Below are 72,089 nucleotides of genomic sequence, written 5' to 3' on the forward strand. Positions count from 1 at the left end.
ATACTACTCCCTTGGTGATATCTTTGGAGGTAGTAGTCAGTTCCAACATGGTTGATGATCAATTGCAGTTAGTTTCATCTAGATTATAGTCTAAGCCACTGACTGAGATTGGCGCATTCTATCGGCATTACACTGTGAGGTACGCTCATCAATTTACCTTTGATGACCATGTTGATGAGATTATGATACAGAGATGTACTTTGGTTCCTAGTGCTTATCATCAGTTATGGAATAGTTTGATGCCTCGAGATGAGAGTTGTGATGGGCACGACATGGCGACAGGTTCTGTAGTTGATAGCTTGATAATACATGACTTAGAGCAGGATTTTTGGAGTGATGCTTCAGCAAGTGTTGTTATTGATTCTACTCCTTTGGCTATGACATCTCCTGACTTAGCTAGTGATCAGTCACAGTGGGTTGTATCACTTGTTCATGGTGAGCTATTGACTGAGGTTGGTTTTTTTAATCAACATTATATTGCAGGGTATGTACATCAGTTAACAATTGATCCTTATGCTGAGGAGTTGATGGCAGGAAAATTTGGTTTGGGTTCCATTTCTTGTTGTTTATCTTGTGATGGCTTTTCACCATCAGGGGTGCATGGGAGTTATGGTTATGAGATAGTGGCCAATGATCTACAGAGTTGTGTTGACTGCAGGAGTTGTACAGTGTGTGGATTCTCCATACTTGGTATAGTTTCATTTGAGAGCATTCACCATTGTTGCAGAGTTGGATTGTACATTCCATATAGGCCAGTGGAATGCATTGATGGTATTTACTATGTTGGTAGTCCACTTTACTTGGGTTTTGATATTCTAAGATTTTGTGTCTCATGGGTTTTTTACTGTGGTAATGGTGATTTTGGAGTTTGGTTGAGCTATAATTTCCAGTTTGATTATGGATTCCTCTTGGTCATATTGCAGAGGATCCTGCAGGAGTCTGTGTTAATTGGTAGTAGTATAGTTCATGACTACATTTGGGATCCAGGAGGATTGATTGGTTTATTGTTCAGCCATTGCTTGAGGACAAGCAATGTTTGGGAGGGGAGGACTTGTCATGTCCCCTTTTCAAATAATAAAAAAATAATAATCTTTGCTAAGACAGGCAGGCCCAAGAAAGTGAAGTTTCGGAAAAAGGGAGTTAATCTTTGGAAACCGTTGGACTAATAAATGATAATTATTATTAAAATATGTTTCATTAACCTCTCTTGGACGTGAGTTACAGTTATTCCCTTTTTAAAGAGGTTTGGAGGCATTTTGGGGGGGATTTCCAGACTTGATTTTCACTCATTCTTTGTTATTCTTCAGAGGCTGCCAAACCTGTGGACAAGGAGACCCAAGAACGGGAGTTTGCAGGTTTCCAGGGAGACCCAAGAATGGGATTTTGCAGGTTTCTAGGAAGGCTAAGGATGGGAGTTTGAAGCCATTCCATGTGCATGCTCATACAGAGTTTGCCTTTGTGCTGAACAGTGCAGATTTGTGAGTTTCCGGGTGTATTTTTGTAAGAGTTTGGTGTTTCCGGTTGAGTATTTCATATCAGTTTTGGTTGCTGCTGTATTTTATACTTTAAGCTGTTAAAATATATTTGAATATATATATTGGGACGTGATTAAACTTCTGAGATAGATTATTAGTGTTTTTGTGGTGTTTTCGGGCATATTTTGTGCTATTTCGGGAGCTCGATGAGCATAGTTTTGGTCCTACATTTTCAAGCTATTGTGTAAAGGCTATACGGATCTGGAAATGTCAATTTGTAGGCTGTTATGCTGCTGAAAGTTCTGTAAAAAATTCCATTTTCAGATTCATTAATAATTTGTGAAGTTGTGAAGCTTTTAGCACTATTTTCAACATACCCGATTTGGGGTTTCTTGAGAAATTTGGTGGATCTTTGTGATAGCAGTTGTTTGATTTTTGAAAATCTGATTAGAGGTGTGAAATACCATATCAAATCAGAAAAGGGACATTTCAGTGAGTTGGGTTCTTAGCTATGTGACCTCCTCCTCCTTCTCAGTTCTTATTAATGGGGAGCCTTTAGATTTGTTTGGTGCCTCTCAGGGACTTCGACAAGGTGACCCTTTATCTTCCTACTTATTCATTATCATGGTAGAGGGTCTTGGATGATTTCTAAAATCTTAGGTGTAGCAATGTCTTATCCAAGGTTGGAACTAGAAGAATGATCATCCTTCCTATTCTCATCTCAGTTTGTAGATGATACCAGGTTGATGGGCATGACTAGAATTAGTGAGGTAGTGAATATTAGGAAAGCTTTGGATACCTATTTGAAAGCCTTCGGTCAAAAAATTAATGATGATAAGTCTTCTATTTATTTCTTTAATACCCCTTGGCTTATTCAAAATAGGATTGCTAGAATTCTTAGATTTCAAATTGGTTCCCTTTTTTTGTTGTACCTTGGGGTCCCTTTGTCCTTGGGTGCATAGTGGAGGGTTTACTGGTAGGGGATTTTGGATAAATTTTGGAGTAAGGTTAGTCACTGGGCTTACAGATGGTTATCTTCTACTAGGAGAGTGGTTCTGTTAAAGATTGTGGTGTAGTCTCTTCCCATTTATAAGTGTTGTGTTTAGGTCTCCCCCTCTAATTTTTTGAGGGACTTTGATGCTTTATCTCAATAATTCCTTTGGTTTGGTAGCCTTCTATCCTCGAAATGGAGCCTAGTCAAGTGGGAATCTACGTGTAGGCCGAAGCATGCCGCCTTAGTCTTAGATTGATGGCTCTTGGTGTCACGGCTTTGGCTGCCAAGTTGTGCTAGCGATGTTGCAGCAATAAGGGTCAAGATTTGGCTAAGATTTTTACCCATAAGTACTTCCCTAGTGTTGATTGCTCTGATGTGCCATGGCTTCCTTTGGTGGGTAAAGGCTCTTGTATTTGGGATACTCTTAAGAAGGGAACCCAACTTGTTAAGGCAGTTCTCTTCTAGATTTGTAAGAAAGGCTCGAATGCTCTATTTTGGGAAGACTCTTGGGATGGCCACCCTCCCATCCTTTCTAGCTTTCCCCAGCTTCAACACCTTTTCCATACTTTCACTAATGCTGGATGGTTTAAGATGGAGCATTCTAAGACTGTCAAGCATCTAGGTCAAGTTGAGGTGACTTGCTAGAAGGACCCTCAGAAGTGACCTGTTGGTGGCTCTGATGAAGATCGTGCCCTTCTTTCTAAAGCTTTGGAGAATAGGTTTTGCAACTCCCTTAATGGGAGGGATAGTTTAGCTTGGAGTCATAGCCCAAAAGGTAAATTTACTATGGCTCAAGGCTATGTTATACTGGACAAGAACTTACATGGTCTGGCTAAAGTGCACTAGTGGAAGAAGGTTTGGAGAAAATTTTCTTGGCCCAAATGTAATTTTTTTAATGGTTGTTGGCTCAAAATAAATGCCTCACTTGGGAGAATCTTCACAAACAAGGTTTTTAGGGACCCTCTGTTTGCTTCTTTTGTTTGCACAATGAGGAGTGTGCCTCCCACTTTTTTTTTCTTTGCCCTTTTTTGAGAGAGATATGGCATAGATGGTGGGAGACTTGGTGTCAAGGCTATATTCATGCCACCTCTCTAATTGAAGATTAATACAGACAGTTCTTTTCGAAGGGGAACCCTGGTCTTGCTGGTATTGGGGCTATAGGTAGAGACAATGATGGTGGTGTGGTTTTTCTATTCTCTATTTACAAGGATCAACATTCTAATAATTTGATGGAGGCCCTTGCCATTAAGATTGTTGTTCAGCGCGAATGCTCTTTAGGGTGGACGAAGATCATCTATGATTCTGATTCTCAAATTGTTGTGGATATGCTAAATAACTAGAGTTTGGAGGATGATAGTTGGCAACTAGCCTCTTTGGCCAGACAAATTCTAAGTCTATGTAGTTCCTTGGACTTTGTCTCCTTTCATCATATCCCTCGTGAATGGAACAGAGTGGCAGATTGTTTGGCAAAGTGGCTTCAAAGAATGTGGGTAGATGGGATATTAATGGTACGAATGAATTACCTCTTGAGTATTGTGAGATCATTGAGTAGTTGCTACTGGAAGACGGGAGTATGTAGTGTTGTTTTGGGCCTTTGGCCTTTGCTCTGTAACCTAGATTTGATTGAATAAATTTTTACCCCTCCTTTTTCAAAAAGTAATATACAATATATAAGCTTTCAAAATACTTATTATTATTATAGAAATTAATATACAAAAGCTTGAGTGAAAAATATAAATAGAGATACAAAGAAATACCTATTATTGTAGATGTATTAAATTAAATTTTAATCATTTTCTAATAGATATATATTAACATTTCTTTATCTATAGATTTATTTTAGATATCTATATTATTTCACACTTGTCCACAAATACACCCTTCAAGTTGAAGCTTAACCCAAGGGACTGCTCATGTCTATAATAGTTTTATATACCGTCAATTTTATATTTTATTTTGTTGGTAGTTTTGTTGTTAATGTGATGACTATTTTTTATAAGTGACAACACATTTGTTTTGTTGTCTGGTTTTTTCTATTAAATTCAAGTAGAAATATAATATTCTTAATGTCTTTTTTTTTCTTCTTCTTTTTTGTTGCTTTTGTTGTTAATATGCTAACTAACTTCTTCAATTGATATGTTCTATAATTCTGGATTTTAGTTGCACATGATTTTTTTTGGTTTCAAGAAAAAATCTCACACAATAAAAATCCCAAGATTATAGAACATATCAATATGGATTGTAATAATTTGCTAACACTCTTAATTTGCTAACACTCGTAAATGAAATTTATGCCCTTGTCCATGGGCCCTTGTTCTACTGGTGGAGTTGAAGGGATGAAGCTTGGATTGTGCACTACGTGCACACTAGTAAATTTAGGCCTAATTTGTGACGTGAAAAGGTCTCAATTTTGACACAAGTTGGTCACTAAAGCCACCAAAGTCATCGTTAGACAAATTTGGTCAGTTTTTCGCCACATTCATTGCGCATCAAAATTTTGACTACATAAACGTCAATTTACCGACACAAATTTTGTTCATTTCTCTATGCAACCTAAACTGTTATTTTCCCAATTTCAACGTAAACTTGCCCAATTTTGAGTCAGAATTTTGACAAAAAACCCTTAGCATTCGACACCAGAGCCATACTCGCGATGTGAATGTTGCCAGTTTGGTGTCTGAATTGTGACAAAGATTGGTCGCAATTGAGACGTGCTGTCCCATTTTTTTTTAAAGCTTTGCTCTCATAGGAGCGTTCAAAACTGCACAAAACTTGATTATAAAGTGTAATTGCTTGATGCATGAGAGTCAAGGTATCATGCACATTTCTTCCTCCACACCATTGTTTCATTCGTCAAATGATTTATTTTATACAAAACAATGGGAAGGAGGAAGAAATGTGCACGATATCCTGTTTCCACCGAGCAATTATGCTTTACTACTCAAATTTTGTGGAGTTTAGAAGGCTCCTATCAGAGCAAAGGCTTTGCAATAATTGGCACAGCATGTCTAAATTTTGGCTCCTACAAGGAAGAATAAAATTAGGAAATAATTATTTATCAGGAATGAAAGCCAATAATTTCATCTATTTTTCAAACAGATAAACGTGAGAAAAAAACTTACAGTCCCAATCACATCATCATAAGAGCGCATATATAACTATAACTATAACTGTCTAAAACCAACATAATTTACAAATATCCACAATTCAAATATTATCCCTTGATGTTTTCTTTAATAATGCTCCAATGCCTTAGGGCATTCAGTTAGAAACTTCAAAATTAATGCTATCAAGTTAGATGTCGTTTCATAGCCACCAAGGATAAGGTCCATAATAAGATTCAATATCTCTTCATCCATAATGTATATTAATGCTATCAAGTTAGTTGTTATATTAATAAGATTAAATATCTCTTCATCAATATACCTCTGGTTCTCGATGGAGACGTGCTCCAATCAATAGGAAATGTCATCATGAAGCAGGAGGTGAGGTTGAAGGATTTTATGGAGGCATTCGGAAGTTAATTACAGAGGAAGAGATTTTAGCCTAGAAGAAGTTGTGGCCAAAAGAATCGCTAGAATGATTGATTGTTACATTAGAATTATCTTCATTTAACATTAAAGCTGCATACATATTGGAATGGCTGACATCATCGTTAAGTGCATATGATGATAGCACATTTGTTTAGGATATACATAGAGAATGTCAAGAGTGTTGTTGACAAATTTTGTATTTCTTTTGGCTTTAACATTGTGTTCCAACTATTTTGGGCTAATATTTGCTTCACAAATGGCCGATGTATATGAATCTTGTGCCAATAGAATGACTTTTGTTGAAGTTAACCATAATGTATACATATATTTTTAATCATTATAGTCAGGATGACAACTGTTGCAGTTCACTTGCCCATTGAAGAGTTGATTTTTTTATGACGGCACAACAAAATGTTCTGAACCATAGATTGCTTATCCTAAAAATCTTTCATCATCCTCCAAAACTGATCAATAATAATACAATATATTGTAGTATTAACTGTTTAAATTATTCCTACAAATGAGGAACTTAATATAATTTGATTGAGCAACCTTACATTTTGTATGTCGCCATTTTGTATTATACCTCAAACAAAAAAATGATGGTGCCATGTGATCAAGACAGCAAAAATCTCTATGGAATGTACAAACCTTGGCACTAGACTTCTTCTCCATCTATGAGGCATTCAATGCTAGAGACAGAACCTTGTATCTACTCCACAAATAATGTACTTACTAAAGTTGTTGTGGCAGAAAGTTCTCATAGGTTAGTTCTAATCAGGTCTGGTGAATAATATGTGAAAACATCAATACAGCCAAGGCACTAATTTTGCCCCATTTTCCTCATGTATGAGAGCCTTGAAGAGAAGCTTGGATAAAAAGAAATTATTCATATGGATTAACTTAATAGTAGCAAAACTGAAGAGAAAAATTGTTGGCGGTGAACTACTTAAGCTGCAAATACAAGAAAAAGATGGTCGCAATGTATGGGCTATCCTGAGTGGCAAAAATGGTCATAGTACAGTGAAGTTCACAGTTTCAATTAATCTAATTTGTAATTAAAAAGAAATTTCACTATATGGAAATATGAGGGCTTCTTTTACAAACTTTTTTTCATTTATAAGAATTTTAAGAAACTTTTTTTGTCAAATTTTAAACCAAAAGGATTGCATTGAGCTAATGTTTAAAACTCTACCAAGAGGGAATTGAACTAAGGCATCCAAATCTTAACACACTATATTATAACAATTTCATAGTTAAGAGTTGTGCTTGTAGACAACATCCAAATCTTATCTGGTGGGTGCCTCTCATATTAAATTTTAAAATTATTTTTTTCTAGTTCAACATGGAATGACCTTTCATGTTGGTTAGTCTACTAACCCTAACTCATCTCATCTAGGTCATATCAGATCTTGATAAAGGCTAGTTTGCAACAATTTAACTTCTAATAGCTAGTTTGTAAAAGTAGTTAAAATAACTTGTTAGTAATACAATTATCTTCATAAGGAGGTCTAATTTGCATTCTCAGTACAACACTCACCCAAATATGCTTTCAAAAGGTATTTAAACAACAATTAGATCTTGAAAAAATTAGATATGAAAGTGGAAATGATAATCAGGTCATGTACCTCTTCTTCATCTCGTTTGTGCTTGTTTTCCTTAACCTTTTCGTGAAGATTTGCAATGTACTTATCAAATATCTCCCGACAGAACCTTTCATCACTAATTGCCCTGAATATTCATATCCAATATATTTATAGCTACTACTAGTGTAAGGTACATGATAACTACCTTTAATTACTCACAATAAGATTAATTCCTTATAGTGGCTCTTATACCTGTATGCTTCCGCATCTTTGAGAAAAGGTATGCAATCCTCCCATTCTGAGGAAGCAACAATTTCCTGAAATGGAAAAACAATATATAACTAATTTATCGTTACATAGATAGAAATTTGTTTATGATAAGAATAGAAATTCATTCATATTCAGGATTTTTAATGTACAAAACTCTGTGAAATTTTACTCCAGGTGTAAAAGTAGTAGAGGAAAAAGAGACTGCATTAGAAGGATTTTTTCCAAAATGAATAATGTAAACCTTCAGAGAATAAAGCAAAGCCGTGAAATCATCTGCCAGCCTTTCCCTCCCTTTTGCTTCTTTCTCTTCCTTTTCCTTTACTTGTTCAATCACTTCTTCAAACACATGTTGCAAGCAATACACAGGATGTCAGTAAGACCTAACAAAATCATATATCCCAAAACAACTTGCATTACTTTCAACATTTGCAATTGTTTCAGTTTAACCTAATAAAAATCCATTATCCACTAATGAGAACAGACTAATGCATTTGTGATAGTGATTCACTTCCAGCAACTACTTACCAGTGCAAATGAGTCAAAACATAATATAGTTGATGCAATGATCGAATCAGTTAGGAACTAGAGTCATATGGAACATAAGGATAAGATCCTTGTTTGTATAAATAGTAGTTACTAGGAACATAACAATATGTGACAACATTGTTCAAAGGCAAATACCAAATACTTTTATTGTGAAGTCTTCTGTAGCTGAGACAAAAAATCTAAAAATGTAACCAGAACAAACCTTAAGATTTGTTTCAAATGCAGCAGCCAAATCATATAGTTCCCCAATGGATGCTTTGAACTTGTCAAGAGTCCATGTTGATGTTACTGCGAACTGCAATCATTACATCAAAAAGACTACAATATATTTTACATCCAATGGAAAATCTTAAAGCACAAAAGGCACACCTTTCCTAACTCCATAGCATCTTTTATGTTTGATTTGTCCTCCTGGTACTGCCAAAGATACATATTCGAAAAATGGTTACATCAAAGGAATCAAACATACATTGCCTTGAGTAATAATGATTGTAAGCCTGATTGTGAAAGTGCAATTAAATCCTGCAATCAAATCATTAAAATATATGCAACTTTCTTACCTACTTTTTCATCCCTTCTGCAACATCTTCAAACAAATCCTTGGGTGGTGAACCAGATGTATTTGAAGAAGGCTCTTTGCTTTATGATCCTCTAGTTCTTTGCTTTATCAAAGAATTGGAGGATCATAAAGCAAAGAGCCTGCTTCAAATGAAGTGTGTCTTTGCTGTAAGCAGGCCAGTTGCTTTATGATCCTCCAGCAATTTTTGAAATTCATCCCAGTTTTTATGTTCTTTTTGGCATAGTTCTTCCTGCATTTAAAAATATTAAAGTCATTCCAATATACAAAAATAAGACAGATGAAAACTATGGAAGCACACTACTCTCTCATTCTAGACAACCTTTTGAATCGTTTGTACTTCTTCCTCCTCCAAATTAGATATAACACGTCAAAATTTTAGGATGTTCTCAGGTCATTAGGTATGACAACTTTTGGAAAGATAAGATGCCCGTAACTGAAGCCATTATCCACATAATGACAGCAAACTATTCATCAATCAAGATAAAAACCAAACAGCTTTCCAAACACAGGCATTTCACAGCTATGCCATCTCCAGTGCGCCTTCCAAATTCGAGTACAACAATATGGGTTCTAAGATTACACCAAAAGCAGGTCCAAAGAGAAAGTCAGATAAATTTGCAGGTTAACATGTGTATTCAACACAAGATCACAATTTCCTACATGCAAGACTTTAAGATAGAAAAAAAAGAATTTGAATTTGAGATTTGCTGGGATACCTTGCAAAGTCATTACAATTTCAGAGATTCCTGACTTCAGAATTCATAAAAGAAATGGAATAATGTTTTAAGGAAGATCAATTGGGGTTATAAAACCCAAGCATGAAATTGAGGAATAGGACAAAGAATGAAATGTCATTAATTTATCAATCTAATTTCGTGTTCATGTTTTCTGCTCACCATAACCTTCCTACCCATCTCAAATATTATAATGCGAGCAAATGCCAAAAACTCACCTGGCTTGAGCGACTTGTCCACCCTTTTGATTCCCTCCACTGTTGAAAGAACTAAAATATATCAACAAATTAAGTGTTAGTGAAACTACTTGAACAAATGAAAGGGAAAAATTAACAAATTTTGTACAATCTAAGGGATTTATTGTGAATTAAGTAGACTTCGAGATCATTTGATTTCTAACATATGATAATAGATCACACTATTGAAACATTGATATAACAAGCATACAATATATTGAAAAATAACAACAAAAAGCATTACATATTGTAAAAACAATAATATGTACCAGAGATGCAAAGGGTGAGGACGCCATCTCCTATAACCATACAATTCCCCACAAGGGCTAGTATTAACAAACATCTCTTGGTAAAGTTACTTTGTTCAAGAGCTTCCTTTATCCTAATGGCTCTATTGGGTTGTCTACCTGCAACTTCAAGTGTATATGAGGAGAGTTTCCTATCTTCTTCCTAGTGATTGGGTATCATGCTGACATTTGCATGGCGGAAAATCAAAGAATAAAGAGAAAACGTTCCACCTACAAAAGAAACCGTCCCTTTAAACTTAGAACACATGTTTTCACATCAAAAAGATCAAACTTTGACCTAAAAAAAAAGTGAAACTAGAGCTGTTATAATCTTACCATCTCCATTATCATTGGCCCACAATACAATGAAGACGTATTTGATGAGGGGCAAAAGAGTGAGAGAATATATGATCAAAGACAAAGTCCCAAGAATGTCATCAAGATGTTTGATGCCATCAGGAAAAGTACTTGCATACACATAAAGTGGTGATGTTCCTATGTCCCCATAAACCACACCAATACTCCGAAATGCCAATTGCACAACTGCAACCATGCTCAACATCTGAGAAAAAAGATTTGTCATAAAGCGATGTTAGAATAGTTACTAAAATGGTCATAAATTATGTTGTTATAGTAAAAGAATACTTTAACTTAAGAGAAAAAAACTATACAATATTAAAACATGATATCGTGCTTTAAAAACTAAAAAGGTACCTGTAACAAAGAACTTCATTTTGACTTGCTAATTGGTTGTCACTATTAACTATAAGCTTATCTTTATAGTTTGAGCTTCACTTGGTTTCGAGAATAGTTAAATATTCTCTACTTAATAGGGCCAACCACGTGAAGGTGGAAGCTCATTTGTCTATGGACTAAGACCTTAAATTATTGAGCTTCTCTTTGTTTTGTGAAAACTATAGCATTCTCTACTTAACAGGGCCAACCACGTGAAGGTGGAAGCTCATCATGGCCCCTCCTAGGAGTCTCTTATGACCCTTTACAACATTTTAAGAGCTCTAAGATTTATTCTTAGGGATCGTAAACGGTCGTAAAGGTTCATAAGGGATCTTAGGACACAACAACTAAGAAATATAATTGTAAGCATCATGGTCACATTTTTTTGGAATCAATGTAATTGAGTTGTATACCCAAGCGACAAAGTGCATCTAGAAAATAAAACTACAACCTATTGGGATTGAGACAAACCTTATAAAACAAAAGTAGCTAGGAATGATTGCTTGCCAATATCTGTTAAATAGATTTGTTGGAGGACCTTGTATTCATGAGCTAGGAATGGTCGCTTGCCAACAGTTGTTGAATACATTTGTTGGAGGACCTTGTATTCATGAGCTACAGATGTATTCAGCAACTGTTGGCAAGCGATCATTCTTACAGATGAATTCGACTTGGAATCGAAGGTGTGGAAGTTGCTTTGCATTGCTTGGGTACGCAACCCAATTATGTTTCCAAAAAAATGTGACCATGATGCCTAAAATTATGTTTCTTAGCTATTGTGAAATCTACATATTTGATAGGAGAAGCATTTGAAGTTTATGTTGTGAATCCACTAAATAGGGTCAAGATTTGATTTGGGAATGTTGGTCAGATGATCTGAGAGAAAGAATGGATAGACAGATGGAGAGAGAGATAATACAAGTGGTAGAAAGAGCCATGCCATTTGCAGGACGCCACCATCCTTTTGGTAGATCAAAGGAAAACACGGTAAGGACTATAATACACATTGTGCTCAAGAATATTATCTAGGAGTCTTTCTATCACTTGTATTATCTCTCTCTCCATCTGTCTCTCAACTCTTTCTCTCAAATCATTAGACCATCATTCTCAAATCAAATCTATTAAATCAACAAAAAAAAGTTTGACCCTATTTAGTGAATTCACAGTTTCTTTTGCATTCAAGACCGGGATTAATGCATACGCAGTAGCCTGACACCAATCACCCATTACATGTCAACTATTAAAGCTTGTCAAACAGTTGTTGAGTTGTACTTCATAAGAGTTAGGTGCTCCTGCACCATAGACGGAGATGATGATGCAAGGTATGATGTTACTGACTTCCCTCTTAGCGCCCTATTCCACCGACTCATACATGAAACCATGGGACAAAAAAGAAAAAATGTTGGATTTAAAAGCTTTTTCGATCGGTTATTAGGAGTATGAACAAGGTCTGCATGTCAGATTCGAATGAAGCCCTAAGATTCATTCAAAGCCCCCACACCAATATCAGCATGGAGGCTTCAAGTGAAGCCCCTTGGGACCTTCATTCAAAGATTTGGCTTCATTTGAAGCCCCTAAAATTTAGCTTCCCCACTTTCCATGATAGAAGCCATTTGTTTTACAAGAGTCAAAAATAGTTTGTCCTCCATTGTAGAAGCCACTTGTAATACGCAGTTGTTTCATGCAAATCAGAGTCCATAGAATTTACCATCAATCTCTTTCAATAGCTTAGTCCATCTTATCCACTGCACAATAATTTAGAGGAATGTGCCAAGGCATTCCAAATCTTTGCCAATGTATAGACATGTGTCTTAAAATGGACCCACATATAAGATAAGATTCAATGTATATCTGCACGAAATGAAGCTAAATTTTGAAACCATTTAGCTTTCATTTATTTCAGTATGGCCCATTTAATTTGCTATATAAATGTCAAAATGCAAGAGATATTGAATTGAGTATAATAAAGTAGAGAGGAACAACCAATGTCTTTGGTAAATGCAGTGAAATTGAAGTGTGTAGCATTTGTTGCACTTCCATTATTACCAACACAAGTATCTCAGTGTGAAAGGAAGAGAAGGCAATCAAGAGGTCAGGTGAGGTATGCATTCAATGTGAGTTCAAGTAAAAGTGTGGAAGTGGAAAGAGAGGAGAGGATTGAGATTGTGGAAGAGATTATGTCTGGAGAGTGGCCTGAAAGTCTTTCTATACTCAATTTTGAGGATTTGTCAGTTTACTATGAACCACTTGTCTTCAAAGCTCAGGTAGATTTTGTTATAAATGTTTTTTTTATTATGTATTAAGTTTCAATAGATTCAAATCTAAGATTTCCAAGATGAAAAATTTACAATTTAATTTGATTGTCTCAAATTGCTTTTATCAATTTTTGAAATCACGCCCATCATCAGAATTATATAGATCTCAGAAAGTAGAAAAAAATTATGAACTATAATTAATTTTCATGATTCTTAATTCAGATATATAAATCAGAATTGAGGTGTCTGTAAGTGTAAGGAAGCCAAAACTTATGGACGAGATTTTTCTATTGAATGTTTATGGCAGAAATGATCAAAGGCCCTGTATTGGACAGTCACAGGTTTTTGACAATTTGTATAAAGTTTTCCCTTTTATCTAATACAAGCTTATGAATTTTGAATCTATTTTAGTAAAAAGAAAAGCAATATGGGCATCCACTTTGGCTTCCAATAGAATCCTAGGTGGATCCATTTACCACTCAAATTTATGTTTGCTCACTCCTTAGCTTTTTCCTTGGAGTCGAGATAAATTTTAAAGAAAATATTAATAGATTATATAAATAAATCTTTTAAATTCACATATGTGCTATTTTTAACATCTAAAAATTTTAGTTAATTTTTTTTACATTTACACTAACCTATATCTTTTTCATAAGAAATATTTTGGTATTAATTTTTTTTTGTAAAGATTTAATTTTTTCTTATAATATATTACTATAATAAAAATATATTAAAGTAAATATTAATTGACATTGTGGTGATCTATTTAGAGCTGGGTCAAAATAGATAGGTGAGGCTGTCATCAAGGTTCAAATTTTCACTGGTCCATTGTACTTATAGATTTGTGTCTATGTTGGGTGGCTATACTGAGGAATTTGAATGACTGAAGTGTTTGGCAGTCTTAAATTGAAAAAACAAATGAATAGTCTAAAGTCTTAAAATTAAAAATAAACACAATTGAATTTATAAAATTGGCATTGAAAAATGTTACCATAGTGACCTTACTTTCTATTAAGAATTTTGTTTTGTCCTGATTGGCATGCAGTTACAAATTCTGAATAGGTGGTGGAATTAAAGATTTCTCCAGACAAAATGACAAGAATTAGATGGTAGGTTTCAAGGATTAATACAGGCCGCCCACGTTGCAGCCCTATATGATTGCTTTCACAACCTGCCATCTCCGTGCATTTTTTCTATATCTATGCTAATTTGATTTAAGGAACTGTCAGGCTATGTAATTGTATGATTTGATCATGAGCAAAAATTTGTGGAATAATGAAATATGATACAAGAAACAAGTAATATGCACTATGTTTCAATGAATTTTTAAAAATGTCAAGGTTGGTTTTGCAAGATGAGCATCATAGAACTTTACAAAATTATGAAGACAAGGCAGATTTTGTGTTGCTGAACAAGAAAGCATATTTATAACTGAAGTATTGACATAAAAAGTTTAGTAACTGTCCTAGAAAGTAATCTTGACGAAAGAGAGCATATTCTTAAAGTAGTGACTTGGTAGAAATCCATTAAAAGTGTCCATTAAAAAACACAATACAGCCTGAATATGTCAGTATATGGTAGAGAGTTTTACATGGCATTCCTGGGATAAATAGAATAGTAGTCAAGCCCTATTCAAGAATGAAAAATCTTGTTATTTTCCAAGGAGAGGACTTCTATCAAGACGAATCATTAAATGTGGAGTGCACTTTGTAATAGACACAAAAGATTGCATGAAAGTTGTGAAAGGGGTGCAGAAGATGCTCACTTTTTCCTTGCAGAGTAACAAGTAGTTGGTGTTGCTATTTCTATTAGTGTGAATTATGCAAAGTAGCCAATTGCATTTGATAAGAAACTTAGTGTCAATTCAGACAACATCCATTTCAAAGGAAGAAGACCTGATAAAGATAAGGCTCTTCAAGCCATAAGGAGATCAAAAGTGTTCAAAATTCTAGAACCCTACACAGTCGAGAGAAGACAGAGTGTGCAAAGTTTCCCGTAATAGTTGAGATCATGAACATAATCCAAATAGGCAGTTCGTGGAAAGTCGCATAGTATGAGTGAAGAATCTAATGAGATGATACACTGCATATCATAAAAAGGATGCCCCAAAAAGGAGTTACAGACTACAATCCTTATCCCTAATTATGTAATCTGATCTATGTCAGAAGCTAATCATGTCACTAAACATCTCTTTGACTCCCTAAAATCTCTACCCTTAGTTTCACCATTTTAAGATTTATGTATTCACCCATGTTTTATACAATTTTTTACATTTTTCTGTGCAATTTTCCAATCATTCCCTCAATAGACATACCCGTAGTATACGGTAATAAGTTGAAAGATTGACCACATGATGACCGTTTTGACTGTGATGTTAAATGATGTCTTGCATGGGCTATATAATTGAGATATTGAATAAGTTTCAGGAAGGTCCATTTTTATTATGGTGTGTGATGTGGTCTTGTTGAATAAAAGATTTGGAAAAAGATGTGTGGTGTAAATGGTATTCAACTATGAGTGTTGTGGCCTGCCGCCCAACTCATTTGTTCCCCAATACTATGAGAAGCAATCTCTTCAAGATTTATGTAATGTTGTTTGGCTTCCTATAAATGCCTATGCAACCATCTAATTCAAGTAAAATATCAGAAATTCAGAGATAAACCTGTTTCTTTGAAAAGTCGTTGTTCTGAATGACCCACTGACCATTTTTATCACTATCTGATATAAATGGTTAGTGATAAAAATGGTACTGTGATTGGTTGGAGTTCCTTCACAAATAAGAATAAGTGGAATGTTATGCCTATATAAATCGAAACATTGAGCCAACTTTAATTTTATGCAATAACCAATTAATATGAATGCAAACTATCATAAACCCATCAACTGATGTCAAAGCATAATGCAGTAGACTGTTTGAAAGCAATTTCAAATGGAAATAGAAATGAAATGCACCCAAACAAATATTCCTAATCAGAAATTAGGAATCCATTAACCGCTGCTCCAAACCACAAACATGGTAATAGTAATGGAATCACATGGAACTCCTCAAAATTTCAGACGTGCCCTCAAAATTTCTACAATCAAATGCACCAGATCAGACATGCCCTCGAGCCAAGACGTGCCCTCGCGCCAATGTTGATGGAGACCCTCACGCCAATGTTGATGACCCTCGCGCCAAAGCCAGATGAAAATGATCTGTAGCAGAGCCAATGTTGATGGAGACCCTCGCTCGCGCCAAAGCCAAATGAACCTCACAGAAAAAGCCAAATGAAATGTTTTGCCCCTCTTTTTTTTTTTTATGCTTCCCTGTGTGTCGCAATTTCGACAAAACTAATTGGTCACAATTGCGACCAACACGGGCTAGTTATAAAAAAAAAAAATTGCCCATTTAAAAAACTTGGTCGCAATTTTTGGTCACAAAATGACCTCAAATGCTTAAGTGGTGATTCATCAAAAAAAAAATATGCCCTCTAAGATAAATGATTGATTTAATATATCTTGATTTTTCTTAGGATCATTATTATAGATAATTGATTTAATATACCCTATGTATGTTACTAGATCTAGGAGGAAGTACGATGTTGATTTGGTATCTTTACTTGTGTTCTATGACAATCAAATCTCTTAAAAATAGAGAAATGGAATAGTTTGAGATGACAGACCTTGGACTTCTACACTATTTTTTGTTTCTCAAATATTTGATTGTGTTGGGTACCTCATTAGGCCATGTTGTCGGGACCCATTTCTTGCTTTCAACATTATAGTTTCCTTTCTTTTTCTACATTATTTGTAGCTACATTGTCGGTCATCTTAAGGGGGAGGGTTAGATTAAAAGATTTATTTTATTTTATTTATTAAATTACCTTTACTTCCTTCTTAAGATTTTACTTTGTGCACATGCATTTCCATTTAATAATTAAATATTAATTATTAAATATCATTTACCTTTTAGGGTTTTACGATCTCTTTATTAGGATTGATCCATTGTATTTTCATTCATTATTTCAGTCTAATAATATAATCTTCCATGTTTTTAGAGCCAAAGCCTTGCCTTCTCTTTGTCTTTTCTTCTTTGTGACAGGTTCTTGCATGTAGGTGTTCTTTGGATTTGTATTGCTCAAATCCTTCAAGTTTCAAACAATTTCATTTTCAAATCACAAACTTGAAGCAAGACACAACCTTACCTAGGCAGTGTCAATGATATGTGGGTTTGCGGTGTTGAATGATTGACATGCAAACTTGGTGCTCAAAACCACATTGACCAAAATGTGCATTTCTCATGTGGACAACTATTACAATGCTTTTTTCTTTTTTTTTTGAAATGTTAATGTGTAGCCATCATAATTTCAATGGTCATGTTATAAGTATTATATATTCTAATGTAATTAGGGGGTTATTGAAAAAAAAATACCCCACTATTAGAAACGGGCATCAGAAATTAGGGCCAAATATAGTAGTGATAGGTTCGAATCTCCTCAAGTAATGTTGAGGATTGTTAGAATAACTGCCAATGTTCCCCTTTGGGATTTTTGGCATGGCTTAACCACCGCTTGTTTTCTATAACTCTAGTGATTGTATCGATCATTGATAGGTCAATCTTTTGGTGCAACAATAACCCTACCTTGTAACAATTATGAGATCTCTATCCTAAATAATTTTAAATTTTATGATGCATTTATCTTCATAAATATCTCTTTTTTACTGTGTCTCTTATATATTGCAGTGCTTTATCTTACCAATTCTCTTGAGCAATTTCTCATTACTAAGGTTATTGTGAGCCAAATACTTGCTTTTCCTTTTTCAGACAATTGAGGAGAAATGTCAATAGCTACAAGGTTAATTTAGAAAAATATTTCAAATGATGTTTGTTTTCATTTTTTTGTAATTGATAAACATTAAGCATGCATAATTATTTTATTCAATTGTTGCTTGCAACTTATATGATAATATAGTCTTTGAATATTAACCAAATATATATTTGCATACATTTATTTCTTGTACCATTACAATTTTACACTTTAATAGATATTAGTTTTATACTCTCGGATTGTCTCTTAAGAGTTCAACACTAAGACTTAGAAACAATGCATTCTAACCATATATTATTTCAAGTAATAAAGAAATCTAATATATAATGGTCATTATTAAAGAAATCATGGACCAAAAGGTTTATTTGTGGGTACATGATATTCATACATGTAAAGGACCACACGCATTTAACCATACTTTATACATTTGGGAAATGATGATGTATTCATAGGTTCCAATTTTAAAATTGGATTTCTTTCAAAGAAATTGGTTGGTTTTAACTCAAATCCTTCTGACAATGTTGGCATCACTGGAAAATCTTCTTGATATGGAATATGATGGATACCTATTGTATGCCACAAGACTATGTCCTTGTTCTCAATATCTCGATTCCTACGATAAACCACATCAATCATTACCATATCCATCAAAGAGTTTTAAATTAAACTAAATAATATAGTGTCTACTTTAATTTTTTTGATACTAATAAAAAATAATATTGTGGTCCATAAATTAAACCTTTATTACAATAATCTTAAAGTATATTTAATGTGATTTACTAAGAATAGAACATTATAAAATAACACCATTATTAATTCAGTACTCACTTGTTTGTCCATGTAGATAATGTATCATCTCCATGGCTTTGATCCATGTAAACTCCACCAGCCCATTGCTCTGTTTGATTATATTGACTAACCCATACCTATACATAGTAGTGAGATCAAATGATGCCATTAATTTAAATAAATGAATAAATATTAAATTAAATTAAATATAAATATTATTTTAAAATAATCATTATAATTTGAATGGAATGTTCTCTCATAATCTACATTACCTGGTTGTTGATAAAACTTGCTCGAATTTGTGGATAGTCATGTAATGACAAAACACTTGTTGTAATTGATCTAGGAACCAATCGATAAGAAATTTCTTGACCAATTTTGCTTTTTTTGTTGGAATTGACAATTAGGAGGTCTGTCGGTGTTTTAAAATCAAATTGAACTTTAGCATCATTTTCTAACTTGGCAACCATTTTTTCAACAGTCCAATAACTCTTTCTCAGAGATTGGTCATCTATAACATCCTTCCTTTTTATCGTGGATTTCACAAATGAATTTTCAATACCATCCACATCCATATCCAAATGGAATGTTAGGAAATGGTCATGAAATACACCAATCGTGTTCTCTACTAATAAATTTCCATGTATGTCTTCGTCTAGTTTTTTAATTTGGTCAAGGTGTGTATAGCTTGTGGCCTTATACTCAAGGATTCCTGAAAGTCCCACCTGTATTTAGATTTTAATGTTAAAATTAAAATTCAAAAAATTTATATGCACATTATTTTTTAAGGCAAGGAAAGAACCTACTTGTAATATATTTCTAATTATATGAAAAAGAAAATTATCAATTGAACATCTTACTCAAAAAGTCAACATTAAAGATGAATTGATAGTGTTAGCCAAATAAATTATTTTTCAATAAAATATTTATTTGTATGGTAGGCAAGTTATTCATAAAGGAAAGGATGGGTATGTGCTATTGACTTACATTGCTACGGATTGCTCCATTTTTATTGAATTCCCAATCAAGAATGTAATCGTAATTTCCCACTGTGGCAACCATTCTTACTACTAATGTTATTTCAGGTCTTACTTCTGTAACCTATACATTGATCAAGAATATTAGCATATATGATGAAATGAAAATTTTAGAAGTAATATAGATACAATTATGTTAGGAGTCTACTAAAATAAAGTGAGACAATATATACAATCAACCTAGAAGTTTATTAATAAGGAAATATTATTAAAAGAAATAAAATCATTTGATATACATAAAGATCACATAATATTTAGTACCTATATTCAAAATATTATTTGATTGTATGAATATACATGTTAAAACAATAAAATATGAACTAGATTTTTAAAAATGTATATTAATAATTATATAATGTCTTGTTCAAAGTATGTAAATTTAGCATAAAATTATTGACCTAACTTTGATTTTGACTAGTTCATTTTGTGTTAATAAATAAAAATTAAAAGACGATATACTAGTCTAAAATAGTAAACTAATTTTATAGATATTAAAACTTGATCATATATAGTTTTTTATGGTAACAACATTATGAACAATGATGTTGCTCTATTACACAAGTTTTGACGATTGCAAGGCAAAAAACTATCAATCATGCTTAGCCCTATAAAAGACAATCCAAGCTGATATACTATCAAGACTATAGAAAGTAATAACAGTTTGGGCCACTTAAAAGTTTAAAAACTTCTAAAAATATAATCATGCATGCACTAAATTAAAAATATCAAAATAAATAGACATCATACAACACAACAATAAATTGTGAGTGTCTCATTTGATAAATAATAATAATTAGTTTCAACAAATAATAATTAGTTAATCTCCACTTTAACCCATTACCTATAAAAAAATTAAAATAAATTAACTTAAACTTCTACAATTATTTCTTAGATATTGTGATTAATAGTCCAATAAAAGTATTATTTATCACTTTTTAATAACAAATTAAAAAATTATTATTAATTTTTTATTTAGCTATTAAATTGGATGGCCTCTTATAAAAGATATTTTATTGCATTAAATATGGACTATCACTAAATTCTAGATTTTTGCCCTAGGACGAACGGTGGTCAAAAATCATATCATGTGAATCCTCTCACCGAGTCGGTGGTCAAGAGTAAAATTGTTATACATTTGACCTTTGAGTACACTAGGGATTAATTATTATTTATAAGTAAAGAAAAATTATTTTCTCAATCTAGTATTCTTTATTTCACACTTGTCCACAAATAAACCCTTCAAGCTAAAGTTTAACCCAAGGGATGGCTCATGTCTATATATATACTAGTTGATGTTGTTTATCAACAAATATAATAGTTTTATATTTTGGAAGGATAAAGGTATATACTTAAATATTAGTTTCTCCTATTAATCATTTTGTTAAAAATTGTAAAAATAAAGGTATATAATTAAATATTGGTTTCATCTATTAATCATTTTGTTAAAAATTTTAAGTTCAAATTTTACCTGTCTTTATTAAATTTTATTATAAAATAAAATATTCTTCATCTCATCAATTTTTTAAATATTTTTGTTGCTAGTGTTGTTGTTAATGTAGTGACTATATTTTATAAGTGACAACACATTTGTTTTGTTGTCTGATTTTTTCTATTAAATTCAATTATAAATAAAATATTCTTAATATCTTCAATTTTTTTTTTTCACTTTTGTTGATAATATGTTAACTAACTTCTTCAATGGATATGTTCTTTAATTCTAGACTTTAGTTGCACGTGATTGTTTTTGGTTTGAGGAAAAAATCTCGCACAAAAAAAATCTTGAATTATAGAACATATCAATATGGATTGTAATAATTTGCTAACATTCTTAAATGAAATCTATGCCCTTGTTAATGGGCCCTTGTTCTACTGGTGAAGTTGAATGGCTCCCAAAGAGCCCACCACAAATCAAGTCTTGCAGAGTCTAAGGCTATGAAACCATAAGGGGTGATGTTGGAATCATGCCCTGGGTGATTTTGACAGTGTGGATGCCCATCAGTCATTGGCTCTAAGCTAGCTCATAATGAGTTCCTAAACTATTTCACTAATGGACTTCGTTAGTTGATAGCTCGCAAGCCTCGTGCCTTCATTGGGTTGTCTCGTAGGTTTGAAACCTTCATAAATCAAAAAAATTATGCTCTCAAAGATAAATGATTGATTTAATATATCTTGATTATTTGTAGGATCATTATTATAGATAACTGATTTAATATATGGTTTGCATTCGATGAGCTCTTTGTGAGTCATTCACCTTTGAGACCAAAAGCCCTTTAACATTTACTTTAATTTAAATTAATATAAATATAATAAATCTATGTATAGAAAACACGTTGAGAAATATTGAAATTGTTATTGAGAATACATATTCAACTTGAGATTATACATTTTGATGTTGTATTGCATAGACATATGTAAAATGTGCATGTTACTAAATCTAGGAGGAAGTAAGATGTTGATTTGGTGGAAAGTCATAAGTAAAAGATAACATGGCTTGGGGGGAAATATTCCATCATGTTAAAATAGATACAAAAGAAAAAGGTGCTAAAGATGTTAAAATAGATACAAAAGAAAAAGGTGCTAAAGATGTTAAAATAGATACTTCATTGTATGGCTTGAATTTATTTGGTTTGTTGCTCTATATGTACTAATGTATAAGATAGATCAAGTAGAAAGGGAAGTGGATGAAAGATCTAATATGCAAGATAGTTATGAATTCAAAGATGTTAGAAAGATGCAATTGACTTTTTACACTATTATTTTCATGGCAATTTGGTTTTCAATGTTACACAAACGAATTTGAAATCATGTATAGTAGCATGTGTGAAATTTTGATATATGAAAGTACTTGTTATGGTCCAAGTTGTTTGCAAGGACTCACAAAAATAATGAAATAGAATAGTTCCATACATTGTTTAATGGAGTCTATACATAGATTTCATGATTTGTTAAATATGAATTAAATTATCTTCAAACAATTTAAAGTTAATATGAATCTTAAAATTATATTTTTTTAATTTATTCAAATATATACAAGGCTTAACAAATGTCATAAAAAAGACTTAATAAATGTCATAAAAGAATGATTACTCTTACTCTTAAATTGAAAAATAAAAATCTATTGATTACAACAATTACTGATAATATAAATTTGATAATATGTATATCAAAAGTTCAAAAAAATTGCGACCATTATTTCTAAGAACTATTTTATATTGGAAAGATAATCTAAGTACTATTATTTATTGGAAAAATAATCAAATTTTTAGTTCAAACCATGGCACTCTTCTAATAATAATTGGATTTTAAGATTTCATATAACTAAAAAGTAAGCTGATAAACAAACTAGGACCTCAAGCAGTGAGAAGTTTTTTCTACTCTACTTCTGTTATATCTATTTACTACAAGCACATTAAGGAGGCAAGCATGTGAGAAACTACCAATAATTATAAAAAATAGAGAGAGAAAAAAAACTAGTAGCAGCGAACTTACCACTAAGTTTGGACTCGATGATCCTGTATGCCTCCATGAAATATCCCCAGCATATCTTTCAAAAACACAGAAAACATTCTCCTTCACAACAGGCTTCCCATCACCTCCCGCGTACACAGCATCCATGTAATGTGCATATCTTGGGCAATCATTCAATGGCTGCAATGTAACAGAGAATATGCCCAACCCATATTCCCCTTCATCAAAATAAGTCTTAAAATACCATTCCTGTGATGGATCCATGTAAGGAACAAAAAGCTCTGAAACAAAACCCCTGTACATGACACTCCTGAATCTCCCCTTTTCATAGTCATAAACATCTGCTGTAGAAATAATAAGCCCTGCCCTCATATCAAACCCAACATGGAATTTCCAATTAGCCCATTCCACCATATGACCGTGGACCTTAAAACTTGGCCCCTCAGGCTGCTCCATTGAGATTGGATTTGTTTTGGGCCCAAATGGAGGCTTCTGAGATGATTGCCTGTAATCTGTTCCTTGTGCCTTTGGGATTGGAACCCTTAACCTATCCATATACCCAATGATCTTCATTTCATCTAAATCTACTACTGCTGTAACACCTTCAATGGGCCTCGCATCTATATTAACAGTTCCATTGGCATAAAAACACTGGATATTGATTTTTCTCTTGCCCTTCTTTTCCCCAAACCATCCAGCAGAAAAAGTGATGCATACAACTGATTTCATATCAAGGCCCCTGTTTTTAATGGACTCTATGAATGGAGGATACTCCATGGCCAATGTGATTGCTCTAACTTGCTCCTCTATTGTGAAAATGGGGTACCCGGATCCATTATAGACTTTGTCATAAACAACTGATTTTGATGTTATATCTACAAGAATCTGGTGGGTTTCTCCTGGGATTCTTGCAATTACGGTGGCTTTTCTTGGAGGCAGAGGAGATGACCCATTTTTCCAATCATAAACAGCCGCCTTCTCTGGTGCTTCCATGGCCGTGTAGTGGAAGCTTATGTTCTTGTGATGGCCTAGCTTAGACTTTAGGACTATGTTTCTAACATGGTTTATTTCAGAGGCTGTGAGAGGATCCAGTGGATGCTTTTTAGCAGTACCATAATGGCTACTGAATGCAAGGACTAGTAGATTCAGTAGAATAATACTTGATCTCATATTTGCTCTGCTCTACTCTCTCTGGAATAGAATTGTTTTCCTTGGCCAAGATACTTAGTCACTTGGGAGAGAGTGATATAGAGGACAGGGATTGAGAGCCGTGTATGATTGGAATTGGTTTGCAAGAGAAATTCTTTACTTGAGCAACTTTAGAATTTTTGGCCGGTCAATAGACAATGATTATATTTAATGGGTCTTTGTTTTTTTTCTCCAAGAGTAATAATGAGAAAATGGAATAAAATATTATATTATAGGGCTCTTGTTTATTAAGTTTCTAGAAGGCACATGTGACTTTATTTATAAATTAAACAAAATAAAAATTAGAAATATAATTTTTTTTTATTTAGTTATAAGTATGGTCAAATGTGTATTGGGGTTGTATGAACATTGTTCTCCATAAGAAACAAGCAAAACATAATTGTCAAATAAATGATATTAAAATAACAATAAATATACAATAAGAATGTTAAATGATAAAATATAAGAATGGATTAAAATGAGATAGATATAATATTGTTAAGTAATAGATTATAGTCATTTATGAGATAATACATATGCAAATATTAAATAACAATATATTATAACAATTGATCACTTGATGTATACCAATGTTAAATAATATTAATTACAAGTATATTATAATAATGGACCAAGAAAACATAGATATAATGATAATAATAGTGAATCACAAATAAAAGATGATCATTGACTAAGATGGTATTGATATAACAGAGCATATCAAGCCAAAATAATAAATGTAAATGTGATTTTAATCTTTGCAAACAAATATTGTTTGGACAACACTTTCAATCCTAGTTTTTGCTCATCCTAGTGATGGAGGAGTTTAATCCAAAATGTTAATGATAAAAATTTATACACAATCCAAACCAAAATGAATAAAAGCATTCAAATGGATTGTGGAAATCTTATAATATTGATATTCAATCACATATTAAAAACTCAAATTAAGCTATTTACTTTTGCATCAAGACATAATTCCATTTGAAAGAAAATGGATAAGTTTGGATCTTGATCTCTTTTGTCATTATAATGATGTTTGTGTTGTATTAAATGGTTTTATAATATTTGTAACTACACAATTAGTTCATACTGACAACAATGGAGAATTAGATCAATACAATGTGGCTATATTCTATGTTCGATGAATGTTCAAATATAAATTCTAATGAATTCAATATGATATCATAGCTTGAAAGCATTATGATATTCATACCAAGATTCTCATGTCTAAATGCAAGTACTTAAAACAAATTTTGATAAATTAGGATATTCATACCAAGATTAGCATGGGAGACTTATTAGTGGGTTCAACAAAATTGTTAAAATGTCATGTTGATCAAGCTCAACTTTGATAAATTTGTGATAGAATCCATTTGATCTTTATATTTAAAATGCTTTAATGGCTTAGCTTTGTTTGGCTATCAAGTGGATTATTAGACTTGTTCATTGGGTGAAATGTGGAAGATTCTTATATGAAATTGCATTACTTTTTCCAGTATCAAGGGAAGTGGTAGCATGTAGGATGGGTGGAAAAATAAAACTGTGCTTCTTTTTTCTCAATCAAACCATCTTCTTCTCTCTAGTCTATATGGAAGGCTTTGCAACATAATTGTTATCATTTGAAATGGAGAGAAAACTCATTTCAGCATGGGTCCAATTTCTCTACATCCTAGATTTGATGAAAGAAACATATAAATAAGGTCTTTCTAACTTTTTGCTCAATCACTAGTGCTACATAAATTGGCCATGAAATTATGTACTTCTATTAATTGCAACTTCTACAAAGACTAGTTATGGCTGGCATCATGTCATTTTCTACTTTTCCATTAAAAAGTCTACCTATAGTGACTTACTATTTCTTTGAGGTCTCAATGGAATTCCAAGTGGAATTGCAGGTTCACTGAAAAGTTGTGGTCAAAATTATCTCCTCAAATATTGAAATTGGAAACCAATTTAGATGCACAATTAATTGATGCAAAGACTCTACATCGCAAACTACCCATTGCAGACATGCCAAAATGTATGATTGTCCAACCACTTAATTGTGCATTCTAATATAAAAACGAGAAAATATAAGATATGTATGTTTGTTAAAAAAACATGGGAATTTAGTTTTTAATGACTTGCCAATTATCTTTGAACATAAATTAAATTGGAAAAAAACACTTGTTGGTGTGGGGTTACATGCTAATATTATTGTTGATGGAACCAAGCGTGTCATTTTTTTCATATGGAGATACAAGTGTAGAACTATTTATAATGATCTCATTGATGCTCAACAATAAGTTGCAACTCTTCGTTGTATTAAGAGATTTTTCTATTGTCCAACCTCTTGTTACAGGTCAAACTCTTGCTCGACAAAAGGAAAGTGGTCATGGCACATGTCTAAAGTCTTACTTTCAATATTAATGAGTTTATGGACATCGAATACTAGTTACACCTAGTTAGATTAGGAGCAAGACACAAAAGTTAGCTTAGCTTTGAGTTATTTTAAGTTGTAACTTGGAAACTAGTGTTTTGTCATGTAAAGCATTGCAATTGTTTTATAATTGTAAAATCTTGTAATCCACAATTGTGTGAGTTGTTTTGATCCATATTGTTTGTAACCTGAAAACACTTACACAATCTAACCTACAAACAATTTGAAGATATTATTCATCAACTAATTTTTTTTAACCCTTTTGACAACCTAAGATTACCTCTCTATTTCTATTATTTTACTTTATTTCAATTAAATATCTATAAAAAGTTTACTTTCATTAGAAAAAATCACAGACCAAACATACATCTCCCAATTTTTGAATATATGTGAAAATAAACAGTGTTTTTTCATAAAATAGTATGTTACACAAACCTCCACTCCCTCCCCCATTCCCGAAAAGGAGAGTAAAATCCAAATCAGACAACAATGGTGTTTTACTCTGCTACTCACTTTCCGCAGGCGTCAATAATGCAAAACATCAATCACCCATCTTAATAAAATCTGAGGGCGATCTGTCGCAGAGTCGTTTGGAAGACGCGCTACATATTATCCTTACTAAAGGAATCCTACTCTACTCTGTACATATGCGCGGGTAATAGATGCTTGCATTTACAAGAAAACCCTTGCAGAGGGTCAGCAAATACACTTTCACATCAATGACAGGAGACAACCATTTGCCTTCATACACATTTCTACAAAACACGCTTATCAACATGTATGACAAGTGCGGAACTTTGCTGGATGTTCGCAAAGTATTTGACAGAATGCTTGAGCCAGACGTCTTCTCATGGAATGTGACAATTGCAGCTTACAAAAGCCATGGGCTTTTTCGAGAGGCATTCACTCTGTTTCACCAAATGCAACGAACAGATATCCAACCTGATCACTTCACCTTGTCCACCATTCTTCCTGTCTGTGCCAACACGGCATCTTTGAAAGATTGCATACAAATCCATGGGAAAGCCACTGTATGTGGATTCCAATCTAACATTATTGTGATGAATGCTCTGATAGCCATGTATGCCAAATGCGGATGCTTAGCTGAAGCACGAAAACTGTTTGATGAAATGGCCCAACGAGATGTGGTTTCCTGGTCTGCAATTGTGGCTGGATATGCACAAAATGGGCTTGTTCAAGAAGCTGTCGAAATATTCAGACAAATGCAATTGGAAGGCGTGAATCCAAACTCAGTGACGTTTGCCAGCGTGCTTCCAGCGTTTACTAAAATGGGTGCTTTGGAACAGGGTATGGAGATCCATCAGAAAATAGTGGAGAGCGGACTTGGATCAAACGTTGTTGTTATGACTGCCGTGATCGACTTGTATGCAAAGTGTGGAAACATAGATAAGGCACGAGAATTGTTTGACAAAATGCCTCAACGAAATGTGGTGTCGTGGACTGCCATTATTGTTGGATATGTGCAAAATGGGCTTGTTGAAATTGCCTCGGAGCTTTTTAAACAGATGCGATTGATAGGTATAAAGCCAAACTCTGCAACCTTCGCTACCATAATCCCAGCATGTGCCAAAATAGGAGCTTTGGATCTGGGCATGGAAATCCATCAAGAAATAATCGAAAGCGGATTCTCCTCAAGTATCGTAATTGTGAATGTGTTGATAGACATGTATGGAAAATGTGGACTAGTGCATATGGCACAGAAATTGTTATACAAAATGCCTCAACATGATGTGGTTTCATGGAATACAATGATCGGAGGATATGCACAAAATGGTTACGTTGACAAAGCCTTAGAAGTTTTTAAGCACATGCAATTGGTACACTTGCCAAACTCAACAACATTTGCCAGCATCCTCCCAGCCTGTGCCAAACTTGGAGCTTTGGAACAGGGTATGGAAATCCATCAAAAAATAATAAAAAATGGGTTTTTTTCTGACGTTGTGGTTGTGAATACCCTAATGGGCATGTATGCAAAATGTGAAGCGATGCAGAAGGCATGTGATTTATTTGACAAACTGGACAATCCAGACGTTGTCTCATGGAATGTAATGATAACAGGATATATTCAAAATGGTGTTCTAGATGAAGCCTTGAAGGTTTTCAAAGAAATGCCTCACAGAAATATGGTATCATGGACAGCAATCCTTTCTGGATACACACAACATGGGTTTGCTGAAAAAGCACTAGAGAATTTTAAGGAAATGCAATTGGCAGGTGTCAAGCCACATGCAGCATCTTTTGCCAGCATCCTACCAGCATGTGCCAAAATTGGAGCTTTAGAACAGGGTATGGAGATCCATCAAAAAGTTACTGAGAGTGGATTATTAGCCGATACAGTTGCAAATGCCCTTATAGACATGTATGCAAAATGTGGAAGCATAAATAAGGCACGCGAACTGTTTAACAAAATACCCCAACGAAATGGCGTTTCATGGAATGCAATGATTGCAGGATATGCAATGCATGGATATAGCAAGAATGCCATTGAACTCTTTGAGTCTATGAAAACCTCTAGAACTGATCCTGATCGTGTAAGCCTTGTTTGTGTTTTATTCGCATGCAGTCATGCAGGTTTAGTGGATGAAGGCTGTAAATATTTTAATGCCATGAGTAACTCTTATTGTGTCGTGCCTACAATAGATCATTATGTATGCATGGTTGATCTTCTTGGCCGTGCTGGTCATCTTGAGGAAACTTTTAACTTCATCATCAAAATGCCAATAAAACCCGATGAGGTTGTGTGGATGTGTTTGCTTGACACTTGTCGGTCACATAAGAATATAATGCTAGGAGAATTTGTGGCGGTAATTCTTTTTGAGTTGAACCCAAAAAATGCTGCACCATATGTTCTTCTGTCAAACATGTATGCAGAAGTGGGTAGGTGGGGAGACCGTCAGAAGATAAGGAAAACAATGGAAGATGGAGGGATTAAAAAGATAGCTGGATGTAGTTGGATTGAAATCCACAAAATGGTTCATATTTTTTGTGTACGAGATATATCTAAACCACAAACGCAGGAGATAAATGAAAAATTAGAAAAGCTGTCTTAGAAAATGAAGGTAGCAGTGTACATTACAAATTTCATAGTTAAGATTTCGAAAAGTTTGGCTCTTCAAGTTACAAATGTTAAAATACATACGATATATAAAGGAGTTGTAGGGAGTTGCATTTGTTGTATAATTTATTGTAATACATATTATAATATCTTATAATTTTTTTTGAATGGAGAGAATAAAATAGAACATTTAAGTTTGATGAGCAGATTATGAAGAACATATGCTAGTTAGATATTAAATGTTATGTTTAGCATGTGGACTTGTGAAGATTTGGGTGTTAGTTTATCAATTAGAAATTGGGGTACTACATTTTAAGTGGTTTTAGCTTATGGATTCTTAATTATTAATTACCATTCTTACCTTCACCTCTTCATCCATAATCCTTTCATCTTCCACTCCTTATCTATGACTATACCTTCATCCATACTACTTTCATCTTTTGATAGTTTTTCTCATTTTTTTTCATCTCGAAAGCGTTATTCTTTATGCAGGAGCATCATGGGCTTGCTTGCAATCCTGCATGTCTAGAGGGATTTTGGCTTAAGGTTGTGGAGCTTGGCAGATACTGGTGCTCGGCATGGTCTGGAACTTGGCATGGTCTGTGGAACTCGGCATGGTCTCTGGAGCTCAATAATGCTTTGGAATTTACTAGTGTTCGGCTTGGTTTTGCTGACACTCGGTTTGGTCTTGGTTCTGTTGGTGCCGAGTTGTCTGTGAACTGACTTTTGACATTTAATTTATATATGGGTATTTAATTTAGTGTTGTAGCCAACTTGTGGCTCGACCTATATTTAATGTAAGGGATTTAATTTAGTTTGTAATGAGTTGGGCCTACTTGTGGCTTAGTTGGGTATATAAGTAAGGGGTCTTGTAGAGTCTTTGGGTATTATGATTCATCCATCTTGAGAAGGGGATGAAGTGTAGATGCGAATTTTGAAGAGCTAGGGTTGCAGCTTAGGAACCAGAGATTGTTTGGTGGACCTAAGGGTACAAGTGTGAATTCTTCTTGGTGTTCTTATCTAGTTGTGGATCTGGATTAGCTGGAATTGGCATGTGGTAACTAGATCTTGCAGGATCTTGCAGAACTAGTATTGTAATTGCTATTTGTATTTGACCCTAACTCGGAAGGCCTTAGAACCAGGCATATTATATATGATCAGTTATTTAATGAATAAAGAGTTGTGATTTGGTATCAGATCTTGCATTGTTGTTACTTCTTGTTGTGTTTCCGCTGTGTGGTTATTTGCTGGGGGTTTGGACATCTCCTTTGGGGATTCTCTTACCTTGCAGTGCGTCAATTATCCTCTCCTCCGCTTTTCAATCTCTTTTACTATATTATTTCATCACCTCATTAGTCTCTTGTCATTGGTATTTAGCTATAGACCACCTCCATCTAATCCAATGTCATTTATTCCATCAATCCATATTCTTCTTGTTGAAAACAATTATTCAATTGTATATTGTCATTAATGTTACAAAAATGTTACATTCTAACCGATCACTACCGATAGTAACCGAGCTCTATAGACTTTAGTATCAAGCAAAAGTTCAGAAGAAGCCAAGTTTAGTGATCAAGTGCAAACTGAGCTAGGTTGGTCATTGAAGGATTCAAGTGTTAAACGAGTCAGGTTGGTTAACAAGGAACTTAATGCTAACCGAGTGACCCAGTTTCAGTCTTAGCCGACCTACAAAAAAAAGTGTTGTTTATTATTTTTTTTATGTAAGTCAACTTAGTGGATGTTAATTGCTTATTTGTAAAGGTATTCAAGCTGACTTGACATTGGGTTTCATATGTATGAAAGGTCAAGTTGTGGATTGAGATATGGAAGTTGTGGAAGAAGATAAGATGTGAATAAAGAAGGATGTCTACTTAAGAGCAGAACATCCAAAGAGCTACAAAGAATATTTTGATCAAGGAGGATATAGAGGATAAACCCGAACAGCGATCTGAATCTACAAATGAGTTGCTTCATTAATCAGGTCAATCATTGTTACTTTCTAATAATTGTAGTAGTAAAGAAATCTCTTAATAGAGTTGACTTGATAGTCATTTTGTAAATCCTTTAACAAGGTAGCATTTCTAGATTGAAGTGTCTTAAGACCTCTAACCAGGTCACTCTAATAGGGTGATTCAAATCCTTTAACAGGGTCACACTTAATAGTGTGTTTTGTAACCTTTAATAGGGTTGGCTCCTAACATGACTCACTTCGGAACAATGAAAAGTTGTAACTAGTTGCATTGGTGGTTTTCCCAAATTGGGTTTCCACATTAAATCTTGGTGTCTCATGTGTTCATGTTATTTATTTACTACTTTATCTTTTAGCAACTAAGTTACTAAAGGTTAGTATAGATTAATATCTCAAGATTGCTTTGTTAACCGAGTTACATTGAATATCTAATGCTAACCGTGTTGTGCAAGGATTTGAGTTAATAAGTTTTTTTTGACACCTAAGGGATTTTGGAATTGTTTTAGTGGTAACTGGTTCACCCCTCCCCTCTCAGTTACTCTTCTTATATTTCCAACACTTCTTGCACTCTAACATTGAATGTAAATCAGCTAACCCAATCACATCATTGGTCTTGTTTCCAAACTTGATCAAAATCCAATCATCACCATTGCAATGTATCCATCCTAATCCTTGTGTTATTTTTGGATATAGTGTCCCCACATCAACAAGACCCCACACACCATCATTTGATCATCATCCCAAGCCCTTGCACATATTGTAAATTGAGCCTTGTACATAGTTCCAATTGTTTCTCCACCTAGATTCATTTCTACATTTCTAGATTCATTGGTGTCAATGTGCTTTGTGTCATCAAGATTGTGCTTCTATCCAGATGGTATTGTAATGGTCTTCTAACATTTTCCTTTGAGTTTTAGGTGTCTCATTTGACAATTGTTGTAAGAGCTTTAGTTTAGCATTCATCATCAATCTTCATAGGATGTATCTATAGGAGAGGAAATGTGAATCAAGGATAAGACCTTAAGCTCATCAGATAACCTATGCATACATATGCATATAGAAGGAGATAAGGTAAGGAAAAGAATTCGTCTACTCCTAATTATAGAGAACTAGGTCTAGAAAGATTAGTGCTAACCAAATGAACATAGAGCACTTATGCAAACTAGATCTGGGAAGAATAAGGGAAAAGATATTTGATTCCTTAAGTGTTCCCTCTGTGTGTTTGTGTAGGAAAATATATCTAACTAGATATATTGAAAGGACAAAGAAGGTAAAGAAACACACCTTTGAAGTTTGATTTATGTTGGTTGTATTGATCAAATTGAGGGGAAATCTTTGGATCTAAGCCTAAAACTAGGCAACCAATGAAACCCATAAATCTTTCAATGATCTGTCAGGGGTGAAGTTCACCCCTGATTGATGATGTTTGATGTTGATTCTAACTTCACAATTTTGAAAAAGACCAAAAAGGGTACTCCGATCTGCAACCTGTTTGTTGATCCAATATCCAAAACCTGCAATAAAAATGAGTTTTTGTTATTGATGGGGGTTTTGTCTCAATCAAACCCTAATTTGGGAATTAACCTTCAATTTAAATAACATGGATGTAAAATAAATGTACAAATTCACCTTACAAAGTAAGATCTCTTGAATCAAATGGAATGTGCTTGACTTCACCAATAGATTTGGATAAAGTAGATGAAGATGAATGGATGTAGAAGATGTAAAAAAGGCTCTTGAATGGATTGAAAAAGATCTTGAAGACAAACTCTTTCAATTGCTTGAACATTTGAATCCTTGATCTCCAATAGAATGCTTCAATGGATGCTTGAAGGCTTGAAGGCTTGAATGCTAGGGTGCTTGAGTGCTTATGTATGTTATGTTATGAAAAATGGAACAAATGAAAGGGTTTATATAGAGCTCGAAATTAACTAACTAATGCAGGCTAATCACCCTAGTGTTGAGAAAAAAAATGATACAAGTATGAGCATGTGTTTCAATCATTGTTTTGTCGTTGATGTCAAACCTGCTTCTTTTTGGTAAGACAACTTCTTAGTTGATGTGAGTACTATCATTTGTTTGATTGATGAAGAGGTTTTGATCAAATATGATAACAAGAGCACCTAAAGGAAAGGTTGAGTTATGATATGAAAAATGAGTACAAAGATTAGTTAAGACAATGATGATGCAGTGTATTGTTTATCTAGTTAAGGTTGCAAAGATTGGATACACTGATCAAGTCTAGAAGAACAAGTAAGAAGAATTGAGTTTGTCAAGCTTGACCGAGTGCATAATAGATGTTAAGCAAAGTTAGTGCAAGCCGAGTAGAAAATCATTTGGAGCCAAGCAAAGTGAAGATTTAGTGTATGAGTGAACTTAGTGTAAGCCGAGTAAAGTTTAGTTGATGTCGAGCACCAATAAACTTTAGTGTTTGCTGAGTTAACTAGTGGAAGAACAGTATGGAAGTCGAGTGACAACATATTGATGCTAAGTGCCAGTATTCATGTTAAATCATAGATTTGACGAATCTAAGCTGACTATTTTGTTTTCTTGAATTATGTGAAGCGTGTGGAAGATAACTATGATGAACTAGTGGCACAAAATTCAAGGTAAACCATTTTGAGGCGAATTCAAGGAAGATTGAAGAAGTTTCTAGAGGAGCCAAATGGAAAAGTGGGTAGATTCATTGTATCCTACCTAATCCTACCTAACCCTAAAATAGATGATTGTGGTTGAACGACAAAAGATCTTAAATTTCTATTTATAGAGAGAGCTAGTTAGAAGCAAAGGTTGTCATGTGCGAGAACCTAAGGAAGACAAGGAGTCTAGGGTATTGCTTCATTTAATGGCCAAACAAAAGAGACTAATATTGGCAAGCAAAGCAAGAAGGCTTAAGAGTATGAATGCTTGAAGGGTGAACAAGCTATCAAAGTTGAAGTGTGTGAAAGCCAAGCAGAATGGAGAACTGAAACAAAGATTTGTAATCTACTAGTGAGTTGTAATTTGTTATCAGATCAAGCCTTACTATTACTTTCTAATTATTGGATCAGTCTAACATAAATCCATTGGATTAAGGTTGACCTAACAGTCATTTGTGAATCCTTTAACCGGTGACATTCCAAGTGAATGATCTAAAGTCCTCTAACAAGGCTCACTCCTAATAGAGTGATTGAAATCCTCTAACCAGGTCACATTTAACAATGTGCATTATAACCTTTAATAGGATTGATCTTTCACAAGGCATCACTTCAGAAGAGCGAACATTAGTAGCATGTTACTGGTGGTTTTCCCCAAATTGGGTTTCCACATAAAATCCTTGTGTCAAATGTGTCGTTGAATATGTTATGTTTCATGTTTACATTTCTGCAAAGTTGTTTTGACCTAGGACAGTAACCTACAAAGTTTAATCATTGTATGATATAATGGATGCATGCATAATAAGGTTTTATGGATATGGGTTCACTAAGCTATGAAAAGTTTTATTTGTACATCTAGACCTTGGATAACTGATTCCCCCACACCCCCCTCCCAGTTATTCTAAAGAATTCCAACACGTAGACATTAACACCAAAACATCCTAGAACACGAGACCCAAAGAGGGGAGCCAAAACAGGGGAGATTTTTTCCCCAGATGATTAGGTGTACAAACCCCCAAGGCTGTCTTGGGCTCCAAAACATGTCAAATCCTGAAATCAAGTCCAAATTCTGAGGAAATCCCATTTTGGTGTGAGGAGCAGATTCCAAGTGGATAGATGCATGAAAATGAAGGACCTAGATAAATAGATCCCACCTTAAGCTTAACACCATGAAAATAGGATCTTTAAAGAGGAACTATTAGGTTTTACCCCAATTTCACCTAGGGGAAGGACATAAAAGGGAAGAAGAGATGAAAGAGAGAAGGAGAATGATGATCTCACATTAAATAGTGATAAACTTTTATTAAATTGGGGTAATTCCTATTTAAGATGGTACAATATCCTTCCACATATCATACCATATCAACACCATCCATCTTCATCCCTATGAAAATCTACTTTTAATGCTTGTTATTTATTTATTTAATTTTTGAACATTTTCTTGTCTTCATCTTGGGCTTCCTATTTTTACCTCCTTATGGTCATCATGGTCATTTATGTCATGGTGTGTTGTGAATGAAAACATTAGGGCAATAATCTTTTTCTTTCCCTTATGCCTTTTTTATGTTTCTCACTTTGTTGCTATATAAATCCTTATGGTCTCATGTTATTTTATGGCATAGCTTTTTCTTGTGGTTACCTATCATCATGTCCACTAGTGTTACTAAAAATTTGTGAGATGTTGAATTAATTGTAATGTTTTTTTGGTATAAATCTTGTGCATTTTATATGATGTCACCCTGGTTACTCATACACTAGTGCATAATGTCATTTTTGAACAAAAATAAATGCTTGATGATGGCAATCACTGACCACATTTATAAACAACCCTAAAAGTTGATTCGGTTGGATGGTATGTGGTCTAGCCAAAGATTTTCTCAAGAGTATCCTACTAATTTTTTTGTTTTTCCTCTATTTTCCCATTTTTTGATTGCATTCTAATGGATGATAGCTCTCTTGGTGGTAATGTGTGTTCTCCACTACCTATAATATCCTCAAACTAATTCAATAGTTCCTACACTTCCCTAGGTAATTGTGATCTGATTGTGCTCTTTGCATTTTGGGGCTTGACAATGATACCATACCTTGTGCCTTCCCCTTCTCTCATAGTGTTAAGGAACTCCTTCTCACCTACCACGAGTCCATTAAGTTCCAACTTTGGGTTGCTCTCCCCTTCCAACAAGGATTGAATTGTGTAAGATTCTTCCCCTTTCTAGAACTTGTAGATATTCTTCCTACCATCATATTGTGCATCTCTGTCATATTGCAATGACCTCCCTAAAAGGAGATGGCATGCATCTATGGGCAATATATCACAAAGCATTTTGTCCTTATATCTTCCAATATTAAAGTCTACCCATGCTTGTTCTTTCACCTCTACATGTTAACCCTTATTGAGCCATGTGACCCTATAAGGATTGTTATGAGGTAGCTTCTTAAGTTTCAACTTATATATTACCTCTTACGACACTATATTATCAGTAGAACTAGAGTCATTGATAACCTTACATACCTTGTTTTGTAGCTTGCATTTAACCCTAAATAGGGCTCTTCTTTGACTTGGCTCCTCCTTCATGGGCTCTCTAATAAGTTTCCTCCTAAACATCATATTTTCTCCTTCTTCTAAATCCGATGGGAGATATGTTGCCTTGTTACCACCAACATCTTCTTGTGCATAGGCCACCTTCCTTTCCCTTGATGAAGAAGTCTTCTCTAGACACCTATAAGAGGGATCTCCAAGTTCATTGCAGTTGTAACATTTCATGGTGGAAAAATATGAAGGTCCCTTGCCTTGACTGTTACTTCTACCCCTAAAACTATTATTTCCTCTGCTTCTTTGATTGAATCCTCCCCTTGGGCTGCTCGAACCACTAGCTTCACTTGCCTTACTATCCCCTTGGGGTTTGGTTGCTTGGACTCTGCCACCACCAAAGTTCCCCCTTTGTCTACTTTGTTCCCTGCCTTTCCCCTGACGAGGAAGTCTTCTCTGGACACCTATAAGAGGGATCTCCAAGTTCATTGCAGTTGTAACATTTCATGGTGGCAAAATATGAAAGTCCCTTGCCTTGACTGTTACTTATACCCCTAAAACTACTATTGTCTATGCTTCTTTGATTGAATCATCCCCTTGGGCTGCTTGAACCACTAGCTTCACTTGCCTTACCATCCCCTTGGGATCTAGTTGCTTGGACTCTACCACCACCAAAGTTCCCCCTTTGTCTAATTTGTTCCCTGCCTTTACCTCTATTTCTACTACTAAAGTCTTGCTTCTTTAATTTTTCTTCAACCTTAAGTGCTAGTTGATAATGTTGGAAATATAGGATAGGCTAGGTTATTGAGAGGGGAGGGGTGAATCAGGAACCAATAAAACTTAATCTTATTACACCAAACAATCCTTCATTTATATTATAATCTGATTGTATGCATGAAAGACTTAAAGTATTAAAACATTCATAATAGTTTGACACAAGATATGGTGACCTAGGAACCTTCCAAATGGAAAGTAAAACTAAGGTGGGGATGATACACACAAGCTTTAGTACTACAATATAAAGTTGGCCAATTAAGGCTTACAATTGATCACTTCTGATGACCTACCCTGTTAGGAGCAATGAGGATTGCTAGGTCCACCTTGTTAAAGGATTTACAAAACATACAATGAAGTATGCACTTGATAAAGAGATTTGTAAAAGACTGTTAAGTCTACCTTGTGAAAGAATTTAACTGATACACCTGTTAGGATGAACCAGTGATTGATCTCTGATTTGTTGGTTGAGATTCCTTTGAAGTGTAACAATCACCTTACTATGATAGATAAATATTTGTTGCTCCTTATACTACTTGTAGCCTTCTTAATTCACACTTCTGCTCATATGATTGCTTTTATTCACATTCTTATTTTTGGATGTGATACAATACATTAATTATATATCCATCCAAACTACAATTCATCAAAGTCAACTACAATACAAATTTCACCAAAATACACAAAGTCAGTTCAACTATTGACACTCAGGTTCTAAAGACAAACTTGGTGAGGTTTTGATACTTGGCAACCATTGTTAATACTTGGCATCATCATGCTTTCAGTAGACATAGAAGCTCGATTCATACTAATCACTTCCAAGTAGTTTGAACTTGGTCAGCACTAGTGACTTGGTGAATAAACTAAATTACTTGGTTGACATTGCATGGTTTGGTCAACAATAACACTATGAGCTTAGTATAAATCGAATCACTTGGTTGACACTTCCTGGCTCGGTCAACACTAGATTCACATCACTAATACTAAAAACTCAATAGACATTGGAGACCACGATTGACATTGCGCAACTTGGTTAATACTAAGAAGCTCAGTTTGCACTGTTACTTATCAACTCAGTAGATACTGCTTAGTGTGAACTGAATATTGATTCTAAAACTCAGTAGCAACTATAGAACTCAATTAACACTGTAAACTTCAAGATAAGCTCGGTAGCAGTTAACCATTTGACTAAGTGCGAGTCACTAATAAACAAGCTTGACCATAATGTCAACACATAACGCTTTTGTACTATATTAGGAGTCCATAACTGAATCTCCTCTTGAATATTCCACCTTAGGCCATTGACATACCTTACTAACTTGATGCTTTCAGCTTCTTGCACCTTGGATCTAAGGCATAACTTGTGGAATTCTTCAATATAACTTGCTACATCATTCTCTCTTTTCTTGAGGTTTTGTCTCTTAGTATGCATTTACACTTCAAAGTCTTCTGGAAGGTAGGTTTGTTGTATTTTTCTGACCATACTCTTCCAATTGGCATAGGGATTTTTACCCTCTTTCTCCCTTTCATCTTGAATAAACTTCCACCATGTGAGAGTTGCTCCTCTCATCCTTGCTTTTGCTACTTTCATCTTTTGTGCTTCTATGCCATTCTCATTTCAAAGTAGTTTTCCATACCTTCCAACCATTCCAAGACATGGTCAGTATCCAACTTTCCACAAAAAAGTAGTACTCCTAATGCCTTATGATTCAAGGCTTTGATAGCCCTAAGGAAAGGTTCCTCTACTATCTCAGGATCAGGTGTGGGTGCCTCCTCTTCATCAGACACCTACTGCTTCTGCCTACTATGTTCCTCCTATTGATTGACCTTATTGGTTATTGTTTCTATCTTGAGAGATACTCTCTCAAGAGTTATCTCCAAGGCTATTATCTTAGCCTTCAACTCTACATTCTCCTCATCCTATTCTTGAACCTTCTTAGCCAACTCCGCATTTGTCATCATGTTGGATCCTATGGAGGTTTCTCCCTCACTGTCAAACATGCATTGCTATTCCCAAAATCAAATTTTCTTTGATACCAATTTGATAGGACTAGGATAGGGTAATGTAGTTGATGGATAAACCCTTCTAGATATCCCTTACTACACAAGGTATCCCTGCTTCACTAGGAACAACTTTTCCCATATTCTAACCTATCTTTCAAGGCTTGCTCATGAACTTAGCACTTCATTTTGGCCTCCTAACTAGTTAATATGTTCTTGTAAGGGATGGAGGCTTTCCCTAGGGTGTTTTGAATTCCTTTCCATCCATTTTCCACACTTCATTCACTAGGTTTCAATATGATCTCTTAGAATTCTTCACAATCTCCTATTAGGACTATTAGCACTTAATTAGCCTTCCAAACTAACTGAAATGGATTTTGTGCAAAAATTTATTTAAGAATTTTCCCAAAGAACTTCAGTTCTTGGTACCCTTTTCCAAGACCTTTGAGATTCCTAAGGTCTCAAACTCCCAACTCCTTTTGGATTCCCTAACTCTATTTTTAAGGGTTTACTAGGGTTTAATGACCTTCTAGACCAATCAACAAACATATCACTCTTGCTACCTTCCTAAGGGACTTGGTGACTTTCCCTTCCACATGCAGTGGCTCCACTCGATGTCTTACTAGTCACTAATACACATTCATCTCAAACAATACTGCACTTGCAAGATTCACTTACTCCTTGACTCAATTTCTAGCCGAACGCCCTCTGGTTTCACCTAGGGATTCCAAGGAAATGGCTTGGCCCTTCAGTTATGATCCCATGCTTCCTTCCACATATCCTAGAAGATGTCTACTAGAATTCCTCAGGGTTTCATGAGCTTTCAACCATAGGGAATGTTGGTAGACATCTTTTTGTTTAGACTGCCCAAGAGAAGCCAACAAGCATCCTAATTACAAAAACATTAATCGCTCACACAAGATGGATTGAATGAAACTCATACCAAAACCAAAAGCTTAGAAAAAAAACAATAGAAACTATCTAGCAACCAAAATTTTGTACTCCAATCACACAACAATCAAAAACTCTAAGTTCAATTTCCAACTATTATGCATGTGCTGGTGTGCTACTGGATGTCATACAATGCCAAACTTATGAACCATACAAAATACTTCAGAGGGCTTCATATACCTATTCCCCACCTAAATCAACCAACCCAAAGCATTGGTAACTTCCCAATAACCATTTTAACCAATCTTGCAATTTTGCAAGAAAAGTTGCACTTTTTGCAACATTGTCAATATGCAATTTTTGCAAAATTGACAATTTTTGCATTTTACCAATTTTGACGTAGTAAAACCATACCATCTGACTCAAAAATATGCATGGAAGAAATCTAGGCCATATTTTGACCATCCCTATTTCTACCTAATCTAACTTGCTTATTTGGCCCTCTAGAACAACTTTTGCACTTTTCACCTAATTGACAACAAATGCAACTTCCTAAAGAATTACTTGCTTCCCACACAAACTCATGACTCACTCATGAATCCTTATTCCTACCTACTAGGTCTATGTCCCATATAGGATCTTAGAACCTTATTTGGCTTCTTGGACCTAACCTTGGTGCTCTTGCACCATGTGGCAAAATGGAGGAGAGAAAAAACTCAAGGGGATTTTTTTTTCAGTTTATGTGTTTTGATATTTTTTGAGTTTTTCACTTTTTGCTTTTGTTTTCTCATAAATTCTAAAGAGGGATTTTTGAGAGTATTGAGAAGATGTTGGCATTGTTGTCATTGATGCCAAAACCCTTATATTGGTTTCATGGGTTTACCGGTTGGTTTTTCATTGGTTATCTATGATTCTATTATATGTAGAACAAATTCATTTATATGTATTTTTAGGTTATGATGATGTATGTCCTTTTTCCTATCATTGAATCATATTTTTTTGGTACATATATAAATTTCAGTTATCATAGAACCATTAAGTTTTGGATAAAGTTGATTATTTCATGAGTTATAGAGTTCTTCTAGGTATTCCTACTACTGGGATCTTCATGTTGTAGATTCAATATTTTTGGGTACAATAGTTATATTCTATTTTTGGATTGATTATATCTAGTTCTATCCATCAATTTGTTTAGAAATTGTTGTAGATCAAGTTATGGACTTGGTTGTTGCATTCTAATGATTTTAGAATTTACTTATATTTTGATAACTGTGTTATGAAACATATATGTGCTAGGTGTGACCTATCACTAGGTCTTGTTGTAATGTGGTATGAAGACTTCATATATATGACCTAATTTTAGTTTTGGTGCTAGCTTTTTAAGCCTATATTTCAATATCTTTTGTAATTATATCTAACATATTTTGTGGCTAGGATAACATATGCATCTACATTATCAGATTTATATATAAATAGATAAAGCATTCTATATCAATGCGAATGAAAGTGTGAAGTAAATGTGGCTTGATGTGAGTATAATTCTATAAGTGAATATTTGGTGATAAATTGTGTAAGAAGTAATTTATGCTAAGAGGTTACTAAGATATTAAAGAGAAGCCTTACATATAGAGTTGAAGAAGATTGGAAGATAATGACAAAAGACAATAACTAAATTTGTTGTTGACATTGGTTTTTTTTGGATTAGCTAGAATCATTTTGTGCATATTTAGATAAAGTATCACTAGGTCTCATTTTTTTATGTAAGACATCATTTTATAATAAATATTTTATATTAGGATAGTTATCCCCCCAAAAAATGATCCTACTCATAATGATTAATTTAACAATCAACCTTCCTTAAAAATCACTTGAACCATTATTTACTTTCACGAGAATTTGTTTTTCCACATTTTTCCATTTTGGGTTTCCACGTTATATATATATCATTATGGTGTTTATTGTTCATTCTTTTTCAAGTTTTTATCCGATGCAAGGAGAAACAAGACAACTAGGGCCAAGGGTGCACCCAACTATCCAAACCACCTTGCAAGAGTTAACACAGCGAAAAACACGAAACCAAAACAACACCAAGGAGGGAGAGAACAAGATGTTTATATATTCATCAAATAATCAACATACATGCCCAACTGTAAGGTCCTTTGGGTTACAACCAATTACAATATACAACATTCAAATTCACGAACCTACTTCAATTTCGCACTTCCAAACTCATAACCTGTATTCTCATCCTTTTTCCCTGAAATTCTATCCCCTCCTAAAATTCATTTCCTAGACCTCCTTAAATACTTGCCAAAACGGCTTATAGAAGATTCTAGAACATAGAAAAGCCACAAGTCGGCTCTCAACATAAATTAAATACAAGCAAAGTCGGCCCAATAGGAACTAGGCATAGATAACTCGACAAATGAAAGCTTTTCAAAACTAGCACTCGGCATCCACATGAGCTCGGCATCCAAAGAGTCACTCGGCATCAACTACGAACTCGACATCCTTCAACACTCGGCAACCACAGAGGACTTGGCAATCAAAGGATCACTCGGCAACCAAAAGAATCACTCAGCAACAACTAAGAACTCTGCACTAACTAGCAGAATGAATGAAAGTGCAGGATTACAAGGTAACCCAGGATGCTTCTGCATCATTATCAATCTTAATTATTTGAAAGGTTTATGTATATACTAGATCAATAAAGTTTTTGAAAAGTGTTTTGGAATAACTGCTTCACCCCCTCTCATTTATTTGGCCTCTTCAACATTGTTTAGGGTATTAGAAGTGGGGCTAATACAATGAGAGTAGAGTAGAATGATCTAGTTGCTCTTTATATAGTTTTAGTTCTGCTTTACTATTGATGAGGCATTTATTGATTGTGTAATACATTGTAATTTAGGATCAAATTTTACTAGTACACTAAAAAAAGGCTATAAGCATCTTTTTGATACACTAATCTCAAGAAAGTTATATGGTTAGTTTTTGCATTGATTTTTTCTATAATTAATATTAAAAACTAAGTGCTTTCTACATGGAAGTCAAAATATCTACATTCAAACCTCCCCTATCCATTTCTCCTACACATTCCTTATTCGTCCATCTTATCTTCCTATCCCAAATTTTGCTTCTTATATCTCTCTATCTTTTTTTGATGTCTCATCAACATTTCTTATTCTATGGATATTGATCTTGTATCTTATCCATCATATCATATCATTGTCATTTGGTATCATCTTACATTATGTAGGCTTGTTAGTCTATCCACACCATCCTTGGTTACATCCATAAGAAATTTACATCATAATCATCCATACATCATGCATGCATGTCCTCTTCAAGGGGCATACTCATCTTCATCTTCCATCATCTTTCCTCTAATTCACTATTTTGAATGACCGAGATCAAGGCAAACATTTTTTTTCAAGCTCTATACTTCATTCTTCTTAGAAATGACACTACTTTGTAATACCATCTCAAAGAATGGAAAAATATAAGGACATAGAGTTGACCACATTCGGTCCAACTTACCTCTATTTCATATAATTTTCCATCATTTATATTAATTAAATAATATCCTATTATTTATTTAATATTATATATTTTATTTTACTTTTCCTAAGTCCTAATATAAGCTAAATAGTTAATTTGATTGAAGCTTCCTACTTCTTTTTATTTAGGGCCCGTTTGGTTGCTGGAATACAACATGAATAGGAATGGAAAATTAGAATTCATTTTGTATTCTCTGTTTGGGGCGTCAAATCAAAATTGGGAATAGGAATACGTATTCCCATTTTGACCCCAAAATGAGCATTTATCAATTCTCAAAAATACCTGTAATTGGAATAGCTATTCCTATTCCCAATCTCATTCCTCCAAATTGTATAATCTTTTCGAATCCATGGTTAAGCAGGTTATGAAATAAATCATATTGGCACTGCTTGAAATCTGTTCCGTCTTCCAATTGCTCGACAAACAAATGAAGATTGAACCAGACGATCCAGAGGTACTCAAGGCAACGACCCTGAAAGACAACATCGATTTGAAACACGTCAAATTCTTCAGAGATCTCTTGACAGCATCAATTCATACGGCAACTTGTCTTCTGGTATAAAATCTGACATGCCCACAAGCAATGCATTTTTGTTCTTAAGAATAGAATCTCTGGATGGCAATCATTTGCCGCCGCTTGTTTCAGATCTGAAGGTAAGATGATTTCACACAACCATTTTCATAGAGATCTATACTGCAACTCTGGCCATCAAGGCAATAATGTCGGTGCAGGACACAACCCCTAGGCATTGCTTTTCTACAGCAGTCTTGGCATCATCAATGAGACCCCCCTCAGCGTTAGATTTGGAGTTGCATTCTTTTCCGCAGTGCTATTCGCTGAATTCAACAGTACAGATCCATCGCCAATGCAAAAAACAGTGAGAAGCTGTGTGTAGAACAAGTGTTGGTATTATATGAAGCAGAAATCAAGCGTTACATGAGTGATAAACGAAGCAAGGTGGGTGATAAATGAAGCAGCTCTCAGTGCCCTTAACGCTAGATTAGCATATTCTAGATTTTCAGCTTTGTACAACCAAACATGGAAGTAACATAGTCCCAATCAAATTTTCAATTCCCATTCACAATCTGCATTCTCATTCTCATTCTCAATTCTAATTTCTCAATTCCTATGCCAGCAACCAAACGGGCCCTTATTGAATTCTTTCACATCTCATATCCTCCTACTCTTTCACTTGCACTCTAATTCCCTTTTTAATATCCTTCACAAAACACGTGGGTGCACTTAATCTTTAATTTACTGGAGTCAATTCCTCCCATCACATCAAGCAAATGAGCTTGTCCTTTCAAGTATCCCAAAGAAATTTTATGTTTCTCTATTTATCTCCTTAGAGATGAAGGAGATAAATTGACATTTTCGACTTAAGCCCAAGATTCATGGACACAAAAGGAATTCAGAGTCGGAAGAGACGATGGTGTTTGAATGCGGGATGATGTGATAATGTCATCCCATTTCAATCACAATCTGAGAGTCCTCTGTAAACACGGTTGCTTGACGAGAGCACTGCACATTCTATTTACCACACAGAAGCTTGCTGCACTCTTATCTGTTCATCCCCGTTTATTACAGACCTGCATAAACAAGAGAACCCTTTCAAAGGAAAAGCAAATCCTCTATCACATCAATGACGAAGAAAGTAAGCTTGCCACAAAAACATTTCTACAAAACACTCTTATCAACATGTATGACAGATGCGGAAGTTTGGTGGATTGTATTAGAGTTTTCGAACAGATGGCCCAGCCAGATGTCTTCTCATGGAATGTGGTTATTTCAGCTTACCGAAGGCATGGCTTTCCTCAGGAAGCTTTGGCACTGTTTCACCAAATGCAACGAACAACTGTCCAACCTGATCACTTCACCTTCTCCACTGTTCTCCTCATCTGTGGCAACGTAGCATCTGTAAAACATGGTTTGCAGATCCATGGAAAAGTTGTTAGATGTGGATATCAGACGGACATCATTGTGATGAATTCTCTGATACACATGCATACCAAATGTGGAAGTATTCATAAAGCATATCAAGTGTTTGGAAACATGCCTCAACGAAATGTGATAACATGGACTGAAATTGTTGCTGTATATACTCAAAATGGGTTTTTTGATGAAGCTCTGCAGGTTTTCAAACAAATGTCAATGTCAGGAGTAAACCGAAACTCAGCAACCTATGCCAGCATCCTCCCAGCGTGTGCTCACAAGGGAGATTTGGAGCAGGGTATGGAGATCCATCAAAAAATAATTGAAAGTGGATTTCTTTCAGACGTTGTAGTTGTGACAGCCCTATTAGACATGTACGCAAAGTGTGGAAGCTTATTGAAGGCACGTACATTGTTTGACGGAATGCCTCAAAGAGATGTGGCGTCTTGCAATGCCATAATTTTAGGATATGCACAAAAAGGACATCTTGATAAAGCCTTGGAAATTCTTGAACGAATGAAATTGGAAAATTTAAAAACAAACTCAGCGACTTTTGCCAGCATCCTTCCAGGTTGTGCCAAAATGGGAGCTTTGGAACAGGGAATGAAAATTCATCAAAGGTTAATTGAAAATGGACTTTGTGGAGATTTTGTAGTTCTGACGGCTCTAATAGACATGTATGCAAAATGTGGAAGCTTACAAAAAGCCCAAAAATTGTTTGAAGTATTGCCTCAACGAAATGTGATCTCGTGGACTGCAATCATTGCTGGATATGCACAAAATGGGTTTTCCAATAAGGCTTTGGAGTATTTTATGGAAATGCAATCAGTTGGTGTTAAGGCTAATTCAGCAACCTTTGCTAGCATCGTCCCCGCCTGTGCCAAAATGAGAGCTCTGGAAAAGGGAATGGAAATCCATAAAAAAATTATAGAGAGTGGGTGTGCAAGTGAGGTGGTTGTATCTGCTCTAATAGACATGTATGCAAAATGTGGAAATACACAAAAAGCAAGTAAATTATTTGACAGAATGCATAAACATGATGTGGCTTCATGGAATGCCATAGTTGTAGGCTATTCACAAAATGGCCTTGTCAATAAAGCCTTGGAGATTTTCAAGCGAATGCAATATGCGTGTGTAAAGCCAAATTCGGCAACCTTTGCGAGCATCCTCCCAGCATGTTCAAAAACAGGATCTTTAGAACAGGGTGCAGAAATCCATCAAAAAATCATTGAGAGTGGACTATTGTCAGATGGGGTAGTTGTGACTGCACTAATGGACATGTATGCTAAATGTGGAAGCATACAGAGGACGCACGAGTTATTTGACAAAATGTCAGAACGAGATGTGGCCGCATGGAATGTGATGATTGCAGGCTATGCGCAAAATGGTCTTGGTGACAAAGCCTTGGAGCTGTTTGAACAAATACAATTGTCAGATGCAGAACCGAACTCTGTAACGTTTGCGTGCATCCTAACATTGTGTGCCCAAAACGAAGTTTTGGAACGTGGTAAAGGCATCCATCAAAAGCTAATCGAAACCACTTTTTCATCAAACAGTGTAGTTGTCACTGCCCTGATAGGCATGTATGGAAAATGTGGAAGCATAGAGAAGGCACGCCAGTTGTTTGACAAAATGTCTCAACGAAACGTAATTTCATGGACTGCAATCATCGCTGGATATGCACAAAATGGGCTCTATGATAAAGCCTTGGAAATTTTCAAACAAATGGAATCTGCGGGAGTAAAACCAAATTCAGTGACGTTTACTAGCATTCTCCCAGCATGTGCCAGGATGGGAGCTTTGCAACAGGGTATGGAGATCCATCAAAATGTAATTAAAAGTGGATTTTTATCTGATGTTATAGTTGTGACTGCCCTGATAGACATGTATGCAAAATGTGGAAGCATTGAGAAAGCACATGATTTATTTGAGACTATGCCTCACCGAAATGTGGTCTCATGGAATGCAATGATTGCAGGATATGCAATGAATGGCTATAGCAAGGATGTCCTGAAACTTTTTGATCTAATGAAGCAGTTTGGAAACAATCCCAACCAGATAAGCTTTGTTTGTGTTTTATTTGCTTGCAGCCATGGAGGTCTAGTAATTGATGGCTGTAAATACTTTAATCTCATGAGGGATTCTTATTACATAGCACCTACAATTGATCATTATGTATGTATGATTGATCTTCTTGGTCGAGCTGGCTATATTGAGGAGGCCCTCAATTTTATCTTTAAAATGCCAATAAAACCTAGTGCAATTGTGTGGATGTGTTTGCTTGGCACTTGTAAGTCTCAGAAGGATATAAGGGTAGGAGAATTTTTGGCAAGAAACCTTTTCAAGTTGGATCCTCAAAACCCCGCGCCTTTTGTGCTTCTGTCAAACACTTATGCAGAAGGGGGCAAGTGGGAAGAGCTTGAAAAGGTACGGAATGTGATGAAAGAAAAAGGAATAAAAAAGATGCCTGGATGTAGTTGGATTGAAGTCCATAAATCAGTGCATGCCTTCTGTGTAGGGGAGACATGACACCTTCAAACATGGGAGGTGTGCAGACTGGAAAAATTGTCTTGGTAGATGAAGACGGCAGGTACATTCCAGATACAACCCCTATATTTAACGACGTAGAATAGAAAAATAAGGAATTACTACTCTACCACCACAGGGAGAAGTTTGCAATTGCTTTAGGGTTGTTACATACATCACCTGGCACAACCATTAGATTTTTCAAGAACCTTTAGAATATATGATGAGTGCCGTAGTGTAACCAATTCTATCTCCATAATTGTTGCAAGAGAAATTGCCATGACATGCAAATAATTTTCACTATTTCAGAAATGGACATTGTTCTTCTGGAGATTATTCATTTTATTATTGAAAGAAACTTGTAAGCAGAGTCATGAACATTATCAAAGCAAATGCAAGCAGACTCGCACTGGTAATTCGGAATCAGGTAATGAAAAAATGTTTCTTCTGAGTGGCAGGGCTAGGACATACTTCTAACTTTTAGAAATGATGTTGTCTGTTATTCTGTAGTTCCTAGATTTATTGAGGTTGTATATGTTACGGTCATCTTCTGAGAAAACGTGGTGAAATCAGGACATTGAACTTTTTTCAGGAAGCCTGTTCAGCTCTAGACTGAAAAACTGGAGGAGGAAATAGAAATGAAAATGTCAAAGGAAAGGAATTGAAAGCTCTTCAGGAAGTGGTCCTTGATCTAATTCTCAGATAAGATGGGGTAAGATTCTCTTGATCATTATTCAATTCTACATTTTACCATTCTGTATGATTTTGTAATTATGTCCGACCTGGTAGATTTTGTGCCACTAATGATTATGGATTCAAACTAGAAATTCTCCTTGTTGGCTAACTATCTAAAGGTGGTTGTTCAAACCTGGTTTGGAATTCCTGTGCAGAAGAGTGAAAAGCATTTGTGGTCACTAGATTAAATACTGGAGGAAAACAGCAGGAGCCATGAGAGCAAGGGAATGAAATATCTTACCAAGATTGAGAACATTAACAGTTATAGGTTAAATCATGGCCAGATTGATTCATTCCTGTTAGCTCCAAGCCCAATAGATTCTGACAGAGACATTTACAGGAGTTGTAAGCCTATTCAATGCAAGTTTTAATTAAATACTGTGTGACAGATTATGAGTTTTAATACAAAACTATCTGTAATGCTATAAGCTTCTGAATTTATTTGTAGAGGCTTATTTAGCATGTTATAATGAGTTATGAAAAGGGCAGTCTTGCTGATATCTGTGTAAAACTGCTGTATTCATTAAAAAATTGTAATATGAAATTGGTCGATGATTTTGTAGCTTCAGTAGGATAAATTCTAATTGAATATATATATATAATATGTGAGATATAATATAATATATATGTATATCTAAAATACTATTATTGAGGAAATCATTTGTAGTTGTTAAGGGTTGAAACCTGATTAGAGTTTGGGCATGAACAGGCACCTCTTCATCAGACATACCCATTAACAGGCATGTCACCACCTTGTAGAGACATGTATGCTCATGGATATGTCTATTCATATCCTTTATAATGCAGATTCGATCCCAAGGAAAGACATTGAAAATCAATGTATGTTCTGCCCTTTGGAGTTCGGTGACTACAATTATCAGATTCAGAATTACAAATAAATATTCAGTATTTATCAATATTGAAGTGTCATTTCATACACATTTGCAGCGATCCTCCTCCTTTAACATGGTATCAGAGCCAAGTTTCTTTAGATTAGTATTACAAGCTAGAAAGTAGATCTGAAGAGCAAAGTTTAGGAGGAAATGGTAGAACATTCTAGGAGGATTAGATATATGCAAAGATGGGAGGATGGGTTTTTCTTCAGTGTATGTTTCCGCTAAATGCACCTGAACTAGTCAGAATTAATCTCAGGGAATTGATAAAATGACAACACTACCATCCTTTCCAGTAAGGATATTTTTTTTCCACTTGAAACCAGATCATGGGGTACTAGGGAGACATTCGGGCAATGGTGTTATCATTAAATCAGAGATTCACGAGAGATAAGTTTAAGACGGAAATCATCGTCATGTATTATGTCATTTGTGCATGGCCCTGGAGCTAATTCAATCAAGGGTGCAAGAGTTAATGAAAGGCAAGTAGAGATGAACGACAGATCACAAAAGATGGGAATAACATTATTCCTGCACTCATAGGAGGAATTTACAAACGGACTTGTTGATGTCAGTTTTGTACCACTACATAACATATTAGCAATTGAATATCTGATACGGAGTATCAAACACACAATTCCTCTCTTGAAAAGTTAATACTCATGGGACATGAGAATAACTCCAATGTTCCTTACACTTGTGGATACTAACTCAGTATATCGATGTGATTTGCTGGTAATCACGTAGGCGGCCTTATGCTGTTTGTTTGAGGATGACTTGGACTTTGGTGGAATGATGGTGATGGTGATTCGGTGTGAATGCTAGATGATGCTGATGGAGAAGGTGATGGTGATGGAGGGTGAATGGTCTTATGAATTGTGCCTTTCTAACTCTCTTCTTCAAAATTCTAACTCCTAAACTACTTGCTATTCTACTCCTACTCCTGTGAATGGAAGATTAGCAAATGGACGGGGATCAAATCTAATGAAAGTTAATTGGCGGCTCCACCTCCATAGATGCAATGATTCAAAGGAAAGTGAACTAGCTTACCCCACAAGGCTTCCCAACAAGCCGTTAAGATGCTAGTGGTCTAGTTATTAATCCCTATCAAACATCCACTAATGCTACCATGCAACCATCCATCTATTTTACTCTTACTTAGCAACTTGAAATGAAATTTACTTTAACAACATCAAAATGAAATCTAGTTCTAACTATTGGAAGTAGAAACCATGCAACAATACCAAAAGCTCTTAATCACCATGCAAGTCACAACAATGAGAAAGAAAAGCAATTTTTTGGCATTATCTTTGCAACAATTTTCTCCGACTATTACAAATGAGAGCAAATGGCCTTATATAGAGGCCAAATTGTACAATTGATGGTAGAGATAAAGAGGCAAAACCGACGATCTTGATTGAATCCTAGAAACCCTAATTAGGGTTGCCACCCCATCTGCCAATGAGAAGATGCCACCTCGCCAATGGACCAATGAAAAAAGTGAAAAAGTAGCAACCAATGAGAAGGCACCAAAATGGTGGCCAATCAGAATTAGACACTTGTCCTACCCTAGAAGAAAGAGAAATTGCCACTTGAGCTTACATCAAATGATCTTCTAATATAAATCTCCCCTTTTCTTTCGTTCTTTTAGCTAAGGCAATGAACCTAGCTAGCCTTTCGTTGACTTCCTCCATGGGAGGGCAAGGTGTATGCTTTATCTTGAGCTCAGCCGATTTCATCATGTTGCTTGCTGCCTGTAGTGTCTTCTCATGGTCCTTCTCATACTCTTTTGCAAATTCGATAAAAGCATTGAGGGAGGAAAGTGTGCCCAAATGTTTCTTCTTGATAGCAACCTTTCCTAACTCATCCAATCTTGATCCAAGTCTTGTCTCATTGATGTCCTCTTCTCTGATGTCTTCAAAATCAAGTGCCGCCCCAACGTCGCTTATCATGGTTGAAATGGAAGTGTTGACACCTAGGCTATGATGTGCAATTGCCTTCTGTATCTGCTCGAGTGTTCTCAATCTGGTAGTCAAGGCAACAAACCAAGACTCAACCATACTCAATCCTCTTTCATCAACCAACTTGGCCCTTTCCAAATATGTCTCTGGTAGCCCAATGAATGCTTATAGCCTGCGAATAGCTAAATCCTTGACTGGAAGGAAATCCTTCCACTCCTCTTCAAATACTCTGAATTTGTTTCTAATGGTCATTAATGACCGAAATGTCGAGATAAAGGAAGGCAAGAAATTTTGCCCGTCTTGGATTGTATCATGGATCCAATCCTTGACTTCATGTAGTTGAGCTGATATCTCTTCTAGGTTTCTCCCACTGTCTTGAGGAAGGTCTGCTTGGTGCAACTGTTGGATAGGTTGGCAATCTCTCCAATATTTGTTCTTGGCCTCCAACTTTATGATCCTTTCATTTGCCTTTCTCAACCTTTCTCTGATTGAAGCTATACCCTCCTGGATCTCTTCACATTCCATGTCTTTTGTATTTCTTCTCAAATTATGCTCCTCTATCTCATATTCTTGGGCCGCAATTTCATCTAATGCCTTGTTGACTGTTGGTATAGCAATCTGAACCTTTCGGTGACCATCATTGTTGCTCCTGATTACCTTTGCCACCGTTTTTGCCATTTATTTTTTGTTCTCGCTATCACCCTTCTCTATTAATCCTTGGATGTCTTCCACTGTTCGGGCAGTTACTACCTCGCCTCTTGGCATAAGCATTTGCCTTAACCATAGTGGTGCGGTGCATCTCCCCAAATTTGGATTCGGTTTGACTAACAGAGCATCATCAACGGCCTTGGGTGCTTGACTTATTTCCTCAATATCAATTGGTCCATGTTCTTCTCCACTAGTAACTACCATGTCATCTCCTTATTGGTTTTCTGAGAGAGGAGAGTACTCGGTGCTATTGCTATAACCACTTGACTCTGAATCAGAGCTCACTTCTACCGCAGTCCTTTGTTCACTTGTGTTATCTTCTTGGCCTCTAGCCTCAATTATACTTTCTCTTGAGGGTGTTGTGTGCTGTCTCTTTGTTGGAGGTTTCAGATATTCTTTACTTTTCTCAACCTCCAAAGCTCTCTTCTTGCTTCTAACTATTTCTTGTTGCTGGTAACTTCCTTCACCCTTCCGTCTGACTGATTCGGCTGGACCTTCTTTTGGCTTCATCTTCTCATAAGTAAGGGGAATCCTTTGACTTTGCAACTTCTTTAATCTTTCATTATACCATGACTCGATATGCAAATCAATTGCTCTTGTAACCGCCTCCAAGGAAGGATCCTGATGATCATCCCAATATACTGGATTCAACTTTGTTCCTTCTACTGTATCATAATCTTCTCTCAACACATTTCCATCATCTTCCAGTTGATCGGGAATATCAAGGCCTCTCCATTTGATATCTCTCATCATGTTCACCGACAATCTTGAGAAAGCTAGCTTTCTCACATGAAAGTCATCCTTGGCATTGGCCCAAAAGTCTTCTATAGTGGGAACATGTTTAAATGCATTTGCATGAGATACCTTGATAAGTCCATTAGGATCAAATCCTTGCCTTATTCTGTACCATCCTAGATGATACCATTCCAATTCCTTCTTTGCAGCTGCAAAGTCAACACGATTGGGGCAACTATCATTGCCAATTTTGAATGAGAAGGTAATCCTTGACTTACCCTCGAGTTTCATTATCCTATCATAATGCTCAAGTTGCCTAGCCAATTCCATCAACACTACCTTGTGGGGTGGGTATCTTGGAAGCCTCTTGGGACAAACTGTGCTTCTTGCTACTTTGATGTATGTGAATTGTGGAAATTGGATGAACCAACTCCCATATATCTTTATCTTTGCTTCTGCTTCCGATGAAAGTCTCTTAGCAGGTGTCCCTTGTAATACCCTTACTGTCTTCATAGCAAAGGCATCACAAAACATTTTGTAATCTTTGTTGTTGTGCAAATGAAGCTGTGGATAGCATTCATGCACCAAATATTGCCCCGGCCCATTGCCAACTTCTCCTAAGGCCTTAAGTCCCGAAATTTTATACAATCTAGCAATTAGGTAAAATAGATAGGATCCCATGTAGAATTGCTTTTGGTTTTGTATAGTTCTAAGTTGCAACTCTAGATTCTCGCTTATGATCCTAGCCCAATTGAATCTTCTTTTTCATTTTTCAATTTCATCAATAAAGAAGTACATCCAATTTTCGAATTGCATACCTTGAGCTAGGCCTATGATCCGGCTGAGAAGTACAATGAGATCTCCATATTCTAATTTGAAGTCTGCCACGGTGAACCTCGATGATCTGGTTACTCCTTTCTTTCCCTTGTGTAGACAATCCTATTTTAGATGCATGAAATAAGCTTTCTGGTTATCTTGAAATGACTTGGCTGCTTGATCCATCATCACCACTATCATGCTCTTGTACTAGGGAATGTTAAATGCTTCCTCGACTGCCTGTTCACCAATGTTGGCCAACACCCTCTTCCCTTCATCAAAGATGATGGATTTGCTGATCAGATCAAACCTAGATGCACACTCCATAACCAATTCTGGAGCGTGTACAATTCCACTTCTGTATATCTTCTTTGCCATGGGAGATTGTCCTTCCTTTAGTCTGTCCTTTACTTGCATCATATTTACTTTACCGACATTGGTATTGGTTATTCGCCTCATTTTCGAGAAGAAAGTTGTTTTGGGCATCATATCCTCTTTTTCTTTCTTAGTATTTGTTCCCTTAGGGTTCTTGCTTGTACTAACATCTACCATCCTAAACACTTATTTCTGCCCCTTCGTTCTAAGTGATATGGACTACCCTTATCGATCTCCAACCTTCTTTCTATCGATGGATTCTAGATTTATTTCTGCCTCACCAAGTCCTATCACTACACTTATCAATCTCCAATCTTCAACCTAGGGGTGGGACTGCCACTTATTTCTGCCCTTTCGTTACCTTAGGATGGCCTACACTTATTACTCCAATCTTCAACCTTGGGGCGGTCTAGCTTATTTCTACCTCTTCAAATGTCCTATCATGGATTCTACACTTATTGATTTCCAATCTTCAACCTATGATGGAATGATGAAGTGGTGGATGATGAATGCAAGAAGAACCAAGGGAAACAAAACTAGACAAGAGCAAAAGAGTGAAATCCGATATATATATATATATATATATATAAGGACCCCTTTCAACTTTAAATGAATTGAACTTACCTTTACCAATGGCCGGGTCTTCTTTTGGAATTTAGGATTAGACCTAAGAATTTCAAATCCTTTGCAAATCTTGATGCCCTAGCTGGAAAAATCAGAATTTGGCCCACTTAAAATTGTCCATGCACGTGCTACAAATCAGGTCTTATCACTTGTTTCCTTCACCACAAAAAAATCGTCCAACTTTAGGAAAATAAATGCAGCCTCTAGAAGAACAACAGACCTTCAACAAAAAATCAAATAGGGCAAGGAGAAAATCGCAGCCCTCTAGAAAATGCAAGATCAGACTTAAACAATAACAAATCTGCCCTCCTTGTTTGCGATTCTGAAAATGTTCTCCTTTGTGAAAAATGGGTAGTCTGATCTGCTATAGAGAAAATCGCCAAGTATGAGAATTTTGCCTTTAACATGGAAAATCGCCAATATAGAGTGCAGATTTTCCCTACAAAGAAAATCGCCAAGCACGGGAGATCTCTATCATGAAGAAAATCGCCAAAATAATGCCAATTTGCCCTTTCTAAAATTGCCAAACACAATGAAAATTTGCCTTTGCAAGAAAATTGCCCAAGGAAAAATGCCAATTTGCTCCTTCAAAATCATCCAAGAAAGAGGAAATCTGCTCTTTAGTCTAAATCGCCAAGCACCATGAAGAGGAGGAATGAGGAGTGAAGAGATAAGGGGAAAGGACTTCCTCTTATACCCCATTTGCTTGCCCTCCTTAGCTGGCCGATTGGGACCCTAGGAGCAAAAAAATGTAATGATCCCATCTTTTGGCCTTCACGTTCTCCAAAGTCTAAGTGGAGGATAAAAGAAATTAAATTAATTTCTTATAGTCATTCAATTAAAGATTAAAAGGTGACTTTGTATTTAATTAATTAAATTATTGATTACAAGGGAGTAGCTTCTAGGGTATGTATTAATTATTGGAAGGACAAAAGCTTCTCGTGATTTAATTAATTATTGCCAGGGAGGAATTTCTAGAGAATGCATTAATTATTGGAAGCAGGAAGCTTCTAGCTCTTGCAATTAATTAATGTTTTAGTTCTTTCTAGAAGGGTGAAGGAATAGGATAAATAGGGGTGAGAGTCTCATTGTTTAGCATGGAATTATTGCATCGGATGATTATGACTTGCATTTGATAAGAGCTTGGATGTGTGAATCACACTCTTTTTTGGGCAATAGAGGACGTTCATTCTCTGTTGTAACATTCTAGATGTCATTCCCTTAGAGTTTGGCCTTTGGAATACATCTCTTTGTAATTGATTGCAGCATTCTCAACGTTAATATAATTTTAGCCTTGGTTCAGCTTTTGGGCATTCCTGGGTGTCCATTACAAAAACTATTAATTAGAACACAAATTTGGCCCCCAATTAAATGCTTAGCCAAAAATTAATTTTGCAAAGATAAAATTTACTTTTATAAATTGCCAGTTAGACCAAGATTGCAAAAATAAAGTAAATAAAACCTTGGAGATGCTAAATGTTTTCATTTAATGATGATTTAGTAATTAATATATTATTAAAAAATCGGATATTGGCTAGCCAAAATCCATTTTTTCAATTTTAAATTACTAATTTCTTTAAATATTTTAAAATCTTCAAGGCAAATTTAATCCATTTAAAGCCAATTTTTGCAATTTAATCCAAATCGATTTTGGTATGCAATTTTAATTTTTAATTTTAACAAAAATAAAATCATTTCTTTAAAGTCTAAAATCGATTTTCCTATTTGATTCCATTATCACAAAATTAATTTTCTCATCGAATTTTTTTTTTCAAGATTTTCCAAAAACTTAAATCTAACAAAAAATTATTTTGAAAATTATTCAAATTTATTCACTTATATCGAAATTTTCAAAAAAAAATCGTCTAAGTACAAGATTTACAATTTTATCCTGCCAAGTGATGTTCTTTGAAATTTGTTCGACCTAGGGATGAAATTAGTTGTTTTGGAAAATCAAGTTGAAACCGGGTGAAAATAAATCTAATCCTCTCCCCTTTGGCCTGAAGGTGTCCAAAACTCAAAATTTTAAAAAACAAAAAAAAATCAAATTTTTTTGGACAACTTCAAAAAATTTGCCAAGGCGACCGAAAAAAGGGGGTCCCCAAAATTTTGGGGCAATGGTGTGAGAACCTCACAACAGGACTCATATTTGGAGATGCTTAGACTATTGTTCTTCTTCTAGCGGGTAGAAACGAAGAGAAGAAATTGGACACAACCATGCACACACCCAACATTTGTACCATCAACTTACTATTTGTCCAAAACAGCAGCGGTGAGAACAAGCATATAATAGACAACTTCAGACTAATGAGAATATTATGGGAAGGACACAATCATCGTGAACATTAGATACATAGAGCAATAGAAGTAATTGACATCATCAATACTTTGGAGATTTAAAATAGGCATAAGGCAACTTCCTTTATCATCTTCAAAAATATGAAGAACAAGGAAAATATAAAATTCCTTAAGTCTGACATGATATCAATGCCCTTGGATGAATAGAAAGGTATGATAGGTTTTTCGTGGGAATAAGCTACGACCAATGTCTAAATGCTTTTGGTCATACAATCAAATGTGATTGTATTGAAATGAGCCCTCGTGGAATGTCGATCACGACATGGAGTTATATATGTTTTACTCAAAGAAACCCATTTCTTAATAAAGAAGTCATAATCAAAAAAGGAAATTAAAACAATAGTGATGACAGTTATGACAAGTCACGGGAGTTTGTAGGAGCCACGCCACCTAACCAAAGACTAATTATTATACCAAGTCATATTGTTATAAGCAAAGTAAGTCAAGATAAGGAGAGAGAAGTATTTCCTGATTATTAGATCTTGAGAACTACCTTTATCTACTTTTTGTAGTTAATCTTTTATTTGTATCCATGAATGTACTATAAGAGCTATTTGCCTTGATTTTTTCCTTTCTCTCCATGTATGTTCTTGTAGGAAAAGGAAGATTGATATTAGATTCTGAGAGAGTTTGACACTTCATTAAAGGGAACCTTGAAAAGAGAGAGCAAATAGAGGATATGGTTCTGTAAACTTTTGATGATCTTGGTCGTATTGGTTCAGAGGGAGTAGACCATGTCGAGATGGATTCTCCAGTTATCAAGAAACTGTATTAGTTAGAGGACTATGAATCATGAATTTTATTTCATAACTATTTTGGGCCCTGTGTACATCATGAGGAAGTGACGACTTCCAAATGATTATCACTTGTAATTGTTTAAGTTATTGGAAGGTGAGGATCTTACAATAACTTAAACTTCTATTATGATGGATATCTTATGATGTCGAAGCAGATCATGATATATTATATCTTGCATGGTGGATTAAGTTCCTTAAACAAACCATGAATGTTCATATAGTAAGTATTATTGAGGATATATGTCAACATACCTTATGAACATTTTGAGCATTTGGTGAATGTCATGCAATTTGATGTTTAGGATGCCATTACTCAGAGTACTTGGTGAATATCACGTGACTTGATGTTCAAGAGGCCATGACTCAGAGTACTTGGTGAATATCACGTGACTTGATATTTTGAGGCCATTATTCTTAATATCATGAGATGATATCTAATGGTGAACATCTTCTAATCAAGGATATTCTTAAACATGCCAATCTTGATATTACATCGAGGTAATATCAGATCCTGTGTTTATCCTCCCCAGCTAAGACAGAATGTTGATGTTTTTGTAGTTTCAGTCGGATAATCTCTCTCTCTCTCTCTCTCTCTCTATATATATATATATATATATATATATATATATATATTGAAAATATTATTATTAAGGAAATCATTTGTAGTTGTTAAGGGTTGAAACTCGATTAGAGAATGGGCATCAAGGGGCACCTTTTCATGAGACATACCCATGAATGGACATGTGTGGAGATATGTCCACTCATTGATATGTCTATTCATATCCTTTATAATGCAGATCCAATCCCAAGGAAAGACATCGAAAATCAATATATGTTCTGCCCTTTGTAGTTTGGTGACTACAATTATCAGATTCAGAATTACAAATCAATATTCAGTATTTATCAATATTGAATTGTCTTTTCACGCACATTTGCAGCGATCCTATCTTCTCTTGGAAAATTTTAAATATCAGAAAACTAACTTTCATGTTTTGCTAGTTGGAAAATATGTGTAATGTCTCTTTTCACTTAGCTAATAAATAAATAATGATGCTAGTCTATTTTTTATTCACCCCATATGCTAAACATTAAGTTAATAGAGGGTGTAAAGTAATAATAGAATAAAGAGGCAAAAGCTATGGTTGTGTTAAAAGTATTAAGAATGGGCCACTTAAACATTACTAAGCGATTTTCCTCTTGGAGGACAATTAAACCATCAAAGAGGTAAAAGGTATGCTTTGCATGCCTAAGTTGCGCCCTTGGAGAATTCTGATGCTTTTTGGAGACTACAAGAAATCACCAAAGTTGATTTTTGCCATTCATTTTGTTCATTCACTTTGTAAATTGCATCTTTTCTCTGTGAGAATTGATCTTCGCTTTTCAGGATGATACCCCTGGATTTGGAGAGCTTGGATGTCACGCCAAGCTTATCTCAGTCCATTTGAATCAGTTGCACAGTATTGAGCAGCCGTGGCAACTGGGTTCTTGCTGCAATCTTATTCTGGGCAGAAATCAGTTGAAAAGCTGTAGAAAATTAAGGCATCTTTAGAAGGCAAGCTCGCAGGAAGAAATTCACAGCTTTTTGCCATCCCAAGTTTCATAGCACTTAGGAAATCATAAACAAAATAAATCACAGGGTCTGCTGTCTTCCAATCAATCTTGCATATCGAGCGATCAGGTTCGTGGTGAATAGTTTCAACCCTGGAATAATTACTTGTAAACTCTGAATGTATCAATTGGATTTTCAATTTCAATGAAGGATACTTTGCTATTGATTTTCAATGTTTCTATTTCCCATTTGCATTTCTTGGGTTTCAATTTGATCTAATAAATTAAATCCTTACTGCTGTGAGACAAGCTATTTAAACATTACAATAAATTTCAGTTAAAATCCATGGAATGAATATTTCATTGGTAATAGAGCCACAAATCTTGCCAGCCTGTGGGGTTTATCCATACATGTAAGATTTTTGGTGTGCATGTCTGTTTGAATTGATTATATGAGCTCTTGGGAGATTGGTTCAGAAAAATAGGAACAACCAGAACAAGAAGCAGAAGAACAGGATCCTCTGAAATTGGCAGAGGAAAGGAATGATGGTGGGGATGGTCAGCCTAAATGTGGGATGTTTTGGCACATTTGGCTCAACAACAACAGCAGATGATGAAAATTTTCATATTGTCTCAGCATTTTCTAATTGCAATTGGAAATTTAAGGGTACAACCACACCCGAGGAATCAAGATGATGAAAGAAGTGAAGTTGAGTAAGTCCTGTTGGACCAACTCCTTAAGCTGTTAGGACAGAAAACACATGGTCGACCATTGAGACCTACATTTTTACCCTGAAGAAATGAAGTTGAAGAGGAAACTCCTGATGAAGAGGCGAGACAGACCCATATCACAAATGATGTCATTGTAGCTTATGATGATGATATGACACTTCTAAAGCAAACTAGGATTTGACAAGTTTGAATAAGCTTATGAACCAGCAAAAATGAGAGGTAAGATACAAATTGGAGAGGCAAAACAGGGGGCCTAGAAGGCCAATCAGATGAGGCACTCAACCAAAGGAGTATAGGGAAGCTTTAAATAAGGTTCCTTTACCAACATTTGATGGCAGTTGAAAGATAACAAGGTCATGGGTACACAAGCTCAATACATTCTTTGCACCTAAACTCACACAAGAGGATAAGGCTATGTGGTTTTCTACAATGCATATGGAAGGAGTGGCATATGATTGTTGGCACCATGGACTGGTATTTGAAGATCATGCCATGATTCATTCTTATGAAGCATTTTTTAGCAAGCTAATTAAAAATTTTGATAGGAAAGACATAGAGGTTTAATATAGAAACTTGGCTCCATTGAAGTAGGTAGGACACTTGGAGACATTCATTAATGAACTCCAAAAAGTTTCAGTTATGGCTCTTGACATGTCACCAAAGTGAATCACAATGCTTTTTGCAGAAGGATTAAGTGATAGATTGAAAGGAGTGGTCGAGACTCATAAGCCTAACACACTTAATGATGTCATCGGTTTAGCTCTTGATCTTGAAGTAACACCCTCTTATCAACTGCAAAAGAAAGTTTTCAACCCATGGAAATGTTAGAAATGGATAATACTGAAGGGGGGGGGGGTGAATCAGTATTTTCAATCTTTGTGCCCACAACTGGATATTATTAATTACTTTACCACATGCATAAGAAAGTAAACCAATAATGCTGAACAGTAGAAACAACCATACACAAAGAGAGATCATAACACCATATTTTGTTAACTAGGGAAACCCTGGCCAAGGGAAAACCCTGGTGGGGATGAAACCCACTAAATGATTCACTATATAAAGAATCCGTTTAAGGATATTGACCCTGTTAGGAGTCTATGAAGAATGTTATAGTTTTTCAAGTACCTGTTAGGAGACTAGGCCTTGTTAGAAGCCTCGACCCTGTTAGGAATTGCTTCAACCCTGTTAGGAGTTGGTGGATCATATACAAATGTGTGCAAGAAGAGCCCACTGCCTTAACATGCAACTATACAATAAGATCTTCAAGAAATAAGTATACATACAATACTGAGATACTTGCTGTGCTTCACAAATCTTCTGACTGACAATTCTTCATACAAGAGCGACTGCGCACATATCAATCTGCATCATATCTTGCATATCAATGCTTCACATCATATAGAATATCGCATTCACTTGTTACTATCATTTCGCAAGATCATAGCAAGTTCGCAATCACTGATAATTCCTTTCTCACACTACATCACTTCTTTTTAACTTCGCAAATGAACTTATACCAAACATATTGGTAAATTCTTCCTTAGTGAGCTTCATATAACATCATTAGAGTCGGCTTAATAAGAAATTGTAATTCAAAATAATAAATCAAGTTGTTTAACACATTTTGCTGATATGCTTTATTCTGCGATGTATCATTACTGCATTACAAATTCCTTCATAACTTGGACTCGGTTGATTGTACAGACATGCGCACTAGTATACATCATCAGTATGATGTCATGCATCTCTGGTTAATTGCGCAAGAGAATATTCCAAGGGAATATTCCGCTATCATCAAATCTGTCATGCTGTTGTGATGCTATGTGATACTTAGACAATTTTCTTTCACCAATGAACATGACTAATTTGCAAAACAAATATTTTGCCATAAATGACAACCATGTTACTTACCTTATTTGATTGATTGGACATATTGCTAACAATCTCCCCCTTTGGCATTGATGGCAACATTTTGGGAAAATTGGTAAGTCTTACACATGCTGTCATACCAAACAAAACAAATAACCATGACATAAAAAAAAATTGTATTCATGTTTTAAGAAGATTACATCCCTTATAACTCCGATTACAACTTATTGCTCCCCCTTACAAATTACAATAAGAGCTTACTACTATGTATATATTTCCTTATTTTTCCTTTTACAGTTTTTCATATATCTTCCACTTTGACATCAATGACAAAGGTGTCACAAAAAGTCTGTCAAATTTTGGTAGTTGCATCAAAACATGGAGAAACAATCATCAAAGTTGGTCTTCAACTGCGCAAGGTGTTTCTTCCAACTATCTTTCAGTGCATCAGATACATTGATTAGCACACATAAGGCATATGCGGCTAACTTTGCTGCGTTTAAATCTGTTGCCACAAATTTGTCATATGAGGACTTCGCTGCCAAGCATTCCTCCAACTGATTTTCTAGCAACGTTATTTGTGGAGATAAATGATCTCTCAAAAGAGTAAATCTTTTCAGTGCTTTCTCCTTTTCTGCTTGTAAATCCATGATGCTATCATGAATAGCTTGCATTGCATGCTCAATGTTTACTAACTTTTGATTTTGTCTCAAAAAGGTGTCAGTGAGCATTTGAAGCTCAGTTACCTTCTCTTTGATTTTCTCATCAAAACGTTGAAGATTGATGTATGCCAAGTTGTACTTAGCATAAACTTGTTTTCCTTCTTCAATACTTTGTCTTAATGCCTTAATGCATACATTCAAATTTTCTATATCATTCCTTATATTTGTGCACATGGTATCAAATAGTTTTCCATCATGTTCTATTTGTGCTTGAAATGTAGCCACATTAGTGAGTGTTGTGAACTCATCATCAAAAGCTTTACACAAGATTGCTGCGTGTTGTTGAATGTCTGCAGGTGTTTCAATAGGGCTCACTGTCCTTTCCATTCTGTCCAGTACTGAAATCAAAGTCTTTTCAATGGACTTAACCGAATTCTTCTTTTCAAGAAATTTGCTCAAAGAAGATAAGAGATTTTGTGCTTCATCTTCTTCATCTAACTGAGCTACTATTGCTTTGAACACTGCTTGAGTAGATGGTGTGGATGGTGTTACTGCTGCTGGTGTCAAGGGTACATTTGAAGTAGCTGCTTCACTGCTAGGCTCAATTTTCTTCGCACAAGGTGCATCTTCTTCCTTTGGCTCTTGATCTTTTGCTTCATCAGATGAGCTGCTATAATCCACAATATTGCCAACAATACTGGCACCAAAATCCTTGAATGGATCCTCCGTTTTGTCAATTGTCACCAAAATCCTTGAATGGATCCTCAGTTTTGTCAATTGTTACCTTGGTGTTATCTACTTGCATAGATTCACTACCAATGGTGATATGTGGTGAATCATTGGAAATAGGTGTTACAGTTGGTTGCTCAAAACTATGGGGTGGATTGTTTGTAGTGGGACTTGCTTCCTTTGTCTGTGCACACTCCTTAGGTGTCTGGCTTGCCTCCTCTGGCTGTGCACTTTCCTTAGGCATCTAGCTTGCCTCCTCTGGCTGTGCACTTTCTTTAGACATAGTAGACATAAATGTGACTATAGCCTTTTGTGTTTCCTTATTAACTTCTTCATATTTTCCTCCTATGAGGAGAATGGATCTCTTTTTATTCCTTAACAAAGGTGCTATACCTTTTAGAATAACTATTATTTCTTCCTCATTATCTGTAGAACATAACTTTTTCACCATATTATTAGTTCTTGTCTTGCCATTCTCGAAAGATTATGTTCAACAATTCAAAAAATACCTCAATTTCGCATATTAGGGTTTCCGGTGACTTCGCGTAATTGTAGGCCTCTTTAATTCTTCAAATCTTGCTTCAATCTCGCACTCAGATTTCGCACAAGCAAATGATGTATGCAAATTAATTTGTGTCCTTTAAATCTTTCGCAATCTGCACTTCGCATTAAATGTTTGTCTACCACTAGTTCAGTGAACTATCTCTATGCAACAGAGAGGTTAATCTTCTTACATATCCTTATCTTGATCTTATCAGGCAATGCGCACTTCATTGTAGACTTCTCTCAATGTCTACTACATACTGTCAACTGCGCAACCTTTGATACTTACTCTAACATCAATTATCAATAATTGATACTCTGTTTCACTGAGAATGCTTAATTTTGGTAAGAGGAGTCACAAACAATAAGTGACTTCATTGTCTTGTCAGGTACATCTTCTATAGCTATATGAGAGCTTCCTGGTTCCTTTGCCTTTATAAATGATTCCTTTAATTCATTTGTTTGCTCCTTCATATCATTTCTTCTATTGTTCCTTCTATAATTTTGATTCCTGTTTAGGTCTCTTTTGTCCATTCTGCAAAACTTCATTGTGGGTTCAAAGTTATTGCACAATTGACATACAGGTACATTTCTTTTCTGTTCATTCAACTGGTTGTCAGGTGCTCTGCAATTACTTGCAATGTGTCCAAGATTGTTGCATTTGTAGCAAACAATTTGTCTTCTTTCTCCACTTTCATTATGGTGAGATCTTCTTCTGTTTCCTGCATGGTTAGTGTTCCTATACATCCTACTATTTGCATTATTATCAAATTTAGGTTTCTTACAATCTACTGCATAATGACCATATCCATGACAATTATGACAATAAAACTTTGAAATAGGTTTGAAGTAATTATCTTTGCAATGGACTTTAGTGTTTTCAAGTTCATCACACCACGCATAAGATTCCTTTCTCTGGTTGTCCATATCATGATTAGATTCTTTATCTTTGTTAAGATGAGTGACATTCTCTTTGTCCTTAGATGTATTATTTGTCTTGCTTAGATCTTTATTGACTTTAGGAGTATTAGATTCTTTTCTCTCAATAGATTTCTTGGTGGATTGTCCAAGAAAGAATCCAAGTCTAGTCTTGTCATAACTGGGTCTTTGTGCACATATTTGTTCTTCAATCTTATCACTGCTGGTATATAATTTCACAATTTTCTGTTTGGTTTGTACCAAGTCACCTTTCACAATGGTGTTGTATTTTCCTAATTCTGCATATTCTATCTTAATAGATTCCAATTCAGATGTTACCTTGCTTAACTGGGATCTCAGATCTGCATTTTCAGCTTTAATTTTAGAGTCATTCTTTCCTCCATTTTTCTTAAGACTCAGCTTAAGTTCAACTATCTTTAACTCATGTTTTAGGATTTCATTTTCTTTCTTCAGATCTTCAATATCATCATCATTGGTTTGTTTACTAGATTCTTTTTGCTTCAGGTCATCTATTTTGTCCTTTAATTCACCAATGTAGGCTTTTGCATCCTTGTATCTGTATTTAAGGCCATCTCTTTCATCAGCAAGAAGATCAATTTGTTCAAGAGCTTCTTCAAGATTTTTCTTCAACTGTTCTATATCCATAGGGATCTTATTCAAGCTTTTAAGCCTCTTCTGAATATCCAAGCTTTGATACCAATTGTTAGAAATAGATAATACTGAGAGTGGGGAGGGGGGGGGGGGTGAATCAGTATTTTCAATCTTTTTGCCCACAACTGGATATTATTAATTACTTTACCACATGCATAAGAAAGTAAACCAGTAATGCTGAACAGTATAAACAACCATACACAAAGAGAGATCACAACACCATATTTTGTTAACTACGGAAACCCTAGCCAAAGGAAAACCCCAGTGGAGATGAAACCCACCAGATGATTCACTATATAAAGAATTCGTTTAAGGATATTGACCCTATTAGGAGTCTATGAAGAATTTATAGTGTCTCAAGTCCCTGTTAGGAGACTAGGCCTTGTTAGAAGCCTCGACCCTATTAGGAGTTGGTGGATCATATACAAATGTGTGCAAGAAGAGCCCACTACCCTAACATGCAACTATACAATAAGATCTTCAAGAAATAAGTATACATACAATATTGAGATACTTGTGCTTCGCAAATCTTTTGACTGACAATTCTTCATACAAGAGCAACTGCACACATATCAATTTGCATATCTCTCATATCAATGCTTCGCATCATATATAACATCGCATTCACTTGTTATTCTCATTTCACAAGATCATATCAAGTTTGCAATCATTGATTATTCCTTTTTCACACAACACTTCTTTTTACCTTCGCAAATGAACTTATACCAAACATATTGGTAAATTCTTTCTTAGTCGGCTTCACATAACATCATTAGAGTCGGCTTAATAAGAAATTGTAATTCAAAATAATAAATCAAGTCGTTTAACACATTTTGTTTTGCGCTATATCATTACTGCATTACAAATTCCTTCATAACTTGGACTCAGTTGATCGTACGGACATGCGCATTGGTATTCGTCATCAGTATGATGTCATGCATCTCTGGTTAACTGCGCAAGAGAATATTCCGCTATCATCAAATCTGTCATGCTGCTGTGATGCTATCTGATACTTAGACAATTTTCTTTCACCAATGAACATGACTAATTTGCAAAATAAATATGTTGCCATAAATGACAACCATGTTACTTACCTTATTTGATTGATTGGACATATTGCCAACAGGAAATTTGGTAAGAAAAGTTTTAATTAGCAAAAGAATACCTCCCAAAGCTGATCAAGGGACAAGGAGTGAATCCAAGAGGAGAAAGTTATGCTTCTCTTGCAAGGAGCCACGGGAACTTGGTCATCGTTGCCTTGGAAAAGGCAAAGTGCATTTGATTGAGGTCATATCTAACGATGGGGACCAGGTTGAGCGAGAGGCTATTATTGATGAGGATGATGCATAGAGGAATCAGCCCCAATAGATAGAGTTGGAGGATACTACAGTCAGAGAAACTTTGTACATTGCCACTTTGTTTGGACTTCCTCACAGCCATCCTTTTCAGCTGAAAGGTGTCCTTAAGGGACAACAGATGGTATGTTTAGTAGATAGTTAAGCCACAAATAATTTGATTGATGAGGGACTGGTGATGAAACATGGACTTCAGACTGAGGAGCTTCCTAGACTTAATGTTATAGTTGCAGATGCTTTTCCATTGAGTTTGGACCAGAGTAGTGTCACAACTGTATATACAAACAGGAGATTACACATTCACTGGTGACTTTTATGTGCTTGGACTAGGCATTGTGGATGCCATATTGCGAATTTAGTGGTTAGAGGCACTTGAGTGATATATTTAGGAGTTTAAACAGATGTTGAAATTCATTGTTGATGATAAGAATATTGTGCTCAAGGCTATGATAGATGGTGGTCCGCAAGTGGTTTCAGCAAAAATGGAGGCTTTATCCAACTCAATGATGTGGAGTGAGCAGCCCAGTATTTTGTATCTTGCAAATCTTCTCCCAGTAGTGAGCCGCAGTATCATATTGATATCTAGACAATGCTGAATAAGCATGTATTTGGAGACCTTCCCCTAGGTTGTGGACTTGCTTGTGGGTTTGAGCATATCATTGAGCTTGAGGAGAATGCAAAGCAAGTTACCGCCGTGCCCTACAAACACCCATGCCATTTTTAAGGAGGAGATTGAGAAAACAATCAGGGAAGTTTGTAAAATGGTTCACATATGTCTTAGCTCTAGCCCTTTCACTTGTTTAGTTGTATTGGTTAAAACAAAAGATGGGACTTTACACGTGCATTATTACAGAGCCTTGAAGAAAAAGATCGTAAGATTAGATACCCATTCCTAGGATCGATGAGCTTCTTGACGAGTTGCACATTGCCATGTATTTTTCTAAAATTGGTTATTTTTCGGCGTATCACCAGATACATGTCTGGAAACAAGACATACATAAGATTTCTTTCCATTGTCATTGCAGAGACTTCGAGTTCCTTGTCATGCCAATTAGACTCACAAATGCATTAGCAATGTTTCACTCTTGCATGAATGACACATTCCATGGGCAATTATGGAAATATGTTTTGGTCTTATTTGATGATATATTGATATAAAACAAGACATTGAGCGATCATTTGCAACACTTGGATGTGGTTTTGAGTATCATGGAGGCACAATCTCTATTCACAAAAGCTTCTGAATGCAAGTTCAAAATGTCTGAGATTCTTTATCTAGGACATGTGATTGGAGCTAAGGGTGTTAAGGTACGATGGAAGAAAATTCAAGCAATTTTAAACTAGCCCCTTTTGATGAATATATATGATTTGAGAGGCTTGCAGGGATTGTGTTGTTATTATAGGAGATTTATGCAAGGCTTCTCACAGTTAGCATCACCATTGACAAGTCTTATGAAGAGAGCATTGAATTGGTCTGATGAATCCTAGGTGACATTTACCAAACTCAGAAGTCATGAGCACATGTCTAGTATTTGCATCACCTGACTTCACACAACCATTTGTTGTTGAGTGTGATGAATTGGGTCAGGGGATTGGTGTAGTTCTAACTTCTAACGTAGAGAAGACACTCTATTGCATACTCATAGATCTAGAGAGGTTGTATGCCATGTATGACAAGGAGATGCTAGCGATCATGGACATGCTAGCCAAGTTCAGACAATATCTTGTGGGAACAATTTTTTTGTTTGGAACAATCATAAAAATCTTAAGTATTGCCTGGAGAAAAAGGATCTCCATGAATGAAAACAAAAGTAGGAACATAAAATTAAAGCATATGATTTTGATGCATAATATGTTTAGGTAAAAAGGAATGTTTTTGTTGATGCTTTCTAGGAAACTCACCCTCTTTGCTCTCACTATGTTTTTAGCTCATTAGAGATCTCAATTGCTGACCGAGTATATCAAAACTGCTTTTGCATGTGACTTGATTTATGGACATACAATATAGGATGATAGGTATTCTATAGTAGATGCCGTGATTTGTTATAAAAAAAAAAAAATTCTCTTATGCCTGGATCTAAATTGAAGGACAAGATTATGAGGGTGTTGCATGATACCGCTCTAGTACGACATTCAAGTTTCTTGAAAACATATCATCAAGTACGTGATAGATTCTTCTAGAAGGGTCTTAAGGATGATATGTTGCAGCTCGTCAAAGACTATTTGGTTTATCAGCAGAACAAGTCAAAACACACCTTTCCTGCAGGCATTCTTTAGCCATTGCCTATACTTGAACAAAAGTGGGAAGGCATATCCATGTATTTCATTACAAAACTTCTACCAGTTTAGGGAAAGATTGTATCTTTGTAATTGTGGACAGGTTAACAAAGTATGCACATATTTTAGAAAGGTGTTTAGGTTGGACAAACTTCCTAAAATCATAGTTAGTGTTTAGGACATTTGGTTCCTCATTATGTTTTGGCAGGAGTTGTTCTGATTAGCGAGTATAAAATTGACACCAAGCACTGACTATCACCCTCAATGAATGGGTAGAAAAAAACTATAAATAAGTGGATTGAGGGTTTTCTTAGAAATCATGTTTTAGAATAACAAAATGCCTGTATTAGATAGCTTCACTTGGGTGAGTATTGTCACCTTTCATATATTGATTTCCATGTCTCCCTTTAGGGCCTTCTAGTGATAAGATGTTTTAGCATTTGTGGATTTGGCTTTTTGATGATAGCAAGGTCCCTTGAGCGAAGGAAACAATGCAAAATTATGAGGATACCCTTAAGGCATTTAAAGACAATATTTAACACACTCAAGATCAACAGAAAATGTATGCAAATAGGCATAGAATTGAGAGACTATTTGAGGCTGGGGACTTGGTTTTCTTGTGTACAACCTTACAAGTATCCCTCATTAAAGAAAAGTAGTGTAGAAAATCTAAACTGTGTTTCTATGGGCCTTATAATATATTGGGGAGAGTTGGAGAGGTTGCATATGAGCTGGAATTACTAGAAGGTAGCAAAGTTCATAATGTGTTTTACGTTTTGTGCCCCAACAAGGCATTAGGTCAGCACATAGTTGCATGTCTAGAGCTGTCCCGATTAGATGAGGAAGAGAATTGGGTACTAGTTCCTGAGGGTATAGCTGATTGGAGAGAGAAGAAATGAAGAAACAAGGTGGTCTAGTAGTATCTGATAAAATGGAAGGAACCAGTTGAGGATGCAATATGGAAGCTGAAGAGATTCTGCAGCATCCTAATTTGCAATTGCTAGAGGACCAGAAATCCTGGAAGGGAAACAAGGTCTTTACTGAAGGGATGATATGTTACATCCCAATTTTTGACCTAGCTTGAAATATAGCTGTTGAGGTTCACATGAAGTTAGTTGGTAGTTTAATTTGATATAATCTGGTGAATTGGTAACATAGTTGGTCGTTATGATTTTCAAGTGAAGATGACATGTTAGATGATCATTAGTTGCGAATTCATGGAATTAAGATGAAAGGTTAACTGATATGATTATTTATAATTTATAATTTAATTACAAAGAAATTCCTTGCAGGGAGCATGTCGAAGGGGTGGAAGCATTGTCAAAAAAGAACTTGGCAGGGCATCACCATCACTGGGAAATGGGTAAAGGACCTAGCGATTTGAAAACAGGATACATCTGTGGAATTGCATGAGTTATTTAAATAAAATAATTGAGTTAAAATATAAAATGTATCTTAAGGACTTTAATTTTTAAAAAGATTTTAATTTATCCTTCTTTATAAACGTATATTTTATAAAATCACCTCTGTAATCATTATAATTTAATAATTAATTAAGTAATGTTGATTGTACTTATAAGATTTTAAAAAAATGTTCGAATTTCAACAATATTTGAATTATTATTTTCGAGTTATATTCTTTTATGCCTTCCTTGTTTTTAATCGATTAAATAATTGGAAATTAGAATCCATTATAATCTTCCAACTTATGTTCTTGTTTTTAATTAATTTACTTTGAATTAATATCTACCTTGGGAATGCAAATAGCTTCATTATATCTGTTGGGTAGCCGTAAGGTCGGCTCAAATTTATATTTGGAACCTTTAACATGTATCGGCAGGAGAGAAAAACCTTGTAATCGGCTTTCTTTTCCTTTTTATTTTATTTTCCCTCTTCCTTTTCAAATTCTTCATATTAATCGAATTAAAGACTTGAGCAATCT

The 72,089-nt window shown here is 35.2% G+C and overlaps 1 protein-coding gene and 1 pseudogene across 2 annotated transcripts; one reads left to right on the top strand and one right to left on the bottom strand.

Moving 5' to 3' along the window:
- Positions 1–18,346: 18,346 nt before the first annotated feature.
- LOC149540170 (primary amine oxidase-like) lies at positions 18,347–24,550 on the bottom strand. Its single transcript, XM_089801329.1, has 5 exons — positions 23,355–24,550; positions 19,816–19,929; positions 19,101–19,553; positions 18,868–18,965; positions 18,347–18,652 (listed from the first exon to the last, which is right to left on the bottom strand). The coding sequence occupies exons 1-5, from the start codon at positions 24,501–24,503 to the stop codon at positions 18,448–18,450; spliced, it is 2,019 nt and encodes a 672-aa protein (XP_089657455.1). The 5' UTR covers positions 24,504–24,550; the 3' UTR covers positions 18,347–18,447.
- Positions 24,551–27,432: 2,882 nt separating this feature from the next.
- On the top strand, positions 27,433–50,137 carry LOC149540171 (pentatricopeptide repeat-containing protein At3g02330, mitochondrial-like; annotated as a pseudogene). The gene is made up of 6 exons (XR_016356529.1): positions 27,433–27,467; positions 27,568–29,372; positions 46,432–48,901; positions 49,147–49,264; positions 49,430–49,549; positions 49,728–50,137. The product of XR_016356529.1 is annotated as a pentatricopeptide repeat-containing protein At3g02330, mitochondrial-like (transcript).
- Positions 50,138–72,089: the final 21,952 nt, after the last annotated feature.

This window comes from Cupressus sempervirens, chromosome 9 (genome assembly GCF_028749045.1).
Source record: "Cupressus sempervirens isolate cs-2001-9-10 chromosome 9, ASM2874904v1, whole genome shotgun sequence".
In the NCBI taxonomy this organism is placed as follows: Eukaryota; Viridiplantae; Streptophyta; class Pinopsida; order Cupressales; family Cupressaceae; genus Cupressus; species Cupressus sempervirens.

Bases quoted from the DNA above. Each gene is read 5' to 3' on its own strand.
- LOC149540170 (XM_089801329.1), bottom strand. From the start codon at position 24,503: ATGAGATCAAGTATTATTCTACTGAATCTACTAGTCCTTGCATTCAGT. The intron at 19,554-19,815 runs GTAAGTCAATAG...ATCTAAATACAG, and splicing joins ATGGAGCAATCCGTAGCAAT to GTGGGACTTTCAGGAATCCT. The intron at 18,653-18,867 runs GTGAGTACTGAA...GGTTTATCGTAG, and splicing joins TTATCTACATGGACAAACAA to GAATCGAGATATTGAGAACA.